Consider the following 65212-nt stretch of genomic DNA (forward strand, 5'->3'; position numbering starts at 1 on the left):
AAATTGAATCCAAAATTGTACAGAAACCTACCAAATCCGTAATCTGAGTAACCTTTGATAAAGGTACATCAGATTAAACTCCATAAAAATCAAAATCTCCATGAAATTACTGGTTTTTTCGAAATACAAAAAGAACAATCAGAATCCAAACACATAGCGATGAACATGGATTCGAAGACGAAAAGTAGAACCAAAATTGTGGAGAAATCTACCAAAGGCCTGACCTGGGTAACATCTAGTACAGCTACACCATATTAAACATCAAAATCACCGTGAAATTACTGGTTTTGAGCGATGAACATTGATTCAGACACGAGATTGGAACCAAAATTATACGGAAACCTAGCAAAGATGTAATCTGGATAAACTCTGATAAGCTCACACCATATTACACACCTTAAACATCGAAATCAACATGAAATTACTGGTTTCCGAAGTACAAAAGAGCAATTAAAATCCAATACGGCAACGAATATCAATTCAAAGACGGAATTGGAATAAAACTTGAACAGAAACCAACCAAAGACGTAAATTGGATAAAATCTGATAAGGCTACAACAGATTAAACACCATAAACATCAAATCCACCGTGAAATTACTGACCTGGATCTTATATATCAAATTTTAGGGTTAGAGGTCAAGGAAATGTGATATTCGTGGTCAGATAATTGGGTTGAAAGTTGAAACCTTGAAATGGAGTTAAAGAACGAACGAGAAGTTGGAACTTTGAAGGTGGAGAAGAAGAAGCGTGTGAGGTCGGTACATGTGAGATATGGAAATTGGTAGTGGCTGATGCCGGGCCCACACTCTGTGATCTGATTGGTGGCCTTTGATCTCAAACCATTAATCGCTAAATCGTTTGAGAACAATAGAAGCCTCAAACGGGGAAAGACGTGTATGAATGTGTTTACTTAACATGTACACGTGGTTCTAAGCATGGCCGGAACGCGGTTTCTTTACTTTTGATTTACACTACAAACACGTGGTTTGTATGATGACACTGTTTAGGTTACATAAACAAACTTTTCTAACATCAAACGACGTTTGATGCAAAGCAAAGAAAAATACTTGTGGTGATTGGTCGATGTAGCTTTTCTGATGCACCACTATGTGAAGAGAGCTGCTATTGGCACCCCAACTTTTACTTAATACATCCCAATTAAAAAAACCCAAATAAGTCAAAGGCTGAGAATAAATAAATAGAAACTCTCTCCATTTGCCTAATCCTCATTGTAAAAATGTTTGAATGTGTTATAATACTTTGTAATGTTAAAGAATTAACTTGACCAAACTTTTGTAATGTTTGAATGGTACGCTGTTTTAATCTATAATCAAGGTTTGATAAATACTTCAAGAAATTAGAGTATAGTAAGTAAAAGTTGCGGTGCCAATATCTGCTAAATAAATGAATGGGTATATCAACAGAATTTAAAGGTCGGACCATGTCATTTAAGAAATGATATGTGGATGATTTCTAACCATTGGGTTGAGTATTTTTGGGGTTACTTGAGATCAAATGGCTAAAAATCACCGATGAAGTTGAATGAGTAACAACATCCCCAAAAGGATGTGCATTGTGGCATCTTTTCTAAGCAAGACATCAAACTTTTCATATCATATCAATTTGATAGAGATTTTCAACCCTCTAATTGGGATTTTATGTGTGTGATCATTGAATCCATATAGTTCATCGAATTATGGATCCATAGTCAAATCAATAATTAACTGCTGAAATGCAAGCTATGGTTTATTGTTCCACAAAACATATATACCTGCATTTATTTATCTTATAACATTTGCTTGGATTGTATGGTAAAGAGATGTGCATTATCAAATACAGGAAATCATGTCTTGCCAATAGAAATAGAAATACGGAATCATATACATCTTGCACCGAGGACCCACTTAGAACATCTATTTTGTGAAGAGCTCACTTGATATAATAATCATGATGTTATGATTGGTACCATGTCTGTTATAATTGAAACAACAATGCAAAAAAAAAAAACCCATCAAACAGATGGTTAGGATCACAAACAAGAATATTGGGGCATGCATTGTATCCAATCAGAACTTTGTAGTTAAACGTGCTTGTGTAAGAGTAGTACTAAGATGGGTGATCGATTGTAAAACTTGTTGTGAAAATGCAGAGATAAAGAAATTAGAATGAGACTTTGGGCAAGTCAAATTCGTTCCACAGGGACAGTTTAGATTCAAATGTTCAATCAGTTAAAATTTAAAATAGAGTTAGAAACAGATTGGTTTTAAAACAAAATTAACTAGTAGAAACAGAGAAGCAAATAACAACTAATTTGTAAATGAAATTGAAACTGAAAAGAAAGATTAAAAAAATCTAAGAGAAAGATATTAGAGAAGTCAAGTAAGCTTTTGCAATGAATCCATAATATAGATAGATTCTGAATACAACTCAATCCATGGAGCAAGTCATTGCTCATGGATCGAACGGTGGAACAATTAAATCCTTGAAAGTAATCAAAAGATATTCATGAAAACACTAGTATGATTGAGATTGCCCAACTTATCTTCTGATTTTTCACAGAACATAGCCATTATTGAACTTATCTAAGTAATGGTTATCTAAGTTGGATCAGAATTATAAACTGGATTACCTTAATCAGAAGAGAATTTTCAGAATTAAACATATAAGCAAAACAAGAATCTAAATCTACACTAGAGGGATTAATTTGTTCTGGCTTCCTTAACTTCTCTAATGAGAACTTAGCCAATCATTGCAAGCATTGTAATTACAGAAAATAACAAAATAAAGGAGAAGATGGATGAAGAAGATGATGCTGCACTTTAATCCTTCTCTAATAACTCTCAAAAGAATTACAGAAAGTCCTAATGGATCGATCACTCTTGATGTTCTCACTACCCTCAAAAGCTCTTCTAAAAGAGAATTACAGAGAATTAAAGAAATAAAAATCAAAAATTACAGAAGAAGAGAGCCCTTTATTCTGAAATCAACCTTCCAATTTATAACATTCGTATTCGAGTAATCGGGTCGATTTGACGGATGATTTGATTCAAATGACCCAATCAGTTACAACCACCGAAACAATTGGAAGCTTCTGTGCGAATCTCGATGACACATTCCTCGAGATGACCGCGACGCGGTCTTGGCTAGCTACGGCGCGGTGACGTGACATCCAAATCAGCTGGTTTTTGGCTGGTTGCTTCCTCTTTGCTCGCATGTTGTAACAGTAATTGTTATTTCTTTTGTTGATTTTCGAATGTGTCATTTTTACATGAAATTGGTAACACATTATTGTTAGCCACATTATTTTGGAATTTAATATAATTTATTATTATTTTTAAGGAACTAGTATTCAAACTTTGATAATTTTGATGAGATTAATGTCCCAAAATTGAATAATTGGGACCTTATCAATGGGTGACCTCTTGAAAAGTCTGAGGGATCATCATACCAGAGATTCTGCGTGATCCTGAGTATTGAGTCCATTCGCGCTCCTTAACCCTTACTTCCCTCGTTGTGGCGAGCTCCTACTCTTACCAAGGTCTTTGGGGATATGATGTTTGCTTGCATATATGCCCCCGAGCTTGATAAAAGTTATTTTTTGTGATTTTATTAAGCCGTATACACCATTTATGGTGTGCTCTGTATCGTTGCCTTGCCCGTGTGGCTTACCCAGAAGAAGGGTTCTTTTGGCTTTAAAATTGTTTCTCGTGTTTGGTTTCGTGTTGCTACTCTTATGATCGGATGTACTGTCTATTGTTCTTACGGTTGGTCATTTGCATGAACCTCTGAATTTACCCTCGGGTAGGCATTTTCTCGTTGCAAGTAAGTCATTTGATCTCCTTGCTCTATCAAACTATGTTGTAGTTCCTTGAGTTGAGCATGAGGATTTGGGGTTGGGGTGTTTTGGTGGAGACTGTCAATGTGGTTGTAGGATAAAAATATTTGAAGGTTTTCCCATGGATGACGCCAAAGGTTTTTTCAAGACTTCCATTTATCGATATTAGATTGATACATCGATAAATATGATATTGGTGATGGTCTTGCTCATCAAGTCTTCTCTTAAAGGCTTCAATGATTTAAAATGGTTGAAAGAGAGAAAGAAGATGACCTAGCATAGTGCATATAAAAGATTCTCTGAAGATTTAGTTAATAAATGTGATGGTGATCAAGAAAATAAAATAGATTTAGACGAGGAAGAAAATTAACAGTAAAGTTGCATAGAAATATTCAGTATGCAAAAACTTTAGAGAATGTTCATCTTCTCCTCTCAAACTTGAATATGGGGTTTTTATAGCTAGAATTCAATTACAGGTATCATCACATGCCTGGTCTAGGTGTGGGATAAGTTGAGTAGTTGAGATGCACTTCAGTGTTTTGATTGTCTCATTTCATTATATGGGAGTTAGGTAAGTTAGGCCATGTCACATTCATTTCTATCTTAGTAAGTACTTGTGGATATTGACATAAATGAAGAGATTTGGCGCATAGGAAAGTTCATATCGCATTAAATTCCATCTCATTATAATTAGGATCTTTGACCGAGTTCCCAAATTAACCAATTTTTTAGATCATACCAAATTGATGTGACATGTGGTTCTAAGCCCAATTTACATTTCTGTCATTCAGACTAATCCACCATGAGAATCTTCACTCCATTTATTGAGTCCACCAGCTTGCTCGGTTAATACCATCTCTTTGACTAATTGGGTGAATCTATGGTGACATCATGCTTTGTAGACACCCCAATTTATATGAGCTCACCTAAAATTTTTGAAACTTTCAAAGGTTTTAAGTTTAATTAAAAAAAAAAAAAAAGCTTAAAGGCCTTGAATGGGCCCATGGTTCATCGTAAGTGTCATTTGACAAAATTTCATGCATCAATTACATCATTTGCTCATTTTTGCTAAATCATAGTCCATTCATCTACCCGTAACATTCAAATCCTTTATCCTAGCCTAAGTCAACCCTTATCTGAGTCCAATGCCTAAGTCTAATATCTAGTCCATTTTAAATCTAATACCTGAATCCAATGTAAAGCCCACTTTTAAAGCCTAAATCATTCTCATATTTAACCTTTAAATCTAAGCCCATGATCTACATCAAAACCTAAGAAGTCTAAAGCCCATAATGTCACACATTTCCCCAAAAGTGGACATATGTCACCCTCTAATTGGTCTAATTTCAAATTTATATCATTGCCATTATTATTTTTTTGTTATCTATAATAACTAAACCCAACTCTAAATCTACCACATCACTTTTACACATGTCAATCTCCCGTTCGTCATCTCAAAAATATTTTTTCATATATTTTTCATTCATCATTGTTTTATGTGTTATTTACAAATGAATGAAGATTTACTTTTTATCTATCATATCACCTTTGCACGTGTCACTCTCTTATTCACCCTTCCAAAAACACATTTTGTTTTTCTTTTTTTTCAAAAAATCAAAGACGAAAAATGTTTTTAGAGATTCATCTAATTTTTTTCTATACCTATAAAAATGAAAAATCTAAGAAGAAGCAACCTAAATTCTATGTCATTTTTCTTTATTTTTTGGGTTGGACTTATTTATCTCTACAAGTTTTCTAAAAACTTTATAAATAGTCTCACTTTCTATGAAAAACTCGTACTCTCGAGCCCCTCTCTTTCAACATAAATCTCTTATAAGAAATCTTTAACATTTTTCTAACCTTCAAGCTTTCAAATCATTTATTACCTTATACTCTCATCGAATACTCTCAACCTTCAAGTTCTTTCATTCAAGACAAGCTCTTGTTCAAGACTATCAATGGACAATATGGGTTGTGATTTAGTTCATTTCAAGTACTTGCATTTTCCCATTTTATCTTTTTTTAGTTTTTAGAAAACCTTTAGGATGTAATGGAGAACCATCCTTCATTCCGAGTAAGTTGAACCTTAACCTTGGACATGGAATGGTTAGGGCAATTTGGCCAAAATGAAATCTTCTTAACCCATCTAATCATTCATACATTATAATACACATAATGCACGCATACCATACATACTTGGTCATAACGAAGAAATGTGTCATCCCCTTAATGAGATTGAAACACTAAGTATGCATGTATTAAGGTTATGATTCTATCATTTTCTATGAACGAGAGTCAATGCAATGCTATGTAAATATGATTTAAAAAAAAAAAAAAAAAAACAAAAACAAAACTAGGTGCCCATTCACACCTATTTATAAAAAAGAATGGCGGCGATTTCAAACAACATAGTATTGAGATTCGTAATGAATATCTCTTGTCTATACGCTCTCCTTATCAATCGTTCTGAGCCTCATTCAGGTATTAAGTCTAGTCTTGATAAATACTCTTTTTTGCTTACAATGATTCATTTTTTCTTTTGCTATAGTAGTATCCCTATTGGCGAAGGGCTCGGGCGCCGTATCTGATCTTACATCTAGTCCATAGGCTCATGGACCATGTTCGCCAGGACAAAATCCACTGGGTAGATGTAGCCTACCCACACAACCCACCCACCTTTTAAGTCAAAAAGTAAGGTTTGAACGCACACCACCTGGGGGATTTCAAACTCTTGCCACTATGCCATACCCATGGTGGGTTTTATAGTGATCCATTGGTATTAGTAATTCTAGTTCGATATTTTGCCTTGGGGCCCTACTTAATCTCTGGTGATACATGCCCTCGTTAGAAAAACGTGGCAAAAAATGGTCTCCACAATTCCCATTAAATTATAACGTTAAAAAGTTTACTTTAAATATCTATAAATGTATTGATCTCTATTAAACAAGTAATCTTATTTCTTATCTCACCAATTTTTTAATGGACAACTCTGTATAAAAATCCAAGAGAAAATTGTTTAAGATATATTTTTTTGAAAAATCGAGGTATCCAAACTTATTAAAGCACCCACATCGGGTAATTATGGGATAAATCCCTAGAAATAATTCAAACTAAGACTTCCACTTCCTTAGGCGAGGGTCAAGTTTAATCAAGATCTCTGTTTGAAAAATCCATGAAAGGGGAAAAAATGATTTTGACACACCTAAAACCCTTCATTTTTTTCTTCAAGAATACGAAAATGTCTCTCTCATCTTCAACTAGCCGCCTAAAAAACCCTTGGGTAAAAAACAAGGGTTTTGGATTAGAGAGTCACAGTGAATACAATTAGGTCAAATGTTCATTAGCTTATAAGAAAAAAATTTAATTCAAGGGAAATGGTGATTTATACACACTCTAGATTGAACTTGAGTTATTAAGAGTAATGAACATGCTTGTATTCAATGTTATAAAACCTAAATACTTGAATTAACTAAGACTCGAGTTTGCCTGTACATACGACACATGCATTCTCTTTGAGTTAAAGTGGGTAAAAGAGAAAAATAATAAAGTTGGAGAGGTGCTACTAAAGAAAAGGGAGAAAATAAAATATGATAAAGTTGGATGGGTAATATTGAAAAATGGTAGAAGAAGAAAGAGAATAAAGTTATGGATATTTTTGAAAGAGGAAAAAAATAAAAAAGAAAAATGTAAAACCTGTCCTCAAGATACTTTATTTATGTGGTATAAATATTGAGACAAAGATAGTATAGATGCCTATTTTCTCTTCATCCCCTTTCTTTATTATAAACATGTCTACTGAGACGAGTCAACTCAGCGATTAAAGAGTTTATATGAAACCTTTATGAAATACAAAATGTGTCGTGTGACACACATGCATGGGAAATAAGCCAACGTTAGAGTTCATGACCGATTATATGGTGATTGCTATTTGCTATTACATTTGGAACTCTTGTGAGTTCTTATTCCATCATCTCTTACTATTTGTTGTCAAAAAAATACTTTTTTAACAATTTAGAATTGAAAAATTTAAGGAAATGATACTTATCAAAATTTTTTTTTTTTTAAGGAAATGATCATATTTTTTTCAATATAAATTGTATTGAAAAAAAATACAATCATGGGTCCATAATTGTTCTATGTCCATTGATTGATTTTATTTTTTTTCGTATTGTTTATAAAACTTCACTAATATTGTCAATGTCGCTGTATTGCTCCATTCCCCACCTTGGTTAGCTACAACAACACAATATTGATCAATATTATTATGGGTTCAGATCCATTGATTCATAATGAGTGACTTTTGCAAAAAACACATGATTTGAACCATTTAAACACAAAATCCATTAGCTAAGATTTATCTTCGAAATAAGTATATTCGATATGCGAGTTATCAAGATATGTATAAATCTCAACTATTGGATATTGCATGTAAATAGTTGAGATATATCATGTATTCTTTTCCATGAGTCATTCTTCAGGAGTCAACGAATCCTATTTGTTAGTATTCAATAATCAATATATGTTTTTAATTATTGAAGTTTCTTTATACTATGAAGGTTTTAGATTAATTATATAATTATAACGATATTTATTTATTTTTCATTATTACAATATTATTGTCTACTAATTGCAATACTCACAAATATTCTACTCTAATATTTGTTTTTGAAGACATATATGAGTAATAATTATTCAAGAAATTAAAAATACTTGACAAGATATGATGGATAGAATGTGAATGTTCACGAATAGGGAATTTTTGAGAGTGGGGATTAAAGAAGGATTTACCCCAAAACATTAAAACATCAAAGTGAGAATTGATAGCTGGAGCGACGCAAATAATTGAACAGGATCCGAACCCCAAAGCCCATCGGGCCAGCCCGAACCATCTCCCTCTCCATCCACTCTTCTTAATTTCTGGCATAAAAGGTCACATAGAACAAGCGCACCCTCACCTTTTTCAACTAAAGAAACCTAACTGTGAACCATCTCGCACACTCGCCTGTTTAGTGGAGCTCTCGATACAAAAAGCCTCCTTAAGCGAAGGAAACACGATCTTTGTATCTCTTTATCTTCACAATCAGGTTAGTCTCTCTTCCTCTCCTTTCCTCTCCTCTGTACGGTTCATTTTGATTCTACTATCTCTATGTCGAATCAGTTTTTTTTCCTCACTAAATTAAAAAAATAAAAATAAAGTTTACATCACAAACTTAGTTCCAGGGCACGGTTGAAACTCCTGGAAAAGAAGAAATCCAAAAGCTAATCTTTTTTTTTGTTACAAAACTTGAAATTCAAACATGGCGTATTAGAGTGTTGTTTCTGTTACCTCAGTTGCAATGTCAACACGTGCAAAGTAGTATAGTTCTCACTAGAATAACAATGCAACAACCATAAGTAATAGATATGGATGAATCCTTATAAATTTCCAAAGATGTATTTTCTTTTTTATTTCTATGGTTTTGGTTGTTTAAAAATATCGTGATGTAGCAAAAAAGCTATGATACCAAGTTGATTTAAGAAGACCTAGGGTTTAATTTTGGTGGGTTGAACAAAGAATTTAGGTCTTACATTGTAGACCCAATAAAGGGTATGGGTTGTTGGATTTGAAGGTTTTATGTGTTGGAAACATAGGGTTCAGGGAAAGGATTTACAGTTGGAATGATTTTCAACAAGTTAGGGACTAGAAGATTGTAAAAATTGGTGGAGCAGAAGAGGGTAGTATGACTTTGGGTTTTAATGTTTTAATTTTTTAGAGAAAAATAAGGAGGATAGGTGTAGAAAAATTAAGTAAAGACTCACCACTTAGTTCACACTAGAGTTTGCCTGCCTCTTTGGGGGTTTAGGGGGTGAAAGAGGAGAAACAATAAATTTGGAAGGGTATTCTTGTCTTGTCTGCTTCATGGTGATCTTAACCAAAGAGAAAGTGATCACCATGATCATACACACAAGAAACTCCACCCCATTTCTTTCCAATACTATGGAGGTATTTCATAGTCAATGTTAAAAATCCTACTATGAATGGGTCTAAAAGACTCATTGTATCATGCGAGATAAATGAGAAAAACAAACACGAGAAACCGTATATGATAGAAATCGCCATCAGAAACTGACCTGTTGTCTCCTTCATGAATGCAAGCAACATTCTAAGGATTGTAGGTTTCCAATCCTTCACATCAATATAGAACTTGATTAATGTAAGATACTTTTCAAACCAGCTTTTTATGTCGTCGTAAAACCCAAACATACAAGCAAGGGAAACGAATGTTGCGACCCCAATCACCAAGATTATTTCCACAAGTTTGAATTTCAAGTTAATTGTAATTAAAACACTCAAAAAATAAATAAATAAAAAAAAATTGGTTGAAATCTTCAACCCTAATACAACTTTCCTCCCCATTGTTGTTCGACCTCAGGTTCGATAACACTTCTGGCATGAACATCATTGTTAGCAGTAGGGACTGAGGTCGAGCCTATTGCTAATGATGATGTTCATGCCAGAAATGTTATCGAGCCCAAGGTCGAACAACGAAGTATGGGGAAGAAAGTTGTATTGGGGTTGAAGATTTTGGCTAGTTTTTGGATTTTTTTTTGGGTGTGTTTTAATTACAATTAGCTCAAAACTCAAACTTGTGGAAATAATCTTGGTGATTGGGGTCACAACATTCGATTCCCTTGCTTGTATGTTTGGATTTTACGACGACATAAAAAGCTGGTTTGAAAAGTTTCTTACATTAATCAAGTTCTATATTAATGTGGAGGATTGGAAACCTACAATCCTTAGAATGTTGCTTGCATTCATGAAGGATATAGACAATTTTCAGACAACAGGTCGGTTTTTGATGGCGATTTCCATCATCTGTGGTTTCTAGTGTTTGTTTTTCTTATTTATCTCCCATGATAGAATGTGTCTTTTAGACTCATTCATAGTAGGATTTTTAACATTGACTATGAAATACCTCCGTAGTATTGGAGAGAAATGGGCAGAGTTTCTTGTGTGTATGATCATGGTGATCACTTTCTCTTTGGTTAAGATCATCATGAAGTAGACAAGACAAGAATAGATTAGATACTAAAAGACACTCTCTGATTTTATAGAAAGAAGACATGAAAGATGTCTGATACCCCTTTTTTTGGTCGATGAATCTGGCATGTCCATTATAGTTGAACACTCTTAACATTCTTTATGATCTTTAAGAATATGTTACTGATAATGACGTTGTTATCGAAACTAAACTGCCTATTATCCAGTCAAAATACCTATTAACCACTAAGCACTATCTATTAGCATCTAAGCACTACATACTAACAACTAAGCACTACCTATTAATCAATCAGTAACTAAATTCAGCTAACCACAACATTGGTCATTGCTAGTAAACAACTAAATACTAACCTTCAACCATTAACCAGTGATCATATTTGTTATTTTTAATGGTTATGGATTAGTGATTAGTGATTAGTGATCAGTGAATAGCAATCAATGACTAGAGGTTGGTAGTTAGTAGTTCATGTTAGTGCACGGCTTTGAGGGTCTCAACAGTCTTGAACATGATCCCCATCTTTCCCTCTTTTTTCTTTTTTTTAAAACTCTGGTTTGGCTTCTAGGGCTTGTAGATAGGATTTGAGGGTTTTAGGTTGCAAATAAGCAAAATCCTAAAGCTAAATCATAACCTTTATTAAGTATGAGAAAAGGCACAAGGGAGCAAAGATTGGTTTCAAGATGAACAAAGATTGTTTATCATGTCGGGATTTTGCACAAATGTGGTCTATGTCATTTTCAACCTATTGTGTAATGAATTATACCATAGTTCAAATACAACAAATCTGCATAATAGATAATGACGTTTACAATATAGGGATAGTAAGCAAAACCCTAAAGCTAAATCACAACCTTTACTAAGTATGAGAAAAGGCACAAGGGAGCAAAGATTGGTTTCAAGATGAACAAAGATTGTTTATCATGTCAGGATTTTGCACAAATGTGGTCTATGTCATTTTCAACCTATTGTGTAATGAATTATACCATAGTTCAAACACAACAAATCTGCATAATAGATAATGGCGTTTACAATATAGGGATATTAAGCAAGAGCTTAAGAGATCTAACACACATCAAGAATGACTGCAAGCTAAGTATTAAGACTACAACCCACAAATTGATGCGATTGGATCCAGGAGGACTGTTTACATGGCCCACAAAATTGGTGCAGTAACTTGTTAGAGGTAAATTCAAAACAAAGTTTTTTTTATTAAAAAAAATGGGACCCATTTCTTACCTTTCTATGATTTCTCAAAAAAGCAGTAAGTACACTTCAGATGGAAGTCTCAAAGGAGCAAATCATTAAATAACACTATCTACCAAAAAATTACTTTTGACTACTAATGAGGTAAGTCTTCGTTACTAATACTTGTCCCCTATGTTGATCACACCTATTTTCCACATGGAACGTAATGTTTGCTATATGATACATTGAATACGTGGCCCACCTCTTGGTGAATGTATACCCTAAAAATCAGCTTTTAGGTTATCTTTAACCATTCAAAATTTAACATTTTTATCATGGGTTTGGTCCTAATTCCTTTTCATAATTTCACCTCTGGACTATTCAAATCCAACGTTTAAGAATCACCTATCAGATTGATTTTCAAGTGCCAATTGGTAAAATCGGTGTGGTTAAGGCAATAGCAGGAACACGACTATATTGAACTGTTATGAACTATAGATGGGTGGAGAAACAACTCCTAAAAAACAAGAGAATAAGCAATGCAATGTTTAACGTGACTGAGAAAAAGTTGGATTGCATACTGACATTATTTTTTTAAAAGCTTACCCTCTTTGTGATTGTGATGTTGACATGATAATTAAAGATCTCTTAATGTCCTTAATCATTTCATTAGCAATGGTGGGCCATATTCTTTCATTGACCTCACCACTGCAATAGAATCCTCCAAGTCTTTGGTGTGGATGGTTCTCTCACGAGACTTGTCCACAACCTTATCCTACAAAAACATAGCAAAATAATAGAAAGACTAGTAAATTTCTATGTTGTATGACATTACCTCTAATGGATAACCAAAGACAAACACACAACGAGCTTATTACACAGTTGTTAGTAGGCAATAGCACAAAATCTTCACTTCAAATTAACTATAGTGTTAATGAGTGGCTGAATGTCAACCCACACAGAGTGAATTAGATCAACTTGATACACTAAATGAACAGTTGAATGATACCAACAGAAAAATCAAAAGATGTAATTCGGCCTAAGTGCTATAATTAGGGGACCTTGCATCCTTGATATCATTTGCAAATTTTAAGATGAATGAACCTCTACGGGTGTGGAGTGTGGAAAGGCATTATGAGGAGACTCCCGATGTTTCGTAAGATGGTGAAATTTAAAGCAGGGCAGGGCGACAGAGTGAGGTTTTGGGAGGATTGGTGGTGTGGAGATCGGGCTTTGTACCTTCTATTCCTGTAGTTATACGACCTCTCCTCGAAAAAAGGAGAATTTATCTCTTATTTTATTCATAGAGAGGGGGAAGGGATTGGTTGGGACTTTGGGTTTAGACGTTCTTTCAATGATTCGGAGTTTGATAGTTTGGCAAGATTTACACAATGTCTTCAAGCGGCACAATGTGATTGTGAGCTTGTCTTGGAGGGGTTAGCTTTGTTATTCTTTTGGTGTAAGAGGTTTAAGGAATTTAGGGGAATTTTTTCTGAAGATTTCCTTGTTAGGTGGGAGAGGGTGTGTAATGTAAGTATGAGGTAATTCCTGCTCTTTGGCTGTTGCAGCCTTTGTAGGTTTATATTGCTTTCTTTCGGGTGGTCTTCTTGACCTCCGTTTTTCTTGCATGAAATTATCTTTACCTATCAAAAAAAGAAAGATGAATGAACCTCAAATGTCTGCGAGCATGCAGATTTTCTTAACATCAAAATAATTGTTCAAGTAAGAACAAAGAGATTTTAGAGAAGGCTCAAGGGATGACGCCATTAGATTTGGACGTAAAAGTTTGGAGAAAACAACAGTGGTATAGAGGTACAGAATAATGTGTCATACTCTCTAGGGTATCTTTTTTTAGGCTTATTGTGGTTCTCCCCACGCTTTGGGTGAGGCTAATCCCACAGTCACATGCACCGCCCCCTCGGAAAGTCCTATGTGCAATTGGTTGAGTCGAGGGTCATCCAGACCACGGTCACATTGCTTAGGAAAAATGTTTCAAACTAATTTTCAGTGCTTTAAAATCCAGATTAAATGGGTGATAAAGGAGTTGAGACAATAGTGGCAATCTAGCATAGCTGTAGCATAACTGTGTATCTTGAAAAGAAAGGAAGCAAATGCAATCAATTAATTTCAGTTCTTTATTCATGAAATATAATACAACATATAGAAAGAATATGAATAAAAAAAATGGTCTCGAGAACATTCCAATGTGAGCACTAAAAAAGAGGGAAAAGCCTCTCCCAATTCAATTAAATCCTGCTTGAATTTTTTTGTTACAAAATAATCAAAACAAAAGGAGAGAGGCAGACAGATTGGCAGAAACAACGCACTCATCTCACCCAATAGTTGAATGTAGCACACTCTCTCCTCAAATCTCATAAAAGAAACCTTATGCACACAAAACTGCTCCTTCCATCACTTACATCAACAAATGAAATCTACTTGACGACCCATGCAGTCAAAAATCACACCCAAAACAAACTTCAAAATTGGAAAAGAATATTATAGAATACAACAATTAATATGGAAGAAAATTTTCGTTTAGACAAATGAAATATACTTAACAACCCGTAGAGTGGAAAAAAAGCCCAAAACAAATGTCAAAATAGAAAAGAGAATGAACCATAATACAGCAATAGGAAATCTATGTAGCACTCAGATTTCTAGAAATATACAACTTAAAAAACAATCTCCAAATTTCTTACATGGCTGGGAAACATTAGAAATATACAACTTAAAAAACATTAGAAAATCATACAAATTCAGATAAAAATTGATCACATATAGACCTACAAAGATGCTCCAGCTCCTCCTTTTAATCTACAAACTGTAATGTTTATTCAAAATCGAAGATACCCATAATAAAAAAAACCATTTATCTGTCATACCCATAAGCAATAAAGCCCTCTCATTTCTAATACCACATGCAGTAATGACAGTGTCTACCTGAAATTCGACTGTACGGGAGGCAAAAATGATTTCTCTACCTCTACCACGAAAGATGAATGCATTTATCACTTGAAAAGCCTATTAACTGATGATAAACCTTCTGTTAAGACCAATATTCCTTTTCTAAAGAAAGTGCTGCAAGTCCAATTTTGGTTAAATTCTGTTGAGTCTTTCAATGGAACGCTCTAAGGATGACCATCCTACTCTGTTTTTCAGTGAAGAGACTCATTTGGAGATTGATAGAATTGGTCCATTGAAAACAATGTGGAACAATGTACAACTTTCTGGTGAAGAAGGAGTGAGAACCTTCAACTGACAATAGAATCATGAATTCTCACACTACAAGTTGTATCTCGTTCCACTTGTTGTCAATGGACCAATTCTGTCAATCTCCATATGCATCTTTTTTGATAGATCTCTATATATGCATCTCTTCACTAAAATTCTTAGTAGGATGGTCATCCCTTATTGCTTCCCGTTGATGGAATCAAGAGGATTTAACCAAAAGTGGACTTCTTTAAATTCCATCAATTAACCATGCAAATGAAGCAGATACAACTCAATATAAAAGGAGAAAAGAAAAATAACTGGATATTCTAGCACCATACACATTACCTAGTATGCCATCCATTTTTATGGTTGTCAAAGTAGGCAACTTTAAAATAACAATGTGGTGCACATGTTACTTATGTATGGCCTTGTTTTTTTTTATGGATAATAGAGTTTTCTTTCTTTTTTGAATAATAAGAGTTCTTAAGATAGAAGTAATAGAAAACTATTAAAAGGGTAAATTTGTAAAAATCAAGTCTCCAAATACATATTAGGAAAAAGTTTAATAGTAATTTTTATATTCAAATAAAATGTTTTAAAACAAGCTTATAAAATAAATAGTAATTTATATGGATTATAGATGTGAGGATCTTGGCATTTCTAGTAAAAGCATTTTACTGCAATCAAGTTTATAAAATTGAAAGCTACCATTTTGAAAAGAAAAAAAAAATCACTTTTAAAAAGGAGTGAGACATATATGCATAGAGATTGATTATATATATAAACTCTAGGGCCAAATTTTACAATTTGGCCCGATAAAACTTACTCTGTCCTCTCTTTGCTGCTGTGAATTTTTTTAGGTTCAAACTTAAGACGAGTATCGGATTATACACACTCAAATAAGTCTTTATTTTGCCAGTATTTTTCTATTGCTTTCAAAACAATAGAAGGTATTTTTAACTGAATGTATAATGGTCAAAATCCTGACTTACTTGTACCTTTCTAGAAATGGCTACCTGGTATATATTCGCTTCTTGCAATGATATGCTAATTTATAGTATTGCGGTCAGTGATTTTATTTATCCTCTTGTTCACTTCATACAAATGGATGCATGCTTGGATTCAGACCTTAGAAATTTCACAATATCATTATTCGATTTTATCTATTCAGGATGAATGCATGTGTACGGGAGTTAAAATCTCTTTTATCATTCCCCCACCCCCACCACGTTTCAGAACTAGGGTTGGCAATGATCTGAGTTTTATTCGATATCCGATTCATTCCAATCCAAAAAAATTGGATTCGGATCTAAATTTGGGATTTTTGGATCGGATTGAGATTAGTAACTACAGATCCGATTATTTTCGAATCGGTTTCGGATCAACTCTAATCAAATCTGCTCTGAATACATTATAAAAACACATGTTTTTTCCCAAACCCATCGTTATCTACACTCTATAGTCGACCTCCAAACCCATCTTCTCAACCTTCCCAAAACTCTCTCTCTTTCCCGATCTGTTGTTTTCCCAAACTCATCTTATCTATAGTCTATAGTCAACCTCTAAACCCATCTTCTCAACCTCTCCCAAGACTCTCTCTCTCTCCATGGTTGTGATTTTGGGATTCCATTACGGGTATGTTTGATTGCACATGGAAAATAGGGTGGAAAATCAATTTCCATGGAAAATGATAATTTTCAAGTGTTTGATTGCACATGGAAATGAAAATTCATTTTCCACCTCAATCAAAAAGTCCACCAAAAGTCCATCGAAACATGGATTTCACTTTTCCACCCAAGTTCATTTTCCACCTCAATCAAAATGGGTGGGAAAGTGAAATCTATGTTTTGATGGACTTTTGGGTGAGAAAGTGAAATCTACTCAAATTTTCCATCCTCAATTCCTTCTCATTCATATCTTCTTCTTCCCTACCACTACCATTACCACCACCACCATCATCACACTAACCTCACCGTCGTCACCATCACCGTCATCACCATCACCATAGTAGTTGCCATCGCCGTCATCACCATCTCCGGCCACCGTCTCTATCTCCATCCCTCACCTCCTCCGTCGCCACCACCACCACGTTCTCCCATCATCTTCCTCACTTAGCACCGTCACCACCACCACCACCACCACATCCTCCCCCCTCCCTCCCTCCCTCCCTCCCTCCCTCCCTCTTCATCTTCTTCTTCCTCTCCCTCTCCTCTCATGTTCTTTGTCCTCCTCCTCCTCTCCTTCTTCTTCTTCTTTTTCCTCATATAATTTTTCCATGATTTTATCCAAGTACAATCAAACAATAGAATTTGATTTTCCAACCCTACCTATTTTTCACTACTATTTTTCCATGGATTTCAAATTCCATGGAAAGTCACTTTCCATGCAATCAAACATACCCTATAGCTCTTCTTGAAGCTGAAGATCATGGAAAAGATGGTTCCAAACTCATCCACCATTAACGCTTTGTTAGGGCTTGAAATTGAAACATACAACATTCTCTCTTATGACCCAAATCTCTCCATCCTTTTCGCCTACCTCTTGGACCTGAAAACCCTAATTGAAAAGTTCCATAGATCCCAAGGTCACAACCTCTTCTCATTCCTTTGCGGTCGAGTCAATAACACGATCAATACTGAGATCCAGGTATGAATCTCTCTCCTTCTCTCTCCCTCCCTCTCTACCTGACCTAAAATGCCCCAGACCCCCATCTTCTTCGATCTCCACCTCAAACCTCTAATTTCTTTTTAAAAAAATAAATAAAAAATTGTGGTGTTTGGATCGGATCGATTGGAATGTTAAATGGATCGGATTCAGTTTAAAAATTCATTGATCCGATTGGATTTGGATTGCAAGCTAGATATTTCAAATCGGTGACGGTTTGGCATTTATCCGGTATCAAACTGATCGGTTGCCAACCCTAGTTAGAACCTTTTTGACGTGCAAAAGTTTTAGGACACATCAAGTGATGGTCCCCACTTAGATGGATATCATTGTTCAAGACTTATCTTCATTTTACGATCCTAACCATTCAAACTACCACACTCATTGAGATAGTTGGAAAAATATGTCTTCAATGGCTATGAGAAGTCTATAGGTTGGATGATTGAATTAAAATTTGCCATCTGCCTGGTGGGATCAATTACATGTCAGGACTCAGGCTTCTGTTTGCGCCATACGTGTGGCCCAGGTCATTGGGGAGGGAGGTGGGACAGTCGGACATGCTGGTGTAATGAGTCTTCTGATTGAGTAACTCTTAATCTATTCTAAAGCCTAGATGATATTTATATATATTCTAGAGTTTGCCCTTGATTTAGGGGGTGAAAGAAGAAAACAGTAAATTTGGAAGGGTATTATTGGAAAAGGGGAAAAGAGGAAACACTATAGAAAGTTGTAGGGGTGTTTTTGGAAAAGGGTAGAAGAGAAAAGACAATAAAGTTGGGGTATTCTTGAGAAGTGGAAGAACAGAGAAGATAAAGGAGGGATAACCATCCTTGAGATACGTTGTTTATGGAATATAAATCTTGAGATACGTTGTTTATTATATATATTTTTTACATTTTTTATAGATGTAAAGAACTTTATTTTTCTATCAAGGAAGTTTCTTTATTTATTTTTCATTTTTTAGAGATGTCAGGTCGCTCTATTTAGTATCTTTGTGACTTGCCTGTTTATCATGTTCACTATATGTTTGGCAGATAACTGATGTCGTCACCAGCATGGTTACCACAAGATGCGCCATCTTCAGTGCCAGCTACAACACCACCAACTCCAACTACTTCTGCCCCAGTTTTAGGTGTGAGTCCATCAACTTCAAATGGTCCAGGTGGTAATGCAAATGATTTGGTTCAAGAATCTGTCCTACCAAAATTTGTTACTACACCGGGTTATGTTGTCCCTGCACCTTCTTTCTCTTATGGTGTGGTTCCCAAGGCTATCAACGCCGCTGGAACCTCCCAGCAATCTTCATCTACTCCTGTGAGTTGCAGTTTTTTTTGTTTTTTTATTTCTGATCTATGAAGCTATTTTGTCTTTCTCTCTATATATAATTAACGAGTTGGTTTTAATACAGGTTATGAAGGCAAATCTGCCAGCATCGGCTACTGCCCTACAACCTCCAGTTCCTAGTCAGTCTTCGGTGACTGGACCCTCTTTCTCATACAACATCATCACGCATAATAATGTTGGCTCCTCTAGTGGCCAGCAGTTCCAATCTAGCAGTGTAAGACTTGTATTTTTGAGATGTAAAGTCATGTCAGGTAAAATGAAAGTACCATCTACTGATGGAACAGCAGTATTCACGATGTACTAGCAGGGGGTAACCTACCATTTGATGGGTCCTACTTATGAGCTCTCATGGGCCAATTGTTGACCTTATCGGATGATCCCAACCATCCGATATTTTCCATTCTTGTTGTTGAATAGAAAAATATGCTTGTTCGGAAGGGAGCCCCCACTATTGCGATGGGGTTTTCTTTCTGTGGGTCCGCTCAATTACGTGTTGCAGTAGATGCCTTGCACAATGATCCATCCTTCAACTCTATATGTTTGTTACATATTCTAATGTTTCCCCCTTAACTAGAGTTCAACCGCTTAACCTAGGTATTAAGTTCTCCGTACTTAAGGCTGTCTTTTGACCTGAAATTTGGTGCAAACTGGTTCGACTCAGCCTCATGTTTTTGAGGTTCGGCATGGTTGAATTGGAAATGTTTTTTTGTTAACTTGACCAAGCTGTCTCGGAATCATAAGAAACCATCATACTATTTCCTTCCGAAAGCTGTGTGACAGCCAGGATTTTAATTACAGCTTATGATATGCAAGGCAAAGACAAAAGGAGTCTTATTATGTGGCTAAGTTCAAATAGTCCTCAAATATGTACATTGGATGTCAGTCCACATTTTCTAATTCATGGATTACCTATTGGATGAACTATAACTCCAGAGCAGTGGAACCAGGTGATTCTTGAAATCTAATTGATGCAATTTGTGGTATTCAAACTCAATCAACTAATTAGATGGTTAGGTTCAGCTGATTGGTGTGGGTTATTGTCACTGTTTTTAAAAAAAGTTGTTTAATCCGAATCAATTCCATGTACTGGTGAGGATTGTGGTTGGAAAGGAATAAGAGATGCTTTCAAGGAGTGGAAGCCTCGGATCAGGATATCAGATTGTCGATCCTTGAGTCATTTTTTTTTTGGTGTAAACTTTTTGCTGAGTTCAGAGGCGTCTTCTTTGAAGATTTTGTTTTTAGTGGGAGTCATTGTGCTCCAGGTAGCTTTTTTTTAAATTGTTTCTGCCTTTGCTTTTAGGTTAGTCACCTCGACTACCTTGTACATTCTTCTTTCTCTGCAATAAAATTAGACTTATTAAAAAAAATTCCGTGTAATGGTGGGTAGCTAATTATGTATTGTGCCACTTTTTAAATTGTATAGGACCTCTCACTTGCTCACATCCCACTTATAAATCATTTTGTTACTTTCCATGATTGCAGAATACCCCCGCTGCTGCAGCACAAGAAGCTGGGACCACCGCCCATGCATCATCTACTACTCAAAGTGCACCATTGCCTACCCATACTACCTCGAGTTCCTCGATGACTGTTCAAACACCTAGGTTGCATCCATCAACTGTTTGGATGCCTACTGCCCCATCTTTTTCTCGACCTCCTGGAATGCCCCTAACCCCTGGAACACCAGGACCCCCAGGGATACCTCCAGGTGCATCGTTGCCCCCTAATGTTACTGTCCGGTCGACGGTTATGGACTCTTCATCTTCTACAGTATTGAGACCCATAATGCCAACTCCTGCATCTCTTCCTTCAAACCCAGTTATTCATCAACAGATATACCCTATGTATCCATCTCTCCCTGCTATGGCTCCATCCCCTCAAGGACTTTGGTTGCAGCCCCCACAGATTGCTGGCTTACATAGGCCCCCATTTCTACCATACCCCGGTGTAGTTCCTGGTCCCTTTCCTTTACCTATGCGTGGCACGGTTCTTCCTTCTGTTCCTTTGCCCGATTCAAGACCTCCTGGTGTTTCTCCCATTGGACCTCCTAGTGGAAACCCTTCATCTTCTATGGGATCTGGTCAGTCAGCAAGCAACTCTGGGATACAAACTGAGTTACCTCCAGGAATTGGTATGGTTGAGAACTTGAGATTTTGAGTTTAATTAATCAAGTAATGTTGCTCACACGTGTACTTTGACAAATAAAGTTGCACATAATTAAGTCCCGTTCAATTTGATATATATATATATATATATATATATTTAGAGTTTGCCCGTGCCTACGGTATAAGCATCCTCTTTGGGGTTTGGGGGGTTGAAAGAGGAAAAATAATAAATTTGGAAGGGGGTGGGTCCACCATTGTGTTTTATTATATATAATACGTTTTTATTATTCTTGCTTGGGATTCTGCAGACCTTGAAAAAAAATCTGTTGGTGATGGAGGCATTACTAGTAACGAAGAAGTTGATGCCTGGACTGCCCACAAGACTGACACCGGAGCTGTTTACTACTATAACGCTGTCACAGGAGAATCCACATATGAAAAGCCTTCTGATTTTAAGGGGGAGGTAGTTTCATCCTGGATTTATTATCTTAAGTGTAGCCATAGTCTGCAAAATTGCATGAGTAGGTTAAAAATTTCCTTCAAAATAATTGAACTGTTGCAATCCATTTGATAGTCAGGTCATAATTGTTGTATATTCTGCAGTCAAGCCTACATTTTCTCTTTAGTGTCAGTGTTTCCATTCAGTTGTTCCCCAATTAAAAAATAAATTTAATTTCTTTTGTTTACCCTGTCTTTTTTTTTTTAACCCAGAGGTTGAGAATCAACATCCTTCCTTTGTGTTAGAATGCTTGAACTTATTGTTTTGCTGTTATTTCTATGATTTTCTTATCAACCACATCTTTCTTTTTTGGGTGATTGTGAAATGATAAATTCCTTTTCATGTTCTCTTTTGCAGCCGGACAAAGTTACAGTTCAGCCAACTCCAGTTTCATGGTAAGCTCTTCATATATTCACGGGGCTTTTGATTAATTGTAAGCAATATTTATGAGGAGGATTTCTCTTGTAGCTTCAAACACTTTATTTCTATTTCTCGTATTTTATTATTTTTTGATAATGTAAAAAAAATACAATTCAATTTTTGTAATTTAAAATTAAAATTGAAGGAAATACGAGAGCATAGAAAGAAAAAACAACGGTTAGAAGAATAATGGCTAGAAAAACATACTGAGTTACTCTGGGAGAGCTACAACATGATATAACATGTCTCTAAATTTGCCTTCTTTGCTAAAGAGTCCTCCATGTCATTTACCGACGTTGGTACTGTATAATAGATGAAACCAACTCCCATCCTATCTATGATATTCGTTTGGTCGGTCTGAAGTAGATTGCTGAATGACCTTGGAAAAAAAATAAATATACAGGAATGGTGTCATGTCAGTGCTTCAACTTTTTGCTGGAAAACTCATGAGGTCACTGATGGGTTTAATTCCAGCCTTCACAAACTTACCCCAAAAAATTATATAATAACTCAAGAGACAAAAAATGATGCTTTCTGAAGCTTTCTTTCTATATCACTGTCGCCCAGGATTATATCATCTTTTACACACTATCAATAACTGTTGAGAATGAGAACGGCAATTGTTGCTTGAATCGTTTATATATTCTCTCTTACTTCATGGAATTTCGACTGTAATTGATTTTTCTTCTGGCATCATTGTTCTTACTCGAAATCTTTGTAATTTCAGAAATCTTACACTATTCTAATTCTTGCAATTGCATAATGTTTTTATGTGCTCAGGGAGAAGTTGTCTGGTACAGATTGGGCATTAGTCACCACAAATGATGGGAAGAAATATTACTACAATACTAAAACCAAGGTTTTCCCCCTCTTAAAATTAATTGTTTTCCTTACTTATAGTATGGGGCACATTTCATCTTGACTTCCATGCTAATTATGCCTTCATGCTTTACTTCCATCCACTAGCATTTGATGCAAAGCGTCCAAATATCTAATGGTTGTATGGGATATGTGGAGCTCTGGACAATTATTGCAGTCAGATCTAAGATTACTAAACGTCTAATGCAACTATACATTCCTTAGATAATAATAATAAGTATATTATTAAATCAACGCACATATATCTTTTTTACTTCTTAATAAGTATGAAGCAAATTTTCATCAAGATGGAGGTCGAGCTGCTGAACCGAAACTGACAAGGCAAAATATGACTAGAAACGAGAAAGAATGACAGATCTTGTTTATATAGAGTGTATCCAATTAGGAATATCAAGAAGTTCCTCAAAATGGCCATAGGGACATAAGTCTTTTGATCTGATATCCGTTGACCACAGGAAACGTACATTTAATTTAGATAGATGGGTAGCGTTCAAGGGCAAACTTTTTGGCAAAACATTTTTCAAAACTCGTAGAGATCATCCTCACCAAAAATCAGCCCATTCCAAAACTTCTAACCATCAAAAACAGTTTACAAAAAATGGACGGTCCACGATTTTTCAACTTGTAAACATGGGTTAGAAGTTTTGGAATGGGCTGATTTTTGGTGAGGATGATCTCCTCACCGTAGAGATCATCCTCACCAAAAATCAGCCCATTCCAAAACCTCTAACTCATGTTTTGAAAAATGTTTTGCCAAAAAGTTTGCCAAAAAGTTGGCCATTGAACGCCCCCCTAGATGGGTATATGCAATTCGTATCAAATCGTGGTCCAGATGACCAACAAGATACAGGCGGGAAACAGAAACAAGAGACACCCCCCAAAACACAAGCTAAAGATTTCAAACCCACTCCCATCTGCCATAAAGTCCTCGAAGAAAATGCCTTTGAACTCATCAAAGACCTTACACCAACAAAACAGAAAACCTCCGACGACTCCTTCCTGTAAAAAATTTGACGATTCCTCTCTTTCCAAATGCCCCAGCACACAACGAAAGGAAGGAGAGACCACAACAATCTTTTAGCCAGCATAAAGGATGAAGCCAAGTTTGACCAAGATTCAAACAGGCCCTTAACTACTTTGGGAAACACGTGCAGATCCCGAAAACTTATGTTCAATTTACAAGCATAACTCTCTCTCTCTCTCTCCTATATTTATGCTAAGAAAAAGCACTTGAAAAGTGACAAGCGGATTTGTGAACTTGGCAATACTTGGAAAAGAGTTACTGGCTATGGCAATTATATTCTGTTACTCTGATAACTCCTGTTTGACTGTTTTTCTGATTCAGGTTAGTAGCTGGCAAATCCCGATTGAGGTGACAGAGTTGAGAAAGAAGCAGGATGGGGATCCTTCAAAAGCAAATACCATTTCAGTGCAAAACGCTAGTGTGTTACCTGAAAGGGTAGCTAGTCCTATTACTTTGAATGCTCCTGCTCTTAACACCGGTGGTCGTGATGCCACAGTTCTTAGACCTTCGGGTGTATCAGGCTCATCATCTGCACTGGATTTAATAAAGAAGAAGTTGCAGGATTCTGGCCTTCCTGTTGCTTCCTCGCCTCTTTCAGCCTCCTCAGGGCCTATCACGATGGATTCAAATGGATTGAGAGCAGTTGATGCTACAGCCAAGGGTTTGCAGGGTGAGAACAGCAAAGACAAACAGAAAGATGTTAATGGGGATGGGAATATATCAGACTCCTCTTCTGATTCTGAGGATGTGGACAGTGGACCTACCAAGGAGGAGTGTATTATTCAGTTCAAGGTATCATTGCTTTTTTATAGTCATCCTATTTAACAAAGACACAGTCACATGTGTTAGCGTCCAACACTGGTACAAAGTGCTAGTCATGCTGAGCACAAAATCAATCCATCAATATGTCTGTGCAATTTATACCTTATATACATGGGAAGCGTTCAAGGGACATAACTAAAAACATATGTAAGAACAATCATTTTTCAAAATATGGGTTAGAAGTTTCGGATTGAGCTGATTTTTGTGAGGAGAAGATCATCCTCTCAAAAAATCAGCCTGATCTGTACCTTCTGACCCATCAAAAGTGATTTGGAATGTGGACTGTCTATTTTTTACCAATAATTTGTAAACCACTTTGATGGATGTAGAAATTTCAGATCGGGCTGGTTTTTTGTGAGGATGATCTTCTCATCATATAGATCATCCTCACAAAAAATCAGCTCAATCCGAAACTTCTAACCCATATTTTGAAAAATGATTGTTTTTACATATGTCTCTTGAACGCCCCCCCCCCGCCCCCCCCCCCCCTATATATATATATTTAAATAAATGATTTAGCTAGTAGATTATATAGAAAGAATGTAAGCAGACATACATAAAAAATTCCTATAATCAATTATAAAAAATAGCTGGAGACAAAAAGTTCTTATATTTTCTGTCCCATGGATATGTGGAGGTCATGATTTGCAAAATTATTTTTTCCAGAAGAAAGTGTTAAAAAAAATCTGAAAACAGGGTCCCATAGACAATATATATGGTCAATAGAGGGCATGATGTGCACATGACCTATGCTACTCGGAAGTAGGATCCTTGGAACGCCCTTGGCCACCCAACATGGTTACAAGTATTTGATCCATTGTGGATATGAATTTATATTACAATATGCAATAATATTTTCGAAAAAATGAATGGGTCTTTTGTTGTGCATGGCGGCATCATTTATACTCATTCCCATTCTCTTCATCTGTACACATATTCAGGTAGCATAGGATGAGGTGCATGTAAGGGAATGCACACTATAATTTTCACATTTTGGTTTCTTTGCTAAAATTTGCCTGCTGTCCCATCATGAACATTTTATCTGTTGCAGTCCTCTTTGATGGGCAATCACAAAAAATAATTAAAAAAAAAAAAAAACAGGTAGGGTCATTTTGGCCCAAGTCTCCTTGTATGCCAAAATGACTATCCCCTCCATGAGTGTTCATGCCCCCCAGTACACACAGCCTCACTCTATCCATGCTCTGTGAGCATGCTTCCGACATAGTGATCATGTATTTGAGCTATAATTAACACTCTTGTCTACATATAACCCTATTCTAACTAAACTTACTTGTAAATTAACTCCTTAAATTGTTAATTGCAACTTGGTACCACAGTTTTAAAGTAGCCAACATTATTGAACCCATCAAGAAAAATAGAACTGCTGACAGTATGTATCGGATTTTTAGGCAGTACAGGAGGAAACCCGGTTTATATCATCTTTGGTGCCTTATATATTTATACTCCTATTATGTAAATTCTGTGTATGCATACATGTCATGTTTACTATAAATTTACCTCTTAACATCAGTTCTATGTAATTTTTTTTTTTCACGAGAAAAGTTCAGCTTCTGATGCATATACTGTTTGTATCATATCATAAAATGCATATTTTGCAGACAATTTATCTTTTTGTGGTGCTGAACTTCCAATTGTTTTGCCCTTCAATTTTCTAGGAGATGCTTAAAGAACGTGGAGTGGCGCCATTTTCAAAATGGGAGAAGGAACTGCCGAAGATAGTATTTGATCCACGCTTTAAGGTTTGTTGAGTCTAAAGATTATGAATTTCTTAGTACGGGAATTTTGGGCCTTTCCTACAACTGGAACTACATTGACAGGTTTGTTGGACCCATATATATTTTTAGCTACATTGTGACACGGTGAATTTGCTTTATCTATATTTTCATATTTTGTCAACCCCATTAATCATAATAGTATGATGATTGGTTGAACTTAACTTTTGGTGCTAGCATTTTTTTTCTTCCAGTTTTTAACCTTTTACGTCAAACTTTTTGTTGACAAACCATTTACCCCAAAAGATCGATCTGATGGGGAAGGCACAATTATGAATATAAGAGGATCGAACTGGGGCACGATACATGAACACTTGACACCATGTAGCGGAGGCGGATAACACAACACTCAACACTCCCCCTCACCTATAAGGGTGGAAAATCCCCTTGAGTAGACTCGAACCCGTGACCTATATATGAACCTAGCACTTTGATACCATGTTGACAAACTATTTACCCCAAAAGATGATCTGATGGGGAAGGTGCAACTACGAATATAAGAGGGTCATGGGTCAAACTGGGGCACAATATGTGAGCACATGACACCCGGGAGTGGAGGCGGATAACACAACACTCAACACTTTTGAGTTTAACACCTGTATTTTTAGAAAAATAGGCTTCTCTTTTAAGAAAACAAAGAATTTCTTGTTGGAATTTTTGTTGTATTGTGAGCTTGTGTGTTATGGTGGCACTAGGTGAAGCCAATATTGTTACCGTTTGCTTTTTGAGGAAATATTTTGGACGTATGCAATTGATCTGTTCCAACCTTTTCATGAGGAAATCCAAACTCCTAGGTTTTACAGATTGCAAACATGACTAACTTGGAATGTCTATGACTTCATGATCCAATATCGACAGTCTAACATGGATCCATGCCCTGGTAAAATCAACCATGTCAACGATTGCTGCATCTTTCCGTTACCTGTCAATATGTCCAATGAGAATTGCAGAATTTGGATGAGGAGTCACAATGGGTCATTCTCTGTTAAGTCCTTTTACTCTGCTTTGTAGTCTTGTGAGTCCAGCACTCATTGTTCCCAGAGTCGGCCATTTTTGGTCCTAAAGTGGCATCTTGGTTGGCTTTTTCCTGATGGTCTGCAGCTTTTAACTGAATATTGACTATTGGTCATGTCATGTATCTGGGTATCTTGTGCACCAATTTCTGTTCTTTATGTAAACATGATTGGGAATCAATAGATCCCGTTCTTATTTATTCATCATTTTCTAGAATAATCTGGTCCCATTTCCTAGTATTATTTCATAAATCTTTGTCCTTTATTATATTTGTAGCCTTAGTGTTGCAATATTGGCAATCCTCGTGCTTTAGTGGTAGGAGGAAGATACTGTGGTGCTTTTGCATTTTGCCATTTGTTGATCTTTGTAAGAAGAGAGAAATGGATGTGCATTTCAAGGGAAAAAGAACTTTTTTTATATTGTGTTACTCTCTCTCTTTAGGGCATATAATCTTTTGGTGTAAGTTTATCCTGAGTTAAGGGGTTTTTCTTCGAGGACTTTCTGTTTGCAAGTGTCTTGTAATAGTTTCGAGAGTTATGTGTTAGTTGTTTTGAGCTGTTCTTATTTTTCTTTTGTGTTTTCTTTGGGTCATTCTTCTCGACCACCCGTGTTTCGATGCTTTTTTCATCAATTAATTTACTTATCGAAAAAAGCAACCATTACAAATGATTCTAATCTTCTGAGCTGATTGAGGGAATTATACAAGTTAAAAGGTATGCTTGAATAGATGGTTTGGATTGTCCAATTTGGTTGGTTTTCTGTTTAGGATATCTTCCAGATGAGACCATCGAAGGATGAGTCTTGCCATCCTATACAAACCTATATTTGGCTGTCATTGGTAGACCAATAAGAGTGAATATTACACAGATTCATACATTATCTTGTCCATACCCCTTATTTTCAATGGGCATGTTGGATATAAAAGATAATATTGGTGTGCTTACAACTGTTATGGTGGCTTGCGGGCCTTCCCTTTTGACTTGTTTTGATGAATTTAATTTTATTAAATAAGGAGGTTGAGAAGACCTACCTAATTACAAAGAAAAAATTAGTAACTAATCTGGAATCAAGTACATGAGGTCCCTTTTGAACTCAATAAAAAGCTTACCCCAAAAAAAGAACAATCAGAAGCATAACACTCTCCTTGCTGAGTCTAACTCTCGAATAAGTTGGTAGATCCGCGCATCATTCTCAGCTAAGGCATAAGTTGGTGTAAGAGACTTCCAAACAGGTGGGGTGATTGTTCTACTCTGGAAAAGTCCAACCGCACAGCCAAAAACATCTATCTCATCCCAATGGATCTAAAATCTGAGGATATGACGTGATCCATAGCAAAACATAACAACTCCTTTAGGAGGATCTCTCAATTGGACGTCCAGGTCATCATCAAATCTACAAAATAGGAAAATCAAGGAAACAACTCTCCTAACCTTGAAATCAAAGAAAAACACATCAAACAAAACCAAAACAGACATCAGCAGAAAAAGGGCTCTCATACCATCTTGATATTCTATGAATGTTCAGTTTGTTAGGGAATCCGGCATTGTTTGCTACAAGCCTTTATGTTCATAGAGACAACAGATTTTACAACTATTTTACATGTATACCCTCATAACACTGCACATGGAAAATAATGTCTTTCTTGCACAGTTATACACCAAAAAGTATAGAAACACATCCACATACTAACATAAGCACCTAACAACAAACTATAGTATGTGTAGCCATTTGAGTCATGGATAGGGTCCTATGTAGGTCTTATTGAATGTGCCATCCAAAATGTGGCTCACCATTTTGAACCATCCGATCAATTTGTTGGTCGGGCTCATGTCAAATGTGGAGGGTCTTAATCGTGGATTCTTAACCTCTGGTCCATTATGCCCGTTTTTTTGTGACACTTACTTCTGACTCTACTACTTAGGTGCTGTTTTGCATCTTCTCATTATGTACTATTTCAGCTTCTAAGTCTTTCAATGCCATCTCAAGGTTGAGTATTGCTTTTGCACTTGTGTGCTGCAATATCCCCCTTGTACATTAAGATAATATTTTGTGGATGAAAAGGTTAGGATTGTTCTCACTGGAATGATTTTATCTCACAGGCTATTCCGGGTTATTCTGCTCGTAGATCCTTGTTCGAACATTATGTTCGGTCACGGGCTGAAGAAGAGCGCAAGGAAAAACGGGCAGCTCAGAAGGCTGCGATCGAGGGTTTTAAGCAGTTGTTGGAGGAAGCTTCAGAGGTTATTTAAAATTACATTGAATTACCAATTTTTCTTTTTTACTTTTTTGATGGGTACTGAAAAAGTTCTATGTGGTAAGTTTTGAGTTTGAAACTTAAAAGACATTGGATGGCTTACTGACAGTATTTTGAACCTGCCAGGATATTGATCATAAAACTGACTACCAATCTTTCAAAAAGAAATGGGGCAATGACCCACGATTCGAAACCTTGGATCGCAAAGATCGAGAGCTTTTGTTAAATGAAAGGTATGCGATTTTAAAATGCGTAGTGGTAAGGAAGAAGCCACCATGTGTCACTTCTGTTCATATTCAGGGCTTATAATTTGATAGAATCAACCTAGGAGATCTTCCATGACTAAAATCATCCTTATCAGTGATATTAGTTATTCAATTAACTGTTCATATTATTTATTCAGAATGAATAATATAAAAGCCTAGGAAAATGTCTACCCTCTTGGTTACATTTATTTAATAGGATCAAGTTTGACCTAACCGATCTGTAGGACTTGTCAAATAATGTCTTCTTACCACTCTGATTCAAGCCATTTAAATCACACCAAGACAAACCACCAATGTCTCATTCTGGCCATCTATGAGACCAAAATGTCTCAGCTGTGGCATTAGAAGGTGAAAGATTTTAAACTTCTTGACCGAATGTGGTATGCCTTAGCGAAGTTGTTAAACTTACGTATAATTTCTGGTCATTTGACTCAGTAGTGGCCAAATTTCTATGCAATTTTTATCCAAGTCAGAAAGCGACCTGCATTGGAACCCCCCCTCCGCCCCACCATTAGGTGACTTGGATATTGTTGAAGTGATGTTCAATGAGATCTTTGTTAGGTATAAGTTTCATTAAATTGATGAGTTGAACTGTATTTTAAGCGGATCCCCGATTATTGAGTAAGGCCTTAATGATGATAAGAGCCTACAATGCCTCTTTGCCCATTCATGTTATATTATACTAGAAGGTGGCATGTGAAACACACATGTATCAGAAGGGTTTATTTGTAATTTAAGATATTTATTAAAGATTTATGAAAATTACATTGTAAAAAAGTGTACTTTTGTAATTTTGAAAACTGAGTAACGTGATTATACGGTCGTGGGTTGCGATTTCTTGGGTTTCCCCCAAAATGATCCTGGTTGTATTAAATTTAATTATAAAAGTGGGGGCATTTATGGCTACTCAATTTTGGTGTTGAATCACTTCTACTCCGCCTTCTTTCATTAATAGTAAATATTAGGTTTGCACATTTGTATGCAGGGTGCTTCCAATTAAGAAGGCCGCTGAAGAGAAGATTCATGCCATACGGGCGGCTGCTGCCTCTAGTTTCAAGTCCATGCTTCGTGACATGGGGGATATAAATACAAATACCCGTTGGTCCAGGGTAGGTGATTTTGTATGAAATCATATGTTTGGCTTAACATATCTTCTTTATATTGTTTGCAAACACATATTAAAAGGCATCTGGATGCTCCATAGGAAAATGTACTGAAACTACTTGTTACATGTGAAAACATTCTGCACATTAGAAAGATGAGTTGCATCAGCCTAACGAACTTCTTTGGATTTGAAATTTCAAATCATATGTTCTCAGAAAACTTGTTTTTTTTTTTCCTGATCCATTTGGTTCTCAGAGAAATGGGGACCAAAACAGGATTTTGTGTTCTTGACATTATCAAAATCACATTAATTTTTGAAAAATTTCATCTATATTATTCATTCCAAAAGAAATGGACTTAGTGATGAAATTTTAGTAGAAGATTACACCTACTTAATTGATTCCAAAAGAAATGGATTGATTGGATCATCAGTACTCGATGGGGGTGAGTTTTGGTTATGGTCCATTCAAGAATTGTTTTATCAATTGTACAAATTTGATTGGTTTGCATATCATTGATTGTTTACAAAGAGTTATGGCATGAAATATTAGTGTGGAGTGGGTTTGAATGTTTGAAATAAGATCTGCTTTAATTTGGACCGCTTTTGGGTCTAGGCAACCTGACCCAAAAACTTACGAAAAAACCACATTGAAAGCTCTCATATTGATAATACACTATGGATATGGAATGAGGTATGAGATGTGTGACTTATCCTAGTTGATTCCAGATTCGGGTTGGCGTGTTCAAAATAGAATGTGACCCATTTCATGCCCTAGTGACGTGGCACCATGATCCTTGTTGTTGTGATGCATTAGGCTATGTTTCCACTACACTTTGATTTGATTTATGACCCTTAAAATATACTTCCGTCACCACTCTTTGGAGGTTTTAGAGATCTTTTCTCTATGGCCCCCTCCAATATTTTTTTCATCTATATAATTTTAAAGAAGTTCATTGGGATTCTCTCCACTTATCTGGGGCGATATTTTGGTCGAATTTTACAATTTATCAAAACACTGACATTGAAGTCATGATACATGGGTTTGATTCTTCTTTTCGAGAAAAGATTTGTTGTGCAGATGACTATGAGCTTAGACCTATGTATTTGTAGTACATAGATTGTTTTGTCATTACACAGAGTGTATCATTCCATTTGTTTTAGCTCATAAAGAAAAATATTTATGAATCTTCCCGTCCAACCATTTGAATCCAGATTTAGTATGAATTCTAATTCTTACAATTTCACAAACTAATTTGATTTTCACAACATTGCTGCACACATGCATGGGTTATTGTTCTCTTGATGTTCCTTACATTGCTTATTTATTCATCTTTATAAAGGATATGTTTAATCCTTTGTTATTGGTACAGGTGAAGGACAGCCTAAGGAATGACCCCAGATACAAATCTGTCAAGCATGAAGAACGAGAGATTTTATTTAACGAGTATATATCTGAATTGAGGGTTGCAGAAGAGGAAGCTGAACGAGCGACAAAAGCCAAAAGGGATGAGCAGGTAAGCAAACATGTTTTGCGATTGAACTGTTTGGAATGGGTTCTATACAAGGTGATGCCGAACTATGCCCAGGTAACCTAAATGTGAAACTTAGGTTCCAAAGTTTGCACAAAACCAATCAATATGATCATGTGGTCATTGATCTACGCACTTCAGAGTGATTCCAATGATTTGATGAAGGGATTCATTTTTGGATGATGACAGATATTGGTGTAGATGTTATATGTTGGGTCGCTTGAGATTATCTTTGTGAAAGATAATCTCTTTCTGAAACTTCTGGCCATGTCAAATGAGGGTTTCAAGTTAATGGTATAATGGACAACCCAATTTTTTTTCAATTTGTGATCCTCTTTTGGTAAGGCTAGATATGTTGGAATGAGCTCTTTGTTGCGAGTATGTTCTAGATGTCACTGTTTTTTTGTTTGTTTTGTTTTGGAAACACACATGATTTTGGTATGCTTGCGTTGATTATCAGGATAAATTAAAGGAAAGGGAGCGAGAAATGAGGAAGCGGAAAGAAAGAGATGAGCAAGAAATGGAGAGGGTGCGATTGAAAGTTCGCAGAAAGGAGGCAGTTGCTTCTTATCAAGCTTTATTAGTAGAAACAATTAAAGATCCTCAGGTAGTTTCCAAATCTTACCTTGGCTAATTGAATGATGTTTGGTGGACCATGCAAACACTAGTGAAATGGCATTAAAACCCCTCTGTTTTTCTGGTTTCACACAAAACTGGATTCACACCAAACACTTCTTCTCTAGAAGTCTATTACTTCAAATTAAATCTCCTATTTGGCTAATAATGGTATTACTTATTCGGTGGGGGTTCAATTCGGTTAGTTCGAAAAAAATTCGGGAAAGTTTCGTGAAAAAGTCAGCAAAATTTTGGAGATTATACGAAATATGTTTTTGGGTTTCTTGCCAAAACCCAACATCTTCAAACTCTCTAAAAACCCTGTAAAAAATTAAAATTTTGAGGTGAAACATAAAAATATTACCATGTTCCTCGATTAATTGAGGAATAGTCAATTAATTAATCAATTTGCCGATTTAATCTGTTTACCCCTAATTTGGAGAATTTTACATTTTTTTTTTTTGAAAAATTCGGAGAGTTTTGTGACTATCTAAATTTTTTTGATCGATTTTTGTGACTATCTAATTGAATCCCAAGTTTCTAGTTTCCTGGTTGGTACCTACTTTGAGTTAATTAAATATAACTTTTGTGCCTGAATATACATTTTTTAGGCATCTTGGACTGAATCAAAGCCTAAATTGGAGAAAGATCCCCAAAGGCGTGCTATTAACTCTGAATTAGATCAAGCTGACACGGAAAAGCTCTTTCGGGAGCACATTAAGGCACTTCACGAGGTAATTCCACAACCATTTCATGTCACCTGTTAGGATTTCCATATCAGAATTGTTGCTATTACACCATGTTGATCATGTAATTATTGAAGGTATACACTCTTTGAATGTCCTAGCTAGAATGGAGGCAATAAGGTTTCAAAGATCTCTATAATTGTGACCTTCTCATGTATCACATGCTCTTCTATTTTACATTTTTTTGTGGAACAATTTGATGGAAAAAACTTTGAAGTGCCCATCCCGCTTTAAAATTTCGGTAGAACCCTCTTGCTTAGATGACGTGTGGCTTCAAGGAGGTATTCCAAATATTAACGAAAAATAGGGGTGAAATAAAAACAGAAGAGATTACGTGTTGTGTTGCGAGGAGGGTTCCTCCAAAATTTTGAAGCTGCCAGGCCGCTTCAAAGTCGGACTCCAATTTGATGGTTACGATCATTTTAGTAGGGAATTTTTACTCTTCGATACTCACACCAACATGAACGAGATGTTATCAATCGTCATTTTTCACATACCATATGGTTATATTTATGAATAATGATTTTCTAATGCTCCCACACTGAACCAAGGACCATTTTCCTTGGGATATGTAGACCCATAAATCTTTTTTCTTGTGTATCTTGAGGCAAATGGTCTACGGTTCTGTAGGGCGTATGTCAGAGGGGGACGTCAGATTATCACGGCTATTATTTTAATTTTAATTTTAATCTGATGACAGGTTCTATGCTTGTTTCATGATGTCCTAAAGTTTCACACATTTCCACTATTCCATCAATTCCTTAAAGAATCTATAATTGTCACTCTGGTCAAAATATTTCAATTTCTCGGCCAACTTAAATAGACATTCAAAGAACTTAAATTTAATGCTTGATTGTCCTTTTCAGCGATGTGCACGTGACTTCCAAACTCTATTAGCTGATATTATAACTGCAGAAGCAGCTACCGAAGTGACTGAAGATGGGAAGACCGTTCTTACTTCTTGGTCGACTGCTAAACGCCTTCTAAAGTCTGATCCTAGATATTCGAAGATGCCGAGAAAAGATAGAGAATCCCTATGGCGTCGACATGCGGAGGAGCTGCAGCGAAAGCAAAAGTTGGCATCTCATACAACAGAAGACAAGCCTAATGCAGAAATAATAGGTAGAAGTTCACTTGATTCTGGAAGGTCACCAATAGTTTCAAGGAGAACTCATGGCCGTCGATAGCTTACAATGTAAGAAACTTTACATTTCAATTGTTTTTTGAAGTTGGTATTTGCTTAATTGGATTTCAGGGTTCGTTTATGAATTCAACGCCTAATTTGGGGTTTCGCCTGAAATGATAATTTTAAGGAGCTGCTATTGCCACCCCAACTTTTACTTATTGCACCCCTTTTAAAATAATAAATAAGTCAATGGTTAAAAATATGTAAAAGTTGTGGAGTATATTTTTTTCCACTCTCGGGTGTGTCATCCCTCGTCAAGCCCTGTGACCCTCTTATATTCATTGTTTTCCCTTTCTCCAAGAGATCGGTCTTTTCGGGTAAATGGTTTTCCAACATGGTATCAGAACGCCTTTCTCTCCTCCACTCATCCAGTTTATATCTTCACGTGCTTTTGCCCAATTGGTTTTGAGTTGGACCCCCAAACTTATCATGGTATCAGAGCGCTGGGTTCGTATAGGTCACAGGTTCAAATCTTTCCACCCTTATGGGTGAGTGAGGAGGAGTGTTGAGTGCATATTTTTCTCCACTCTCGGGTGTGTCATACCCCAATCAAGCCCCCCGACCCTCTTATATTCATTGTTTTCTCCTTCTCCAACAGATTGGTTTTTTGGGGTAAATGGTTTGTCAACAAAAGTTGGGGTGCCAATAAAAACTCCCTCTAGATTTCTATTTTTCAGATTTAGATTTTATAGGAGCCTAATCCTAATTGTAAACAACTGTTGAAGTTGTTTGAATGTCTTATAATGCTTTGTAATAACTCGAACCAAACGTTTATGATGTTTGAATGGTGTGTTTTAATCTTTGATAGGGTGATAAGCAATTTAAGAAATTCGGGTGTAATAAGTAAAAGATGGGGTGCCCAACATTTCTAATGTTGAAGGTAAGGTACCCAACACTTTGTTTGTTTAGTCAAAGGGGTATTGTCTCGGTGAAAAATCAGTTGATAGGGTACTCATCAATCCTAGAGGCATACTTTCATTATTTTCCTCATTTTTTTGCTAGGTAAACTAATGGACTTGAGTGATTTCTGATCGTCAAGAGACGGGAATCATGACCAAGAACCCCGAAAAGAATGGGAACTCTGCAGCAGAGACCAAGTTTTGAGCAAATATTTCGGAACACAGCAGAGTTGTTCACAAAATTATAACCATTAAGGTTTACAGTTTGTACATTATTTCAGAGTCGAACACTTCGACAGAACTCTAGAACATAAAATTGAAATTTTGTTTCTGACCTTGTTGCTGCTGCAATCTCTGTTGGGGCTCATGTTCTTGGGGTTTCTATTTATTTGAGATTGGGTCTGCTCTGTTTTCTTCTGTAAAACTATTTGGAGTTATCAAGTTGTTTACAAATCTTTACACACACCAAAATTTATCATTATTGAGCACTTCTAATTGTTTGGTTCATTTTTTTAATTCATATATTTATATGAAAAAAAATTCCAAAATGGCTTCACTCTCAAATTTCAAAACGTTGTGGTGAATTTTCAAAATGTTGACCGAATAATATTATTGAGACAGGTTATTCACACATGATCGGTAAGAACAATTTTGCTCCTTCGTCTCGCAAACTAGGGTTAGTGGCATTGCCTGTTTCGCATAAAATCAGTTCTAGTCCAAATACAATCCGGTCCTCATTGTATTGGTCCCAGATTGACCCCAATCCCATTTAAACCTGATCCATTGACAGTCCTACTTCCTCGGTACCCAGAGATCCAGATGACTTGGCTGAGTGATCTCGTTTTCTGGCGAGTTTGAATCAGTTAGCGTGTTTCGAAAAGAGAGCTGTTGTTGGCACCCCAACTTTTAATTTATTACACTAATTAAAATACAAAAAAGGAGAATCTCCATTTCATGGGTTGAATATGACAAAATTTTCAAGTCTGGTATACTGTTCATTTTAATTCTCAAATCATATATATTTTTTTTAGTGAATCGTCAGTGATTTTGCCATATCAACTATCTCATTGGTAATTTATCAATGAATCTGTTGATATAAAAGTGCCGAATTCATTGGAAAAACATGTTTTGGGAATTAAAATGAACAGTGTACCGAAAGCAAAATTTTGACATAAGTTGCACATGTGTTGAAAAATATCTCATAAAAAAACAAGTAATGGTTGAAATAGTAAAAATTCAGGTGCAAATAGAAGCTCTTTCTCTTCCCTTTTTGTTTTGATTTCTATTTGTTAGATTTAGGATTTTATATGAGCCTGATTCTAATTGTAAACAGCTGTTGAAGTTGAATGTGTAATAATTCTTTGTAATGTTAGAGGCAATTACTTAAATCAAACTTTTGTAATTTTTGAATGGTATGTTTTAAATTTTAATCTTAAATTAGGTTGTGATAAATAAGGAAAATACTGAAGTAACATTGAAATTGACATCATTTCAAACATTATGGTTCTGGACACACCATTTGACATAATTTCAATTTCAGTGTTTTACTTTAGAAAGATTGAGAAATAATTTATGAAAGAGTCGAGTTGGGGTGAAACAATGACTTGGTGGCGCACACACAACCATAGATGCTTTTCCACGAGATATAAGTAAAAAGCATCGACGGTTGCGCACACCACCACGTCATTTGTGTCACCCTTGTGTTTTTGTTTGTTTCATTTCAGCATTAGTCTTTATGAAATTGTGATGTAATAAGTAAAAGAATAATGATGAATGCACACAGTTGGATATGCTGTTGAGGTGGCAAGGTCACAGAATCACACATCTTTTTTCTATGTATCCCAATGAAAAAGATCAATGATTCTGTGCACATTCCAAGTTAGCGTACCCAACCGCATACCAAAATCGCATGCCTTCATCATGACTCTTAAGTAAAAGGATTTACGAAATAAGCATGTGAGGGTATTTTGGTAAAAAATATTTTTAAAAAAGGATTTCGGTAAAAATCCATTTTCAAAGTGTATTTATTGAACTTTAGTTTAAGGCACATGTTAACAAAACCCTAAGTAAAATTTCAGGTGCCAATGGCATCTCTCTTCAAATTGATAGAGGTGAGTTAATGTTTGAATAATGATGAATGCACACGGCTGACGTGGAAGGGCACAAGATGCACATCTTTTTCTAGTGTATCCCAATGAAATAGATCTATGATTTTGTGTACTTACCACATCAGTCGTGTACCCAATCTCGTGCCCAAATCGCTTGCATTGCTTTCTTTTTCTTTTCCACTGACAACGGGGTTAGTTTTGGTTTTCTTTAGATAAAGAAGGTAAAATAATTACTAGAGAGAGAGAGTGGTGGAGAAGACCTTGACCCCAATAATGGTATCCAACTCTTATCCCATCTAGTATTTATTTAAACAAATAAAAACTTCTTGCTTTTTTAAAAGAGTCATGATGGAATGACCTTAAGCTGGAACCTCACATGACACTACGTGACTTGAAAGTGGATAGGAATCATATATTTTTTATTCGTATCTCGATGAAAAATATTTATGCTTTTCATACACTTTCACGTCAAAAAGTGCGATATGAGATCTTAGTCTGAGGTCACTTCAGCATTATCCTTCTTTAAAAGTATTTTTTTAAAGAGCATTTGAGTAAAAGTCATATATGTTTTTCATTGAGATATGAGGAAGAAGTATCTATGGTTATGTGCACACCCATGTTTGAAAGGATGTCAATTTCAATGTTACTCTAGTATGATTGATAAATAATTTAAGAAATTAGGATGTAATGAGTAAAAGGGTTTTGTTACATACACCTTGGAATAAGCATGTGAGGGTATTTTGATAAAAATATATATTTTTAAAAGGGCATTTTTTATACAAAATCCAATTTATCAAAGTGTATTGAACTTTTGTTCATGCCACATGTTAACAAAACCTTAAGTAAAATTTCGGGTGCCAATAGCATCTCTCTTTCAATTGAAAGAGGTAAGTTAATGTTGGAACAGTGAAGAATACAGAGCTGACGTGGCGAGGGCACGGAAAGCACCTCATTTTCTAGTGTATTCTATGATTCTGCACTTATCACGTCAGCCACGTACCCAATCGCGCACCCACCCATACCACGTACATTGATTCCTCTTTCTTTTGCACGACAGCAGTGGTAGTTTTGGTATTCTTTAGAGAAAGATGATACAATAATTACTATAGAGAGAGAGAGAGATATGAAGAAGACCTTGACCTCGTAATGATGTTCATCTCTTATCTCATCTTTTATTTATTTAAAGAATTTTTTATTTTATTTTTTTAAAAATATTTTTTTAAAGGACATGTGAGTAAAAATCATAGATATTTTTCATTGAGATACAAGGAGAAGTGCACACTGATGTTTGCAAGGATATCAATTTCAATGTTATTCTAGCACAGACTCGATAAATAATTTACGAAATTGGGATGTTACAAGTAAAAAGGTTTTGTGAACGACTTAACGAATGAAATATGTAAACCTTGGAATAAGCATATGAGGGTATTTTGATAAAAGCATATTTTTAAATGGTATTTTTCATACAAAATCCAATTTTCAAAGTGTATTTGTTGCATTTGGAAGGCACATGTTTACAAGACGCTAAGTAAGATTTGGGGTGACATTAGCATCTCTCTTCAAAAGAGGTCGAGATAACATTTTGCTTTCTATTCCTTCTACACCGACAACAGGGTTAGTTTTGGTATTATTTAAATAAAAAGGTACAATAATTGGTAGAGAGAGAGATGCACAAGACCGGTCTTGTCTCCCTCTCTTATCTTTTTCTTCCTCTTTTCTTTTGCACCGAAAGTAGGGTTAGTATTGGTCATCTTCAGAGAAGGTACAAGGTACAATATATAATTGGTATATATATGGGTCCCGTTCAGCACCCTAAGTTTTACCACACACTTTAACAAACGTGTTTTGTCTTACATGGGTTAAAAGTTTTGGAATGGGCTGATTTTTGGTGAGGATGATCTCTATGGTGAGGAGATCATTCTCACCAAAAATCAGCTCATTCCAAAATTTCTAACCCCATCAAAAATGATTTACAAAAAATGGACGGTCCACGATTTTTCAACGTGTAAACATGGGGCTAAACATTTCGGAATGGGCTGATTTTTGGGGAGGATGATCTTCTAATCATAGAGATCATCCTCACCAAAAATCAGCCCATTCCAAAACTTCTAACCCATGTAGGACAAAAAACGTTTGTTAAAGTGTGTGGTAAAACTTAGGGTGCTGAACATTTCCCTATATATATATATATAGGGTCCCTATCCGTGGCCAACAGTTTGGCAAACATTTTGGCAAACACTTTTTCAAAACATGGGTTAGAGGTCTTGGAATGGGCTGATTTTTGGTGAGGATGATCTCTACGGTGAGGAGATCATCCTCACCAAAAATCAGCTCATTCCAAAACTTCTAGCCCCATTTTACAAGTTGAAAAATCGTGAACCGTCCATTTTTTGTAAACCATTTTTGATGAGGTTAGAAGTTTTGGAATGGGCTGATTTTTGGTGATGATGATCTCCTCACCATAGAGATCATCCTCACCAAAAATTAGCCCATTCCAAGACCTCTAACCCATGTTTTGAAAAATGTGTTTGCCAAAATGTTTGCCAAACTGTTGGCCATTGAACGCTACTCATATATATATATATATATATATATATATCCTTCTACACCGACAATAGGGTTAGTTTTGGTATTCTTAAAAAAAAAAGGTACAATAATTGGTAGAGAAAGAGATGCACAAGACCTTGACTCCCTCTCTTATATTTTTCTTCCTCTTTTCTTGTGCACCGAAAGTGGGGTTAGTATTGGTCATCTTCAGAGAAGGTACAAGGTACAATAATTGGTGTAATATATATATATATATATATATATAGAGAGAGAGAGAGAGAGAGAGAATTTGAAGACAACTTTGACTCCAAGGATGTCCGTATATCTCTCATCTCATCTATGATTATGTGCACACCAATATTTGAAAAAATGTCAATTTCAATGTTACTCTAGCATGATTTGATAAATAATTTAAGAAATTAGAATGTGATAAGTAAAAGGGCTTTGTTAATGACTTAATGTATGCAATACGTACACATTGAAATAAGCATATAAGGGTATTTTGATAAAAAAAAAAATCTTTTAAAAGGGCATTTTTGATACAAAATCCAATTTATCAAAGTGTATTGAATTTTAGTTTAGGGCACATGTTAACAAAACTTTAAGTAAAATTTCGGGTGCTAATAGCATCTCTCTTCCAATTGAAAGAGGTGAGTTGATGTTTGAATAATGATGAATACAAAAGCTGATGTGGTGAGGGGACGGAATGCATTTTATTTTCTAGTGCATTCTATGATTCTGCACTTATCACATCAGCCACGTACTCAATCGTGCACCCACCCATATTACGTGCATTGATTTCTCTTTCTTTTGCACCAACAACATGGTTAGTTTTGATATTCTTTAGAAAAAGAAGATACAATAATTGCTTGAGAGAGAGAGAGAGAGATATGGAGAAGACCTTGATTCCAATAATGATGTCCATCTCTTATCTCATCTATTAAAATTTTTATTTTCTTAAAAATATTTTTTTAAAAGGCATTTGTGTAAAAATCATAAATATTTTTCATCGAGATATGAAGGAGAAGTATTTATGGTTATGTGCACACCAATGTTTGAAAAGATATCAATTTTCATATTATTCTAGCATAACTCGATAAATAATTTAAGAAATTAGGATGTTATAAGTAAAAAAGTTTCCCTATCGACATAAGGAATAAGCATGTGAGGGTATTTTGGTAAAAGCATATTTTTAAATGGTATTTTCGATACAAAATTCAATTTTCAAAGTGTATTTGTTGCACTTTGGAGGGCACATGTTTACAAGACGCTAAGTAAAATTTAGGTGACAATAGCATCTCTCTTCGGAGGAGGTCGAGTTAATGTTTTTACTATCTCTTCAGTCTGCACCGATAATAGGGTTAGGCTTGGTATTCTTTAAAGAAAGTAGGTACAATAATTGCTACAGAGAGAGAGATGGACAAGACCTTGACCCCATCTCTTATTTTTTTCTCTCTCTTTCATTTGCACCAAAAGTGGGTTAGTATTGGAAATCTTTAGAGAAGGTACAATAACTGGTTTAGAAAAAGAGAGAGAGAGAGAGAGAGAGAGAGAGACGGCCTTGACTCCAATGATGGCCATATATCTCTTATCTCATCTGTTATTTATTTATTTAAAGAAACGAAACTTCTTGCTTTCTTAAACCTCGAAGAGCTTTGATTTTATCTGTTTCTTCACATAATAAGGAGAATTAATGGAAGAAGTTGTAGCAACCATTTTCCTTCGAAAATTAAATTCACTTTTACGTGAGGAGTCTGAAATATTTGGTGGCCTAGAAGACCAAATCCTACTTCTCAAATCCCAACTTTCACATCTAAATTCTCATATCCAACCTTTCCGGAGCGAACTCATTAAAATCGGTTACTTCAAGAGTGAACTCAATAAAATCGGTTACGAACTCATTAAACTCGATCACTTGGAGAGCGAACTCATTAAACTCGGTTACTTCAAGACTGAAGAAGATGGTGCCACGTCCAACATAATAAGCATCGAATTGAAAGAATCGATTCACAATTGGTTGGTTTGGTTCAGAGAAACCATCCACGACGCCGATGATTGTATCGAGCTATTCATCATTTGGATGAATAATAATAACAAAGATGGGTTGGACGACTCAGATCGAATAGTAGCTGCTGCTCTGCTCGGGTGTGAATTGAGAATTATCAACGAATGTCTCGTTGAAATTCTGGATGCCAAGTCTCAACTGGATACCTCAATTTCATCGTTGTCGATTGAACATAGTGCTCTTATTGATGATGAAGGTGCAAATTCTTTTATACAAAAATTTAATTCTTTACCAATAGACCTTAAATCCTGCTTCATGTACTATGGCTATTACTTTCAAGGTTGGCTTGTAGGTAAAGACACTTTGGTTCAGCTATTGATGGCCGAAGGTGTAATTGAAGAAATTCCAGGAGGAGAGAGAATGGAGGATATTGTTGAAGGCAATATCAACAAGTTAATTGAACTAGGAATGGTTCATGATCAAAATCAATATGAAAAATTGGAAATAGATCAATATTGGCACATAATTCAAGATGAATATTTCAAGATAATTTACGATGAATATACAAATATCCCTCTCAATATTCGTCACGTAACTATCTGTTTGGGCGACAGCAGCGAAAAAGCATCCTTCTGGGAAAATATCCATATCTCATCAATTCAATGTATTCATGTGAAATTCTCGGAAAAATTATTCAATTTGAAATTGTTGCGGGTGTTGAACCTCGAATCTGGCGATTATGAAAGTAGCACTATAATAGAAGAAGTGGGAAATCTGATACACCTAAGATATCTAGAATTGAATTTTCGTAATTTAGAGAAGCTTCCAGAGAGTATAGGCAATCTTCGAAACCTCCAAACTTTGACAATTGGATGTCGTTCGTTGAAAGAACTACCAAGTGGAATTCTAAATTTGCAACAATTAAGGCACCTTAAAAGATACAATTTTGGGAAGCCAGGAAGTTTGGGACTTATAGGGATAAGACGATTGACGAACCTCCAGACTTTGAGTGGTATAGTCGTCGGTGATGGCATTGCCAGTGAGTTAAGTAACTTAACCCAAATCAGAAAACTTCAAATTGCTTATTTAATGGAAGAAGATGCAAGTGAGTTATATGCTTCTATAACGAAGATGACTGGACTACTCTCCTTATCTCTATCACCAACCACCTGTAACGAAGAGGGTTTTTTCAACGAAGAAGATTTCCTACCTTCCTTGGAACCATTCTCGCCTCCGCCTCTCCTTCAAAAGCTTTATCTAGCAGGGTGCTTACAGGAAATGCCTGATTGGTTAAGCTCTATGAAAAACCTCACTCGATTAGTTTTAACACATTCTAATCTATTGGAGAACCCGGCTTCTCTCCTTGACTCTCTTCCTAACTTGAAATTTCTTAAATTACAAGAGGCCTACAAAGCAAGGTTTATTGGCAGAGAGTTCTGCAGGTCTGGTGGGTTTCCTACTCTAGAGACTCTCATTTTTAAATCCTCTTCTCTAATTGAATGGACGGAACTTGAAGACGGATCTTTTCCAAGCTTGAAGTTCCTCTGCTTGAGATGTTCGAGTTTGACAACTCTCCCCGAAGGTTTGCAATTAATCACCACACTCCAAAAATTGGATGTGGGCTATTCGCAGGATGATCTTGTACGGAAGTTGAGTTCTTATGGAGGCCCAGAGAATTATAAGATCAAACACATCCCAATCATATTCCACCATGGGCGTCCTATTGAATGCTGGGATGACATACATCATTAACTGCGATTCTCACAATTTATGTATATGTATTGTGGTTCCAAGCGATTTCTTTATGTTAAGTATACAAAGATGTTGGATGGTCTTGATGTATGAATGAACTTTTATACAATATAAATTTCCACTTGACAGGTCTATGGAAATTTCTCAAATGGGACTACATTTTTTAACCCATTAATATGGAAAGACTAAGCATTATCAAGCATTTATATATATATATATATATGGGGTCAGGTTCAAGGGCCATGTGAGAAAACATGTGAGAAAACTTTCATTTTTCAAAATAAGGGTTAGAGGTTTTGGATTGAGCTGATTTTTTGCAAGGATGGTCACTATGATGAGAAGATCATCCTCACAAAAAATCAAGTCAATCAGAAACTTTTAAATCCATCAAAAGTGATTTACAAATTAGTGATAAAAATTGGTAAAAAATCGACGGTCCACATTCTAAATCACTTTTAATGGGGTTAGAAGTTTCAGATTGGGCTGATTTTTTTTTTTTGTTTGGATGATCTTCCCATCATAGAGATCATCCTCACAAAAAATCAGCTCAATCCAAAATTTCTAACCCATATTTTAAAATTTTATTTACCGTCGAAAGTTTTCTCACATGTTTTCTCACATGGCCCTTGAACCTGACCCTATATATATATATATATATATATATATATATATTTTTTTTTTTTAAATTTATTAAAGAGGTCGAGATAAATTAAGAATGTCATCTCAGTCTTAGAGGCAATCGAGTGAGAAAGTCAAATTGAATCATCCGTGATCTGGGATGACTGAATCGATATTTTGAAATCTTGGCGAAGCTTTTGAAAACTTAGCCTAATTGACCCATCGTGATTTCATATTTTATATTGTTTTCTTTCTAATACTTTTAATGGTTGTGATCTATATAAGATATGATTTTGTGGTTGGGCATTTGAGCATCTGTTGAATTGAACCACCTTTTAGCAGATAATAATCATTTAAATATACATAAATACATCAATAAACTTCCAACTCCAATCAAACGACCATTACTCTTGTCCATAGCTTTAAAAAAACATAAAAAATGCTGCAAGGTAGTCTGGCCAGCTAGAAATTACTAATAAAGCTCATCTTGATTGTGGCCATCGGGTATTTAGCAGGGTATTTTGGATATTTTACTGTTAAGAGTGCAACAAATTAACATGAACACAATTTAGTTAGGTTCTATGCTACCACCCCAACTTTTACTAACAGCGCACCAATTCATATGCTGCCGCAGAATTAGCACACATCTTGGTGTGCTGTTAGTAAAAGTTGGTGAGCCACTAAAACCTCTCTTTAGTTTTTCTAACTTTGGAAGTGTAATGATTTTCTAATCTAACCTGACAGGATAACTCAAGTACTCATCGACGTGGCATGTGTAAAAAACCATAGATTTTTGCCTCGGGATACACAACTGCACATCCCCACAAAATCTATGGTTCTTTCTTTGTACATGACATGTCGATGAGTTATTCTGTCAAGTTGAGTTAGGAAATGAGCACTCAATATATAATTCCCAAACCAGAAGAAAAAAACATGATTTAGTAATTATTTTGGGATGTGCACTGTCCCCTTCCCCTTATTTATTCATTTTTAATTCATGAGTTGATAACTTGCCTGGAATTGTTCTCCAATCGATTCTTCTTTTAATCACTAAAAGTATATCTTGGGATGAAATCATCTTATTTACAAGGACAACACATATTCCAAACTATTTATAAAATAAAATACCAAATGTGCCCCTACAATTAATGCACAAGGGTAAGGAGTATTTAAGGTATTTTAGTGTAAAAGCTTACCATTTTAAAAATTAAATATTTATCACACAATTTTTTTCTTTTAAAAAGTTACTATTTTCACACCAACTTTTACTAATGACACACCAATTCCTATATAAAGAAATGCACATAGTTGGTGTGGCGTTAGTAAAAATTGGTGTGACAATAGCAACTATATATATATGTGTGTGTGTGTGTGTGTGTTTATTTTCTTTTCTATAGGTACCATTGGGGTACAAAGAGACATCGGCACAACTGAATCCCTGACTCCCATATTATCTTTAATAGTTGAGAAAAAGTCGTGAATAGGCAATAGTGTGTTTATTTAAAAAACCATGTTTTGGGAATTAAAATGAACATTGTACCCGAAAGAGAATTTTGGCATAAGTTGCACACGTTTTGGGAAATATCTCATAAAATATAAGTCATGGTTGAGAAATAATAAAAATTGGGGTGCCAATAGAAACTCTCTATCTTCTCTTTTTTATTTTGTTTTGTTTAGATTTCTATTTGTTAGATATAGGATTTTGTATGAGCCTAATTCTAATTGTAAATACTTGTTGAAGTTGAATATGTTATGATTCTTTGTAATGTTGAGGTAATTAGTTAAATAAAACTTTTGTAATGTTTGGATGGTCTGTTCTAATATTTAAGTAGGTTGCGATAAATAAGGACTATGCTAAAGTAACACTGAAATTAACATTTTTCAAACATTATTGACGTGGATGTGGGTACAAAATCATAAATGCTTTTCATCAAGGTACAAGTGACAAAAAATCATTACGAGATTATGGTTATGTGCATAGTTAGTAATTTTGTGCGACAAAAAATCATTAATTATGAGATTATGGTACTGTGCATAGTTAGTAATTCTGTACAACAAATAATCATTACGAGATTAATTTGAGTACGATTCGAAATATATTTATACTCCTATTTATGTAAATTCTGTGTATGTATACATGTCATGTTTATGCTATAAATTTACCTCTTAACATTAGTTCTATGTATTATTATTTTTTCATGAGAAGAGTTCAGCTTCTGATGCCTATACTTTATGTATCATATCATAAAATGCATGTTTTGCAGACAATTTATCTTTTTGTGGCACCGAACTTCCAATTGTTTTGCTATTCAATTTTTTAGGAGATGCTTAAAGAACGTAGAGTGGCGCCATTTTCAAAATTGGAGAAGGAACTACCGAAGATAGTATTTGATCCATGCTTTAAGGTTTGTTGAGTCTAAAGATTAAGAATTTCTTAGTACGGGAATTTAGGGCCTTTCCTACAACTGGAACTACATTGACTGGTTTGTTGGACCCATATATATTTTTAGCTACATTGTGGCATGGTGAATTTGCTTTTTCTGTATTTTCATATTTTGTCAACCCCCTTAATCATAATAGCATGATGATTGGTTGAACTTGAGTTTTGGTGCTAGTATCTTTTTTCCTTTTTTAGCCTCTTACGTCTATAACTTTTTGTTGACAAACCATTTATCCCAAAAGATTGATCTGATGGGGAAGGCACAACTATGAATATAAGAGAGCCACGAATCAAATTGGGGGACGATATATGAGCACGTGACAGCTTGCAACGGATGCGTATAACACAACATTCAACACTCCCCCTCAACTATAAGGGTGGAAAATCTCCTCGAGGAGATTCGAACCCGTGACATGTACGAACCTAACGCTCTTATACCATATTGACAAACCATTTATCCCTAAAGACGATCTGATGGGGAAGGCACAACTGTAAATATAAGAGAGTCACGGGTCAAACTGGGGCACGATACATGAGCACGTGACACCCGGGAGCAGAGGCGGATAACACAGCACTCAGCACTTCTAAGTTTAACACCTACATTTCCAGAAAAAAAAGGCTTGCTCTTTTTAAGAAAACAGAATTTCTTGTTGGAATTTTTGTTGTACTATGAGCTTGTATGCTTTGGTGGCACTAGGTGAAGCCAATATTGTTACTGTTTGCTTTTTGAGGAAATATTTTGGACGTATTTAATTGATCTGTTCCAACCTTTTCATGAGGAAATCCAAACTCCTAGGTTTTACAGATTGCCAACATGACTAACTTAGAATGTCTACGACTCCATGATGCAATATTGGCAATCTAACATGGAACCATGCCCTGTAAAAATCAACCATGTCAACGATTGGTGCATCTTTCCGTTACCTGTCAATATGTTCAATGAGAATTGTAGAATTTGGATGAGGAGCTACAATGGGTCATTCTCTGTTAAGTCCTTTTACTCTACTTTGTTGTCTTGTGAGTCCAACACTCATTGTTCCCAAAGTCGGCCATATTTGGTCCTCAAGTGTCATCTTGGTTGGCTTTTTCCTGATGGTCTGCGGCTTTTAACTGAATATTGACTATTAGTCATGTCATGTATAGGGGTATCTTGTGCGCCAACTTCTGTTCTTTATGTAAACATGATTGGGAATCAATAGATCACGTTCTTATTTATTCATCATTTTCTAGAATAATCTGATCCCATTTCCTAGCATTATTTCATAAATCTTTGTCCTTTCTTATATTTGTAGCCTTAGTGTTGCAATATTGGCAATCCTCGTGCTTTAGTGGTAGGAGGAATATCCTGTGGAGCTTTTGCGTTTTGCCATTTGTTGATCTTTGCAAGGGAAAAATAACTTTTTTATATATATTGTGTTACTCTCTCTCTTGAGGGCTTATATTCTTTTGGTGTAAGTTTATCCTAAGTTAAGGAGTTTTTCTTCGAGGACTTTCTGTTTGCAAGTGTCTTCTAATAGTTTCGAAAGTTATGTGTTAGTTGTTTTGAGCTGTTCTTGTTTTTTTACTTTTGTGTTCTCTTTAGGTCATTCTTCTCAACCACCCGTGTTTCGATGTTTTTTTCATCAATTAATTTACTTATCGAAAAAGGCAACCATTACAAATGATTCTAATCTTCTGAGATGATTGAGGTAATTATACAAGTTAAAAGGCATGACTGAATAGATGGTTAGGATTGTCCAATGTGGTTGGTTTTCAGCTTAGGATATCTTCTAGATGAGACCATCAAAGGATGGGTCTTGCCATCCTATACAAACCTATATTTGGCTGTCATTGGTAGACCAATAAGAGTGAATATATTACACTGATTCATACCTTATCTTGTCCATACCCCTTATTTTCAATGGGCATGTACGGATATAAAAGATAGGAGGATCTCTCAATTGGACATCCAGATCATCATCAAATCTACAAAATAGGAAAATCAAGGAAACAACTCTCCTAACCTTGAAATCAACGAAAAACACACACATCAAACAAAACCAAAACAGACATCAGCAGAAAAATGGCTCTCATATACCATCCGGAAATTCTAAGAATGTTCAGTTTGTTAAGGCATCTTGCATTGCTCGCTACAAGCCTTTATGTTAATAGAGAAAACAGATTTTACAACTATTTTACATGTATACCCTCATAACACTACACATGGAAAATTATGTCTTTCTTACACAGTTATACACCAAAAAGTACTAGAAACACATCCACATACTAACATAACCACCTAATAGGATCAACTTTGACCTAACCGATCTGTAGGACTTGTCAAATAATGTCTTCTTACCACTCTGATTCATTCCATTTAAATCACACCAAGACAAACAACCAATGTCTCGTTCTGGCCATGTATGAGACCAAAATGTCTCAGCTGTGGCATTAAAAGGTGAGACGATAATTTTAAACTTCTTGACCGAATGTGGTATGCCTTAGAGGTGTTAAACTTATGTATAATTTCTGGTCATTTGACTCAGTAATGGCCAAATTTCTATGCAATTTTTATCCAAGTCAGAAAGCGACCTGCATTGGAAACTCCCCCCACTCCCAGCCCCACACCAATAGGTGACTTGGATATTGTTGAAGTTATGTTCAATGGAATCTTTTTTAGGTCTAAGTATCATTAAATTGATGTGTTGAACTGTATTTTAAGCGGATCCCTGATCATTGAATATGGCCTTAATGATGATAAGAGCCTACAATGCCTCTTTTCATATTCATGTTATATAATACTAGAAGGTGGCATGTGCAAACACACATATATCGGAAGGGTTTATTTGTAATTTAAGATATTTATTAAAGATTTATGAAAATTACGTAGTAAAAAAGGGTATTTTTGTAATTTTGAAAACTAAGCAACGTGATTATACGGTCATGGGTTGCGATTTCTCGGGTTTTCCCCAAAATGATCCTGATTATATTAAATTTAAATATAAAAGTGGCGGCATTTATGGCCACTCAATTTTGATGCTGAATCACTTCTACTCTGCCTTCTTTCATTGTAATAGTAAATATTAGGTTTGCACTTTTGTATGCAGGGTGCTTCCAATTAAGAAGGCCGCTGAAGAGAAGATTCATGCCATACGGGCGGCTGCTGCCTCTAGTTTCAAGTCCATGCTCTGCGACGAATGGGATATTAATACAATACCCGTGGCATGTGAAACACGTATTAAAAGGCATCTGGATGCTCCATAGGAAATGTACTGAAACTACTTGTTGCATATGAAAACATTCTGCACATCAGAAAGATGAGTTGCATCAGCCCAACGAACTTCTTTGGATTTGAAATTTCAAATCATCTGTTCTCAGAAAACTTGTTTTTTTTTTCTCTGATCCATTTGGGTTCTCAGAGAAATGGGGACCAAAATAGGATTTTGTGTTCTCGACATTATCAAAATCACATTAATTTTTGAAAAATTGCATCTATATAATTCATTATTGATTCCAAAAGAAATGGACTTACTGATGAAATTTTAGTAGAAGATTGCACCTACTTAATTGATTCCAGAAGAAATGGATTGATTGGATCATCAGTACTCGATGGGGGTGAGTTTTGGTCATGGTCCATTCAAGAGTTGTTTTATCAATTGTACAATTTTGATTGGTTTGCATATCATTGATTGTTTACAAAGAGTTATGGTATGAAATATTAGCGTGGAGTGGGTTTGGATGTTTGAAATAAGATCTGCTTTAATTTGGACCGCTTTTGGGTCTTGGCAACCTGACCCAAAAACTTACGCAAAAATCACATAGAAAGTTCTCGTATATGACTGTATCTGTTAATTTGTTATGTATGGATAATACACTATGGATATTGAGTGGGGTTTGAGACGTGCGACTCATTTCATGCCCATATATCTCTTATCTCATCTAATTATGTCCATAAATCTCTTACCTCATCTGTTATTTATTTATTTAAACAAACAAAAGCTTCTTGCTTTCTTAAACCTGAAAGAGCTTTGAGTTTATCTGTTTCTTCACATAATCAGGAGAATTAATGGAAGAAGTTGTAGCAACCATTTTCCTTCGGAGATTAAATTCACTATTACGTGAGGAGTCAGAAATATTTGGTGGCCTAGAAGTCCAAATCCTACTTCTCAAGTCCCGACTTTCACATCTAAATTCTCATATCCAACCTTTCCATAGCGAACTCATTAAAATGGGTTACTTCAAGACTGAAGAAGATGGTGCCACGTCCAACATAATAAGCATCGAATTGAAAGAATCAATTCACAATTGGTTGGTTAGGTTCAGAGAAACCATCCATAACGCCGATGATTGTATCGATCTATTCATCTTTCGGATGAATAATAGCAAAGATGGGTTGGACGACTCAGATCAAATAGTGGCTGCTGCTCTGCTCGGATGTGAATTGAGAATTATCAACGAATGTTTTGTTAAAATTCTGGATGCCAAGTCTCAATTGGATACCTCAATTGCGTCGTTGTCGATCGAACGTAGTGCTATTATTGATGTTGAAGGTGAAAGTTCTTTTATACAAAAATTTACAACTTTACCGATAGAACTTAAATCCTGCTTCATGTACTCCTTGTTTTACCTTCAAAGTTGGTGTAGATATAAAGACAATTTGGTTGAGCTATTGATGGCCGAAGGTCTAAATGAAGAAATTCCAGGCGAGAGAATGGAGGATATTGTCCAAGGCAATATCAACAAGTTAATTGAACTAGGAATGGTTCAAGCACCATATATTAAATCGCTTGGCTATCTTTATTGCACGGATCGCATGCCACTTTATTTCTTTGATGCAACAAGGGATGAATATTTGGAAATAGTTGGAGATAAATATCAGAACATAATTGGTGATACAGATACAAATATCCCCCTCTATATTCCTCACCACAGCGAAATAGCATCCTTCTTGGAAAATATCCATATCTCATCAATTCGATCTCTATTTATTAATCTTTCTCTTAAGAGCTCTCATTTGAATCACTTGGAAAAAGTATTCAATTTGAAATTGTTGCGGGTGTTGAATCTCTATTGTTTCGATTATGAAAGTAACATTATAATAGAAAAAGTGGGAAATCTAATACACCTAAGATATCTAGAATTGAGTTTTTAGAATTTAGAGAAGCTTCCAGAGAGAATTACCAAGTGGAATTCTGAATCTGCTACAATTAAGGCACCTTAAAATAGAGAGGTCTGGGGAGGAACGAACTTTGGCCCTTATAGGGATAGGAGGATTGACGAACCTCCAGACTTTGAGTAGTTTATACGTTGGTGATGGCATTGCCAGTGAGTTAAGTAACCTAACCCAAATCAGACAACTTGGAATTGTTCACTTAACGGAAGAAGATGCAAGTGAGTTATATGCTTCTATAACGGATGAAGATGACTGGACTTCTCTCCTTATCTCTATCAGCAACAACCATGGAAGAGTTCCTACCTTCCTTGGAACCATTCTCGCCTCCGCCTCTCCTTCAAAAGCTTCATCTAACAGGGTCGTTACAGGAAATGCCTGATTGGTTCAGCTCCATGAAAAACCTTACTCAATTAGTTTTAAGGGGTTCTAATCTATTCGAGAACCCAACTTCTGTCCTTGAGTCTCTTCCTAACTTGAAATTTCTTGAATTATTTGACGCCTACACAGCAAGGTATATTGGTAGAGAGTTCTGCAGGTCTGCTGGGTTTCCTACTCTAGAGACTCTCATTATTAAATCCGAATCTCTAATTGAAACTGGAAGAAGGATCTTTTCCAAGCTTGAAGGTCCTCGTCTTTGTAGGTCAGAGATTGAGAACTCTCCCCGAAGGTTTGCAATTAATCACCACACTGCAAGAATTGTATGTGTACTGTTGTCAGGGTGATCTTGCACGGAAGTTGAGTCCTAATGGAGGCCCAGACAATTATAAGATCAAACACATCCCAATCATTTATCCTTGTACATTTTAGTTCTTTGATCAATTTATGTATATGCATTGTGGTTCGAAGAGATTTGTTTATGTTAAATATATAAAAATGTTGGATGGTCTTGATGTATGAATGAACTCTTATACAATATAAATTTCCATTTGATAGGTCCATAGAAATTTCTCAAATGGGACTACATTTTTAGACCCCATTAATATGGAAAGACTAAGCATTATGAAGCATTTTTTTTTTATTTAAATATTTTAAATTCATTAAAGAGGTCGAGATAAATTAAGAATGTTATCTCGGTCTTGGAGGCAATCGAGCGAGAAAATCAAATTGAATCATTTGTGATTTGGGATGACTCAACCGATATTTTGAAATCTTGGCACAGCTTTTGAAAACTCAGCCTAATTGACCCACATAATTTCATATTTTATATTGTTTTCTTTCTAATATACTTTTAATGGTTGTGATCTATATGAGATATGATTTTGTGGTTGGGCATTTGAGCATCTGCTGAATTGAACCACCTTTTAATAGGTATACATACATATATCAATAAACTTCCAATTCCAATAAAACGACCATTACTCTTGTTCATAGTTTTTTTTAAAAAAAAATGCTGCAAGGTAGTACGGCCAGCTAGAAATTACTAATAAAGCTCATCTTTGTTGTGGCCATCGGGTATTTAGTAGGGGAATTTTTGGATATTTTACCGTTAAGAGTGCAATAAATCAACATGAACACGATTTAGTTAGATTCTACTACCACCCCAACTTTTACTAACAGCACACCAATTCATATGCTGCTGCAGAATTAGCACACATCTTGGTGTGTTGTTAGTAAAAGTTGGTGTGCTACTAAAAACTCTCTTTAGTTATTCTAAAATTTGTAAGTGTAATGATTTTCAAACTTAACCTGACAGGATAACTCAAAAGCTCATCGACCATGGCATGTGTAAAGAGCCATAGATTTTTTGCATCGGGATACACAACTGCACATCCCCACAAAATCTATGGTTCTTTCTTTGTATGTGACACGCTCATGAGTTATTCTGCCAGGTTGAGTTAGGAAATCAGCACTAAATAAATAATTCCCAAACCAGTGCATGATTTAGTAATTATTTTGGAATGTCTATTGTCTTCTCCCCCCTTATTTATTCGTTTTTAATTCATGAGTTGATAACTTGCATGGAGTTGATTGGATTGTTCTCCAACCATTTCTTCTCTTAATCACTACAAGATATATCTTGGGATGAAATCATCTTATTTATAGGAAAGACGACACATATTCCAAACTATTTGTAAATTAAAATACCAATTGTGCCCCTACAATTAATGCACATGGGTAAGGAGTATTTAGGGTATTTTAGTGTAAAAGCTTACCATTTTAAAAATTACATATTTATCACACAATTAAAAATTGGGATTGGTAAGTACTTAGGAACATGCACTGTCCCAATTACTCAACCTAGTTTGTAATTCAAAATTAAAGTTAAATCATATAAATGGTGTAGATGCGTAATTCTCATTTATGATGACCATTTCTACTAAGATTTGGAGTCGTCATCATTCATATTGTAAGTGGGTGTGAATGGTCACGTAAAATGTGTATTTTTTTGAAATAGTGCTATTTTTGGCATTTAGTGACTCAATGGTAAGATATCGATCTAACTTTGAGATCTGGGTAAGCAGCTCGACTGGAGAAAAGGGAAGGTGTTAGGCACCCTTTTCTCCCCACCAAATGGTGGTAACCTCAACTCAACTTGATCATTTTTTTGAGGAAAAATACAAAATAAAATAAGTGCCACGTGTCGATAACTTGTACCCTAAGTAGGGATTTATTTTTGACTTGATTATAAGATTATCTCATTGAATGAGATGATCTTTATAAATCCTTAGCCTTGGGAATAACACATTTTTAAAAGTATTGGCGATGGTTATGGATCCATTCTCATGAGTTGAGCAGGACCCAAAAATCAGTAGCCTCAAAACGATTTGATGGGTTAAATCAGTTTTATTTTTTTTAAGGTGGTTACAACCCTTGTACTTTCGATCAAACCGAAGTTCGATCTACCAGAGATAAGGGAGGGGAAATATTACATCTTAGGGGCTATCTAATTAAAAGCGCCCTCGATTCACGAGTTGCAGATCCATTTTTTTGGGTATTGGGAGTCGCCACCTAATATCTAGGTCTTGGAATCTAATCATGACTCTAAACAAATAAATAACACTAATTTATGAAAAAGAAACTACGGTTCCGCGGATCACGTTACGGGGTTGGAAGGTATTAGACACCAACCTTGTCTGACAAACATCGATCTCTACTTTTTCCTAAAAATCACATTGCTAAAACAACCTAACAAAAAATAAAATAAAAAAAAACTATTTTACCTGGGTGATTGCGATAATACGTTCCCTCAGAATTGGCGAAGAACGTCCTCGTGTGAGTTTCCTATTTTTTATCCGTCACTGGATCAGATTTCAATCTCCAAGATGAGTTATCTTCCTCCTAGATCTCAGTGTTTTCTGATTTTTTGGAAGGTTTCTGGGTATTTTTGGATGATTTCTAGGTGTTTTTGGAGCAAAAATTGGGAGTTAGGACTTTGGATTTAGGGTTTTGGGAAGGCTGGGGGGTGTTTCTGACATCTTTTTCCTAAGGTTTATCTTGACCTGCGAGATTAGGTTGTGGAGACTCCTATTTAAAAAGTCGGACAATAATTCGAAGGACGGCAAATGCAATTTGAGAATGGTATCATTCAACTTCAATGCTTTCATAGTACTCATATCCAAAAGGTTTGAAACTAAGACCTCGAGAATAATCTACACAAGTTCTTCCCACTTAGGTAAGTGATTGTTGTTAGTAAATTAGGGACATATGATATTTTTTATTCATGTATATCAAACACTTAAGTCTTAGTAAAAAATCAGTAACAATTGGATACCTTTACACATATTCCATCTTAATATTTATTCTAAAATAATATATATAGAAAAAAAAAATTTAAAACTAAGAACATATATATATTTCTTATGATTTATAATACTATTAACATAAATCTTCGTAATACAAAACACATACTATATGAATTAATTAAGCTACCAAGACTCGTGTTAAAAAAATTCTAGAGAGAGAAGATATGTAAAAGGAGTGAAAAAATTAATTATTGATTAATAATTGAGAGTTTCGATAACAATAAACAATTAGTGATTGTCTAATGATGAAATCTTTAAGTGTAAAGAGAGAATAATAAAAATATTATCATGCGATATTGAGATAGAATTTTATTAATTTGTATTTTTAACCCTCTTTGTAGAAAGTATTTTTGATTTGTTTAATTCAGAGAAAGTATAAATTGTGAATGATACGAAAAGGTTCAAAAGCTCAAGAATTTTTAATAGGAATTGAATTGGACGGAAGTTTTAATTGTTTTGTGTATCATTTCGAAAATTTGGATATAATTTGTGAATTATTCGAAGAATTACTAATTATGGTTCTATGCACACCAATGTTTGAAACGATGTCAATTTCAATATTACTAGATAAATAATTTAAGAAACTGAGATGTAATAAGTGAAAGGGTGGTTTAGTTAACATGTCCAAATACACCTTGGGAATAAGCATGTGAGGGTATTTTGGCAAAAACATATTTTTTAAAGGGTATTTTTGGTACAAAATCCAATTTTCATAGTGTATTTATTGCACTCTAGGTCACATGTTTACAAGACCTTAAGTAAAATTTGGAGTGCCAATATCACCTCTCTTTGAAAATAAGCGGATCTTTACCCTTGTTAGCAATATCTCGTTTTATTCTTAAAAAATTTATGAATTTTTTCTTCTTCTTTTTTTTTTTTTCCAATGAAAGCTCTCTTTAGGCATTGCCTCGGGATGCACAACCGCACATCCCCACAAAATCGATGGTTCTTTCTTTGTGCATGACATTCTGTGATGATGAGTTAGGAAATCAGCACTCAATATATAATTCCCAAACCAGAAAATAAAATAACATGATTTGGTAATTATTTTGGAATGTGTATTGTCCCCTCCCCCTACATATATATGTGTGTGTGTTTTTGTTTTCTTTTCTATAGGTAGAGAGTCATGGGCCGAATCTCTGACTCCCATATTTTCTTTAATAGTTGAGAAAAAGTCATGCATTGGCGATAATGTCTTTATTAGAAAAACATGTTTTGAGAATTAAAATGAACACGGTACCGAAAAGAGAATTTTGACATAAGTTGCACAAGTTTTAGGAAATGTCTCATAAAAAAAATTAAGTCATGGTTGGGAAATAGTAAAAATTGTGGTGCCAATAGAAACTCTCTATCTTCTTTTTTTTGTTTTGTTTAGATTTCTATTTGTTAGATATAGGATTTTATATGAGCCTAATTCTAATTGTAAATACTTGTTGAAATTGAAATTAACATTTTTCAAACATTACTGACATGGATGTGGGTAAAAAATCATAGATGCTTTTCATTGAGATACAAGTGAGAAGCATCTATGATTCTGTGCATAGTTAGTAATCCTATACGACAAAAAATCATTACGAGATTATGGTTCTGTGCATAGTTAGTAATTTTGTATGACAAAAAATCATTATGAGATTAATTTGATCAGTACGATTCAGAATATACATTTAGTAGTTTGTTTAAAAATTCGGTCAAAAATTCGAAAGATGGCAAAAATGCAATTTGAGAATGGTATAATTCAACTTCAAAGCTTTCATATTACTCATATCCAAAGGGTTTGAAACTAAGACCTCGAGAATAATCTACACAAGTTCTTCCCACTTAGGTAAGTGATTGTTGTTAGTAAATTAGGGACATATGATATTTTTTATTCATGTATATCAAACACTTAAGCCTTAGTAAAAAATCAGTAACAATTGGATACCTTTACACATATTCCATCTTAATATTTATTCTAAAATAATATATATATATATATATATATATATATATATATAGAAAAAAATATTTAAAACTAAGAACATATATATATTTTTGGCAGATTTATCAAAACATGCACAACATTTCGAATATTTATCAAAACGGTACATTATAGCAATTAATTCCGTAAACGATAAATTTACCGTTTTCGGAGTTAATTTTTTTTACCAAAACGGTAAAAACAGCAAAATATTTTTTTTTTAAACCGAAAATACCCTTTTTTATTTTTTGACTAAAATTACGAAAATAAAATTGATTTCGGTAAAAAAAATTGTAAATACATATGATTGTTGGATTACCAAAAGAGAGTGAATCTTTTTAGTTGGATTTTTATTTTTTTAAGGTTAAAATTGTAAATACATATGTAAAACAGAAAAAGGGTATTTTCGGTAAAAAAGAATAATATTTGACTGTTTTTATCATTTTGGTAAAAAAAATTATTTCTGAAAATGGTAAATTTACCGTTTTTGAAATTAATTGCTACAGTTTACCATTTTGGTAATTAATTTCAAAAAGTGTACCATTTTGGTAAATTATTCTATATTTTTTCTTATGATTTATAATACTATTAACATAAATCTTCATAATACAAAACACATACTATATGAATTGATTGAGCTACCAAGACTTGTGTTAGAAAAATTCTAGAGAGAGAAGATATGTAAAAGGAGTGAAAAAATTAATTGTTGATTGATAATTATGAGATTCTATACCTGTTGACATGGGATTTTCATCCTTTTGAAACATCCCTCCACTTTAGGATGTTTTGGAGTCGCCACCATTCAAATTGGTAAAAGGGTGTGAATGGTCACCTGATGTCACATTTTTCAAAAAATCATATCTTTTTTTATGTTTGATGACTCTCGTAAGATAATGCACGTGGTCCAACCTTTGATTCAAGGTAAGAGTGTCCATTTATGGAATAGGGAAGGTGTTAGGCACCCTACTCCATCCACGTAATGTGGTAACCTCGGATTCGGTCTTTTAAAATAAAGAAGAAAATGAAATCGAAAAATAATTCGATGTGTGCCCTCAAGTGTGAGGGACTTTTGATATCGGTTCAAATCATTGAGGGCACCCTTATGAAGAAGGGGCCCTTTGGTGATTTAAATCATCGTGGTGTGTGCAAATGTGTAGAGAAGGGGCTGAGTAGAGGAGGGAAGTTAGAGGGGGTGTCCTTTGTTTAAACCCATCTTAACCCAATCTTGATCTTCTCTTAGCTTTCTTTGATGTTCCCTTTTGAGTCTTCTTTTTTTCTTCTTTGATTTGTTTGAGAGAAGGTTGAGGGTTGAGAGTGATGAGATGAGTTGATAATTGATGGTGGTTAAGGAGTAGAGTAAGAGTAGGGAGTTGAGGGTTGAGTTGAGGTGAGTTGTGATTTTTTTGACGTATTTTTCGTAATTTCTTATTAGGTCTTGTGAGGGGAGAATGGAGGGTTTTTATAGAAGTTGGAGGCTTATTTTAGGGGTATAATGGGGTGAAGGATGAGAATAATGGATAATAGCATGGGTTTTAGAGAAGAAAATTATGAAATTTGATATGGAAATGAGGGTAATTTTGTAATGAGGGAAATGAGTTGTGTTTTAACCCAAATAGTTTGGATCTTACCCAAATTCATTTGGGTAGAGTGTTTGGTGGGGTGAGATGAGTGATGGTTGATGTGATGATGGGGGTGTAAGAGAGTTGTTTGGAGAATGAGTGTTAAGTTGGTTGAAGGGGTGAGGTGTTTAGATTTAGGAGAATATGTTGTGTAAGTGGTTAGGTGTTTGGATTTTTGGAAGGGATAGTGAGATGATGACATGTGTTAAGAGAGAGGAGTTGATGTGGTGATGAGAGGAATTGATTGGTGATGATGGTTGGTTGATTAGAGAGAAAAGTATGGGTTAGTTTGGTGATGATGGTGGGAGGTATGGGTTGAGGTGATTTTGTGGGAGTGTTTTAAGGCAAAGTGATGGATTGAAGTGAGGGAGATATGGGTTGTGATGTGGGTGGTTGATGATGTTAGAGAATGGGGAATAGGTTAGGGTATGTAGGGTATGGGTTGTGATGTTGGTGGTTGATATGTTAGAGGATGGGGAATAGGTTAGGTTATGTTAGGGTTATGGGTTGTGATGTTGGTGGTTGATATGTTAGAGGATGGGGAATAGGTTAGGTTATGTTAGGGTTATGGGTTGAAGTGATTTTTGGAGAGAAGTGATGTGGTTGGTTGATTTTTTAGAGAAAGGTGATGGAGTGGGTGATTAGATGAGGGAGGTGGAAGGGGATGATGACATGTGTCATCTTTAGGTGTTGACTTGGTGATTGGTTTGATGTGGATGATGGGTTAGATTGGGTTTGGGTAGTGAATTGGGCTTGGGTAATGAGTTGGGCTTAGGTTGGGTTGGGTTTAAGGATAGAAATATGGTTTTAGGTAATGGGCTTAGGTTGGGTTGGGTTTAAGGATAGAAATATGGTTTTAGGTAATGGGCTTAGGTTGGGTTGGGTTTAGAAGTGTATAGAGAGGGTTTTCCATGGGCCATTTATGGAGAGGGGAATAGGGTTTTTGAAGGTATGGGCTTTGCGGGTCCAATACGATTTATTATTATTTTTGGGCATTTTTGCGTCGACGACCCGCTCAAATTTGGGTGTCTACAATACCAAACAATGATTAGTATGATACCAATCAACAATTAGTAATTGTCTAATGATAAAATCTTTAAACGTAAAGAAAGAATAATAAAAATATTATCATGCGATATTGAGATAGAATTTTATTAGTTTGTATTTTTAGCCCTCTTTGTAGAAAGTAGTTTTGATTTGTTTAATTTAGGAAAAGTATAAATCGTGAATGATACGAAAAGGTTTAAAAACTTGAGAATTTTTAATAGGAATTGAATTGGATGAAAGTTTTAATTGTTATCTATCATTTCAAAAATTCGGGGTATAATTCGTGAATTATTCGAAGAATTACTAACTATGGTTCTATGCACACCGAAGTTTGAAACAATGTCAATTTCAATGTTAAAACATTCTGAAACTACTTGTTGCATGTGAAAACATTCTGCACATCAGAAATATGAGTTGCATCCGCCTAATGAACTTCTTTGGATTTTACATTTCAAATCATCAGTTCTCAGAAAACTTCATTTTTTTTTTGCCTGGTCCATTTGGTTCTCAGAGAAATGGGGACTAAAACAGGATTTTGTGTTCTTGACACAATCAAAATCACATTAACTTTTGAAAAATTGCATCTATATTATTCATAATTGATTTCAAAAGAAATGGACTTGGTGATGAAATTTTAGTAGAAGATTACACCTATAATTGATTCCAAAAGAAATGGACTGATTGGATCATCAGTAATCAATGGGGGTGAGTTTTGGTTATGGTCCATTCAAGAGTTTTGGTGATGCCGAACTCTGCCCAAGTAACCTAAATGTGAAACTTAGGTTCCCAAGTTTGCACAAAACCAATCAATATGATCATGTGGTCATTGATCTACACACTTCAGAGTGATTCCAATGATTTGATGAAGGGATTCATTTTTGGATGATGATAGATATTGGTGTAGATGTTTTATGTTGGGTCGCTTGAGATCATCTTTGTGAAAGATAATCTGTGTCTGAAACTTATGGCCATGTCAAATGAGAGTTTCAAGTTAATGGTATAAAGGACAACCCAAATTTTTTCAATTTGTGATCCTCTTTTGGTAAGGCTAGATATATTGAAATGAGCTCTTTGTTGCGAGTATGTTTTCGATGGTGAAGAAATGGAGAGAGTGCGATTGAAAGTTCTCAGAAAAGAGGCAGTTGCTTCCTATCAAGCTTTACTGGTAGAAACAATTAAAGATCCTCAGGTAGTTTCCAAAATCTTACCTTGGCTAGTTCAATGATGTTTGGTGGACCATGCAAACACTTGTGAAATGGCATGAAATACCCCTAACACTTCTTCTCTAGAAGTCTATTACTTCAAATTAAATATCCTATTTGGCTAATAATGGTATCAAAATTCGGATTTGTTAATTATTTGGTGGGGGTTCAATTCGGTTAGTTTGAAAAAAAATCGGGAAAGTTTCAAGAAAAATTAGCAAAATTTCGGCGATTATACAAAATATGTTTTTGGGTTTCTTGCCAAAACCCAACATCTTCAAATTCTCTAAAAATCCTGTAAAAAATTAAAATTTTGGAGGTGAAGGGTAAAAATGTTACCATGTTCTTCGATTAATTGAGGAATAGTCAATTAATTCATCAATTTGCCAATTTAATCGGTTAACCACTAATTTGGAGAATTTTACAATTTTTTTGAAAAATTCAGAGAGTTATGTGAGTATCTAATTAAATCCCAAGTTTATAGTTTCCTGATTAGTACCTACTTTGCATTAATTAAATATTACTTTTGTGCATGCATATGCATTTGGACTGAATCAAAGCCTAAATTGGAGAAAGACCCCCAAAGGCGCGCTATTAACTCTGAATTAGATCAAGCTGACACAGAAAAACTCTTTTGGGAGCACATTAAGGCACTTCACGAGGTAATTCCACAACCATTTCATGTCACCTGTTAGGATTTCCGTATCAGAATTGTTGCTATTACACCATGTTGATCCTGTAATTATTGAAGGTACATACTCTTTGAATGTCCTAGCTAGGATAGAGGCAATAAGGTTTCAAAGATTTCTATAATTGTGACCTTCTCATGTATCACATAATCTTCTATTTTGCTTTTTTGTGTGGAACAATTTGATGGAAAAAACTTTGAAGCGCCCATCCTGCTTTAAAATTTCAGTAGAACCCTATTTGCCTAGATGACATGTGGTTCTTCAAGGAGCTATCCCAAATATTAACGAAAAATAGGTGTGAAATAAAAACAAAAGAGGTTACGTGTTGTGTTGCGAGGAGGGTTCCTCCAAAATTTTGAAGCTGCCAGGCCGCTTCAAAGTCGGACCCAATTTGATGGTTACGATCATTTTAGTATGGAATATTTTACTCTTCGATACTACACCAGCATGTAACGAAATGTTATCAATCGTCATTTTTCACATACCATATGGTTATTTTAAGAATAATGATTTTCTGATGCCCCATCACAAAACTGTAGATCATTTTCCTTGGGATACGCAGAACCATAAATCTTTTTCTTGTGTATCTCAAGGCAAATGATATATGGTTCTATGATGGGGGCGTATGTCAGAGGGGTACGTCAGAATATCACGACTCTCATGTTAATTTTAATCAGATGACATAGGTTTTATGTTTGTTTCATGATGTCCTAAAGTTTCACACATTTCTACTATTCCATCGATTCCTTCAAGAATCTATAATTGCCACTTTGGTCAAAATATTTCAATTTCTTGGCCAACTTAAATACATTCAACTTACATAAATTTAAGGCAGATTTACCAAAACATGCACAACTTTTCGTTTATTTACCAAAACGGTACACTATTCAAAATATTTCCAAAAACGGTAATTTTACCGTTTTCGGAATTAATTTTTTTTACCAAAACGGTAAAAACAGTCAAATGTATTTTTTTTATACCGAAAATACCCTTTTTATTTTTTGACTAAAATTACGAAAATAAAATTGATTTCGGTAAAAAAAAATTGTAAATACATATGATTGTTGGATTACCGAAAGAGAGTGAATTTTTTTAGTTGGATTTTCATTTTTTTAAGGTTAAAATTATAAATATATATGTAAAACAAAAAAAGGGTATTTTCGGTAAAAAAAAAATATATTTTACTGTTTTTACCGTTTTGGTAAAAAAAATTAATTCCGAAAACGGTAAAATTACCGTTTTCGGAAATATTTTGAATAGTGTACCGTTTTTGGTAAATAATTTCAAAAACTCTACCATTTTGGTAAATTATTCTAAATTTTAATTTAATGCTTGATTTTCTTTTTCAGCAATGTGCACGTTACTTCCAAACTCTATTAGCTGATATTATAACAACAGAAGTAGCTACCGAAGTGATTGAAGATATATGGGAAGACTATTCTTACTTCTTGGTCGACTGATAAATGCCTTCCAAAGACTGATCCTAGATATTCGAAGATGCCGAGAAAAGATAGAGAATCCTTATGGCGTTGACATGCGAAGGAGTTACAGCGAAAGCAAAAGTTTGCATCTCATACAACAGAAGACAAGCTTAATGCAGAAACAATAGGTAGAAGAGCACTTGATTCTAGAAGGTCACCAATAGTTTCACGGAGAACTCATGGCCGGAGATAGTTTACAATGTAAGAAACGATACATTTCAATTGTTTTTTGAAATTGGTATTTGCTTAATTGGATTTCAGGGTTCATCTATGAATTCAGCGCCTAATTTTTGGGTTTCGCTTGAAATGATAATTTTAGGGACCTGCTATTGCCACCACAACTTTTACTTATACGCCTTTTAAAATAATAAAATAAGTCAATGGTTGAGAATGTGTAAAAGTTGTTAGAGT

The 65212-nt window shown here is 35.2% G+C and overlaps 3 protein-coding genes across 4 annotated transcripts in view; 2 read left to right on the forward strand and 1 right to left on the reverse strand.

The window, feature by feature from the left end:
- Positions 1–837, reverse strand: part of NTMC2T5.2 (Calcium-dependent lipid-binding (CaLB domain) family protein) — a 9607-nt gene extending 8770 nt beyond the window's left edge. Inside the window, exon 1 of the mRNA XM_086446965.1 lies at positions 1–837. This exon is cut by the window's left edge and continues 887 nt beyond it. The gene's annotated coding sequence lies outside the window, so the exon portion shown is untranslated.
- Positions 838–8760: 7923 nt separating this feature from the next.
- On the forward strand, positions 8761–36948 carry PRP40C (pre-mRNA-processing protein 40C). 2 transcript variants are annotated; one of them, XR_015179670.1, is made up of 18 exons: positions 8761–8920; positions 18976–19255; positions 19350–19499; positions 20768–21416; positions 21699–21853; positions 22247–22284; positions 23090–23168; positions 24534–25004; positions 26711–26794; positions 29941–30081; positions 30222–30328; positions 31347–31470; positions 32837–32980; positions 33456–33602; positions 34222–34344; positions 35223–35551; positions 36351–36422; positions 36545–36948. XR_015179670.1 is itself a non-coding variant. In XM_086446967.1 (17 exons), exons 2-16 carry the CDS (start codon positions 18983–18985, stop codon positions 35541–35543), a joined length of 3006 nt encoding a protein of 1001 aa, XP_086303093.1. In that variant the 5' UTR covers positions 8761–8920; positions 18976–18982; the 3' UTR covers positions 35544–35551; positions 36545–36948. The 2 variants fall into 2 exon arrangements, 1 of the variants encoding a protein (XP_086303093.1); XM_086446967.1 differs by lacking the exon at positions 36351–36422.
- A 5679-nt stretch (positions 36949–42627) lies between these two features.
- LOC147397892 (disease resistance protein RPM1-like) lies at positions 42628–44985 on the forward strand. The gene is made up of 2 exons (XM_086446968.1): positions 42628–42952; positions 43034–44985. The coding sequence occupies exons 1-2, from the start codon at positions 42790–42792 to the stop codon at positions 44851–44853; spliced, it is 1983 nt and encodes a 660-aa protein (XP_086303094.1). The 5' UTR covers positions 42628–42789; the 3' UTR covers positions 44854–44985.
- The last annotated feature ends 20227 nt before the right edge of the window (positions 44986–65212 follow it).

This window comes from Akebia trifoliata, chromosome 7 (genome assembly GCF_017979445.1).
Source record: "Akebia trifoliata isolate Shusen 1 chromosome 7, ASM1797944v1, whole genome shotgun sequence".
NCBI classification, from domain to species: Eukaryota; Viridiplantae; Streptophyta; class Magnoliopsida; order Ranunculales; family Lardizabalaceae; genus Akebia; species Akebia trifoliata.

Bases quoted from the DNA above. Each gene is read 5' to 3' on its own strand.
- PRP40C (XM_086446967.1), top strand. From the start codon at position 18,983: ATGTCGTCACCAGCATGGTTACCACAAGATGCGCCATCTTCAGTGCCA. The intron at 19,500-20,767 runs GTAAGACTTGTA...CCATGATTGCAG, and splicing joins AGCAGTTCCAATCTAGCAGT to AATACCCCCGCTGCTGCAGC. The intron at 22,285-23,089 runs GTAAGCTCTTCA...TTATGTGCTCAG, and splicing joins CAGCCAACTCCAGTTTCATG to GGAGAAGTTGTCTGGTACAG.
- LOC147397892 (XM_086446968.1), top strand. From the start codon at position 42,790: ATGGAAGAAGTTGTAGCAACCATTTTCCTTCGAAAATTAAATTCACTT. The intron at 42,953-43,033 runs TCGGTTACTTCA...AACTCATTAAAC, and splicing joins CCGGAGCGAACTCATTAAAA to TCGGTTACTTCAAGACTGAA.